This window comes from Sciurus carolinensis, chromosome 3, assembly GCF_902686445.1.
Source record: "Sciurus carolinensis chromosome 3, mSciCar1.2, whole genome shotgun sequence".
Classification (NCBI taxonomy): domain Eukaryota; kingdom Metazoa; phylum Chordata; class Mammalia; order Rodentia; family Sciuridae; genus Sciurus; species Sciurus carolinensis.
In genome coordinates, this window is record NC_062215.1 from 108,106,319 (window position 1) to 108,178,407 (window position 72,089).

The 72,089-nt window shown below is 37.1% G+C and overlaps 2 protein-coding genes across 2 annotated transcripts; one reads left to right on the top strand and one right to left on the bottom strand.

The window, feature by feature from the left end:
* Window positions 1–904: 904 nt before the first annotated feature.
* Galnt5 (polypeptide N-acetylgalactosaminyltransferase 5) lies at window positions 905–53,242 on the top strand. Its single transcript, XM_047542829.1, has 10 exons — window positions 905–2,712; window positions 17,292–17,458; window positions 19,041–19,160; window positions 32,898–33,033; window positions 34,041–34,160; window positions 35,541–35,658; window positions 36,659–36,982; window positions 41,728–41,808; window positions 44,561–44,722; window positions 47,563–53,242. The coding sequence occupies exons 1-10, from the start codon at window positions 1,268–1,270 to the stop codon at window positions 47,701–47,703; spliced, it is 2,814 nt and encodes a 937-aa protein (XP_047398785.1). The 5' UTR covers window positions 905–1,267; the 3' UTR covers window positions 47,704–53,242.
* Window positions 53,243–53,411: 169 nt separating this feature from the next.
* Window positions 53,412–60,508, bottom strand: Ermn (ermin). Its single transcript, XM_047543008.1, has 3 exons — window positions 60,031–60,508; window positions 59,293–59,385; window positions 53,412–56,395 (listed from the first exon to the last, which is right to left on the bottom strand). Exons 1-3 carry the CDS (start codon window positions 60,269–60,271, stop codon window positions 55,875–55,877), a joined length of 855 nt encoding a protein of 284 aa, XP_047398964.1. The 5' UTR covers window positions 60,272–60,508; the 3' UTR covers window positions 53,412–55,874.
* Window positions 60,509–72,089: the final 11,581 nt, after the last annotated feature.

A 72,089-nucleotide genomic window follows, 5' to 3' on the forward strand; every position in this document is an offset into this window, starting at 1 on the left:
AACCAGATAATTAATGAAATCGATAATGTCATTCAAGTTGCTGTAACAAAATTCATAGCCTGAGTGACTCATAATCAATATCAATTAATTTTTCAGAGTTCTGGAGGTTGGGAAGTCCAAGATGAAGGCACCAGAAAATCTGGTGACAGGTAAGGCCTCTTTCCTTGTCCCAAAAGGTAACTTCTTGCTGTATCTTCTCTTGGCAGAAGGGCAAGGCAGCTCTCTGGGGTCTCTGTTATAAGGACACTATTCCCATTCAGGTGGGCTTCTCATAATCTAACCAATTCCCAGATGCTTCACATTCTAAACTATAGCATTGGTGATTAGGTTTTCAACATATGAATTTGGTAGGATTGCAAACATTCAGACCAAAGCCAAGTGTCTACAAACTTTTATAGCAATATGACAAATTAAGTTTGTGTCTATTAAGTTCAGTCTTTAAAAACAGATGGATTGGTGAGAAAAGATGATTGTTTTACGAAGAAATACTTTCATAGCCCCTCCAGGAAATCTTCTGAATAACTAAACATCCACCTCCAAGAGTGAGTATATGCTGGGCCCCTTCTTGAAGTATTAACCTCTTAAAGATGAAACATTAAGGTCAGGGATGAATTGCTCAGGGAGAGCGCTAGAGCACCTGGGTACCACAGGGTTAAAGAGCAGGAGTGGGGTAGGTGGGGTTACAAACCGGGAACACATGCCCTCCAAGTTAGATAGCTTGCTTTCTGTTTAATTGCCCTTAAAACACACACACTCGTTCACGTAACAAGGAAGGTGAGAGCTGAATGAAGTTTTCTGGGTAATGGCTTGAAATGTTTTCCTTATGAGAAGTGGTGTTGAGTTACAGCGAGCAGCCGAGAACTGGGAGGAGAGAAGCAGCAGCCCCAACCCGGCCCCCACCTTTTCTTGGGCTTGTAAGAAGGTGGACATGGGCTCACAGAGACGAGACGAGTGATATGTTGAACTGTCCTGTGGCTGCAATTGACTGCTCCCGGAGTGACCCGAGGCCAGTGTTTACCAGGGCTTAGCTAGGGCCAGCGGAGCAGGCACAGATGCGCTGCTGTGAAATGCCACGCAGGCAGAGACTGACAGGCGGTAGGAGCTGAGCTTTCCCCCTGGACTGCTGTTTCCTGCTGTGTTCAGGGGAGGGGTGCTTTCTGGCAACTCTGCTGCTGCTGCTGCTGCTGCTACTGCTACTTCATCTCTTTCTCCACTCCAGGTAAGCAGACTCAAAGGGAGGGCAGGCTGCAAGGGAAGCCTTTGTACAATGAACAAGATCCGAAAGTTTTTCCGAGGAAGTGGGCGAGTCTTGGCATTTATATTTGTGGCTTCTGTCATCTGGCTACTCTTTGACATGGCAGCTCTCCGCCTCTCATTCAGTGAGATCAACACTCAGGTCCTCAAGGAAGATATCGTGAGGAGGGAGCAGATAGGATTCAGAGTGCAGCCAGACCAAATGAAGATCCTTTACAGCAGCATCAAAGAGATGAGGCCTCCCCAGAGGGGACATGGGAAAGGGGCTTGGGGCAAGGACATTTTTAGAAAGACTGAGGACAGTGTGCACAAGTTTGAGGATCACTTGGATCAAACACAGAGGATAAGAAAAATGAAGAACACTCCGGGAAGGGACAAAGTTGTACCTTTGTGGTATCCTGCACATCTGCAGACCCTCACAGGGACACTTACCAAGCAGAAGATGGAGGGGAGAGACAGCAACCCTGAAATGTCCTCTCGTCAGGTGACATCAAAGCAGACAATAGCTCAGAGGGTTCAGAAAACCCCATTCATAGTGGCAAGAGGAACTCCACTGGTCAAAATATCAGTGCACACAGGACCTGTCAGTATAAAAAAGCAGGCCCAAAGGAGTCATAATCTCAGCAGTGACACTTCAAAACCAGCAGCTGAAAGGGACCAGAATACGACCATCAATCTTAGATCAAAGCAGCAATCACAAGCAGTAGCAAATGAGAGGACACACCCTGGCAGCCCCTCAGTGCCCAAATCTGGGAAAGCCATAGCCTTAAAAAAAACTGAGACTCAGAACAAAGAACTAAATGCAAATAAACACAAAGTCAATAAGAGTCTTCCTTTTTTCAAGTTCTTTGACGGTTCCAATCACTTAAAGAAGCCTTCTATGAATGAGACACCATTGGGAGTCTTGCCAAAGCATGTTGGAGTCAAAGTGGCTCAGGGGAAGAGACTTGACTTCCCTGAAAGCCATGTTGTGATTATAACTAAGGATGAGGAACTAAGGACAAACACCAAAGAGATTTCCAACTCTAAAACCCAAACTGTATTTCCTAAAGTGTTGGGTGGAAGCCAAGGTAAACATATTTCCAGGAACAGGAGCGAGGCATCTTTCCCTTCACTTGCTTTACAGGGAACAACAGTGTCTCAAACCAAAAAAGCCTTAGCTGGGGCAAAGGAGACAGCAAGAATCAACTTGACTGCCAAGGCGCAGTCTGCGGAACACAACCAAAGTCACTCAAAAGCCCCTCTGCCTGAACACCATGGGATGCACCATGTGTTACGAGTAGACGTGACACTTTCTCCAAGAGACCTTAAAGCTCCAGGTCAGTTTGGACGTCCTGTGGTTGTTCCCCCTGGAAAGGAGAAAGAGGCAGAACGGAGATGGAAAGAAGGAAACTTCAATGTCTACCTTAGTGATCTGATCCCAGTGGACAGAGCCATTGAAGACACAAGACCCACTGGGTAAGAACCATTCTCTTCTTTCTTCATTCCCATGTATTTGGGCTCATATACACAAACATTTATTTCTAGATAATTTTGTGTGAATTTTGGTCACTCGGAATTAGAGTGACCTTTAGTAATCATTAGATACTATCCAAATAGTCTACCATTCACGAAATGAAAATGTCTGATATCAGCACATGCACTGTGCTCTCTTTCTAAACTTATTTCTCTGGTCCTCACCCCTATTAGCTCAGGATCCATTTTCTCCTCTGTCTTGAAAAGCTATTAAAATGATTAGATGAATTCAACTCACAATGAGGTATATGTGAATGGTGGAGCCTGAAGTGTAACTCCATTAAAACACTAACATTGGAGTAACTTCTCAATTTTGGAAATTTTGACTATTGAAAAGTTTGTCCAAAGTATATCTGTGAAATGAGCACAGATAAGAAATCTTCTAAACCTCCTTAGTATCATACCTTAACCAGCAGAATTCTGCCTAATCACCAGTAGAGATATTCATAACAGTAAGGGAAGAAGTGACTTTACTCCCTAAAATTTAATGTTCTTTGTCAGTGAAGATGGTAGACATTTCAGGAGTTCAATTATACAGGAATAATAGTGCTGGGGAAGGTCCATCAATGACTAGCAAGCAACTGCAGGTGCTACAAGAACATAGTAATAGCAATCATTTTATCTGTAGATTTTCACCATTTAGGAAGAGCCTATGTACACATGGGAGAACATCACAAAAGCCCTGGAATGGAGGGTCAGGTCTTTATAGTTCAAATGAAGGGATGAAAGTGCTGTGAAGTTATGTCACTTTCCTAGAGTAGTGCAGCTCTATTACTGCCCAATGCACCCGCCTGAACCAGTTCCTCCAAGAAATTCCTGTAACTCCATCATCCGGAGCATCAAATCACAGATATTTGATCTGAATCAAATAGTTTAGTTTCTGGCTCTTCCTGGCCCAATTATATAAGTGAGGGTAGGCTGTAGCCATATGTTCACTACCATTGATGGATAACACAGTCTGAGTATGCCTTGATGTGCAGACAATGTTTTTCTGGAAGTTAGAATTAGGGGATGGCAAGATTGAGACATGGAACATGTAGTGGGTTAACAGTGGCTCTGTTTGGCATCTGTAGAAAGCTCTTCTTTGTGATCTAGGTAGTTGGGGTACAGTTCATTCAGTTTACTAGGAGGAAGGAACAGATAGCTGAATCTTACTTACCTTAAAAGAGGAGCACTTCAATGTGATGTCAGCTATTGAGGTCATTATCAACCTCTTAGCCTCAACCACATACTAACTGCCTGCTGAGACCAAGGACTGTGTCATTCATATTCCTTACTTTGGTGATATTCACTGCCTTAAGGGGAACACAAAAGTTCTTACAAGGGTCTCAGGAAACTGAGACCCTGCAACTGGCATTGGCAGTGATGATAAAGCTAGTAATTCAACAGAAATGATTACAATTTATACTCAAAATTATGCTGTACTTTTTCATCTTTTGCTGACTTCCCCTACTACCACCAAGAAAAGGATCCTACGAATCATATTGGGCCAGGTTTACTCTGAATATCTGTATACCACAGGCCTTCATATGCCAGTTTTGAACATATAATGCCAAGAAATAAAGTAGTTATAAAAGCAGCTTCATTTTAATATGCTCTCAGTGGCCCTTGCAGACTGCTCTGGAGTCTGGGGAGAAATCAGACAGCACAGAAGCACAAGGTCCAGCTCCAAACTGGAGAAAGGACCAGTGTGTGGGCCAAAAGCAGGCAATAATGATGCTATCATTCATATGATTTATTGAAGGCTCAATGACTGCCAGTGCTTGTTAGTTTCTCTAATTTGTTCTGTGGAAGTGGTGCATTGCAGCCCAGGAAAGTCACAGTTGGGCTCTGTCTTCTGGAGAAAGTTGCCCAACCATAGCAGAAATTAACATGCGTGCTTAAGAGGATGAGTCAGAGAGCACATGGCCAGGCCCCTCCCTCTTAGCACACAACCCACCTTGGCTAAATACAGGCAAGCTCTGGACAAGACACCTGACTAATGCTCTACTCCAATAGAATGCAGGAGACAGGCCAACCAGGAGGGAGACTAAAATGGGACTCCCCGAAGTATTTCTAGCCCTTTTGTGTCAATCTTACTTTAAAAAGGATACTTTCTTTTTTGTTTTGTTTTGTTTTTCTCTTCCTTTTCCCAAACACTCTGACTATAATTATGTGCATATTATACATTGATATAGATAAACCTTGGAAGAAAATGCAAATGAGAACTTTTGGTTCGTTGTATAGGTAAAATTTGAAGTTTTTAACTGATTTTATTAATTTTTAGCCTTGCTCAAAATGTATTTGAGATGTCTTACCAGAGCACACAATATGATTTTAATATAATAGATTTTAAACATCACCACAAGGAGAAATTGTTCCAAAATATATATATGTGTGTGTGTGTGTGTGTGTGTGTGTGTATGTTTGACACAGAGAGAGAGAGAGAGAGAGAGAGAGAGAGAGAGAGAGAGAGATCTATAAAAACACGGGCCTTAAAATTAGCTCCAGTAACAGCCTACTGCAACTTGACAATTAAGAGTTTTGAGGAATATCTTCCTTACTGACTTTTATATTTTCCCTGACTCCATCATTATAGATTAATTAACACAGTAACTTGCATACCATAAGCATTCATTGAATATAGATTGAAAAAAAAGAATAAAAATCAAATATTTGCTATCTTCATTTAAATTCACTTCCCCTTGGTAAAGATAATAACTAGTTATAAATTAATAACATACTGAGAATGAATTATCCAAATTATTAGAGCAAAGGATATCTTTAATAGGCAGGGTTGCCAGGATCATAATATCCCCCTTTTAGTTCTAGAATCAGACTCTCTCTTCCAAACCTGTTCTCCCCTCCTTTCCCTCCCGAGTCCCAAAGAACCGTCCTAAAATGTTGAGAGGCACTCCGAGAGACCTTTTCCACAAGTACAGTGCTGCTCACAATATATCCGTTCCGGTGCTGCCCGTGTCTCTTGCCTGTGGTGGGGCTCTCACATGAGGCACATGCCGTTTCTTCAGGAGGAGCTCCCAGCACAAGGAAAGTCCGTCTCTTGGCCCTTGCCTACACATTATGCTCATTCCCTTCCCCTGGTATTTTGATAATTTATCTCTTTCTGCAGCCTCCCTCCCACAGCTTACACAGCCCTCATCACTTGCTCTCCATACATGCTGATTCAACAATGCCCTGAAGTCCATCTGGGGTCTACCTCCACCTGGACCATGAGATGACTGTGACCTCTAAATTCCAATGTGGCTTAACATAGTAGGCAGCCCTCCTGATTACTGAAACCCTTGGTTGTGTTCTTTTCACTAACTAGAGGCTCGAGCATTTCCCTCTCAGTAAAATTATAAACTTCGGCACTTAACTTCATGTTGTACTCCCTTATCTCTGAACACAGTGCCATGCACTCCAAAGACTCAGATTTGCACCATACAGATTTAAAAGGTATGTTTCTCTGAGTAAATGAGAAATAGAAATTCAAGTAAAGCTTGCAATGCCATTTTATAAATCAATAATGACTTCCTAATTATTCCTTTTAATATATAGCATATATTATCTGATATAAGATAAATAAACCCTGTTTAACACTATGATTTATGAAGTCACATTTATTCATTAGTTCATATTTTGTTGTTGTTTTGGTTTTTTAGGTTGAATGTTTGAATTTTAAGGGAGAAAAAAAATCTGTTTTTTTCATAAGAGTGTTTCAAGTCAGTAAGGACAGCACTTTATCTTTGCTTAGAAAATTTATTTATTTATTTATTTATTTATTTATTTATTTATTTATTTATTTATTTTGGTACCAGCATTGAACCCAAGGATCCTTAACCACTAAGTCACATCCCCAGTCCTTTTTCATATTTTATTTAGAGACAGTATCTCACTGAGTTGCTTAGGGCCCCCCTAAGTTGCTGAGGCTGACTTTGAACTCTCCATCCTTCTGCCTCCTGAGCCACTGGAATTACAAGTGTGAGTCACTGAGCCCAGTTAGACTATTTTATTTTAAAATATGCTTAAAATACTCCTTTGACAGTCATTTGAAAGTCCCATATTTAATCCTTCCTAATAAATTGATAGTCCTTGAAGTTCTTTCTCTTAATTATTGAAGTTTGTTTCCATCAGCAATAATCAACACACAATAACAACACACACACACACACACACACACACACATTTGCTGAAATATCCACCTATCCATGAAAAACATGGGACAGTTCTACTTGGAAAAGCCTGTCTCCTGGCCTGCAGCGATGGTCAAGATGGGATTCCACAAATGGACTTATTTTTAAGAGTGGACTTCCTGAATCTGAATTTAGAGAAAAATGACACATACACACACAAAAGATGTTTGCTGCCGACATTTAGTTTTAAAGTACAATAAGTATGGTACACTCATCTACAATTGCTGCATCATAATGTTACTGGATTGCCTAGCTTAATGCTCCATATTCCCTACAGAACTCTGGCAAGTTCCTCAATGAAGCAATTAAAGTGGGCCTTTATTCTCTTAGTCCAAGTTGGGACTATCAACCAATAATTTGACTCCTTCATACACAGCTAAGGAGAGTTTTCTTTCAGCACATATGAAAAGCAAAAGATAGCACTGCCTTTGCCACAAACCAGTCTAAATTACTGAGGAGAAAGGAAAACTTTCTGGAACCTTAATTTTGACTCTGGGTCAAAAAACATAACTAATGAGTTGCTGGAGGAGGAAGGGAAGGAGGAGGTGGAAAAGCTAGAAGAAAGAAAATAAACAGATCATGTATTCCCCAAGACTTTATGCTCCTAAAAGTCCATCATAATAGAAGAGAAAAAAGTTAAATGAAATTCATTTTCCTTGTTTTAGCATGGGATGAATTTTTTAATTGATGAAATGAGACTGCTTTTGTGATTGACAGTGATTAGAGAACATTTTCTGAAATTGACTAGAGAAGCTGTGATATCTCCCTGAGAACCAATCAGTGTAAGAGAAAAAACAATCTCACAATATAGATTTAAAAGGATTCTTTCCTACTTTCACTCCCTGGGTGAGAGCAATGCAGTAGTGTATATGTGTATGTATGTATGTGTGTGTGTTTGTATATGCATGCATCCACACATGCATTTGTGAGCATGTGTGTGTATGTTGGAGCAACTCAGTGCTCTGTTTCACTGAAAAGTCATGTAGGGAGAGCAAGAAATAAAAGAAAAATTTTGTTTAAAGGTGGAACCTAGGTTAAATATGGCCAAGAGATCATTACTGAGCCTTCTGAAACTTTTTATTTCTCACATTCTTCCCCCAACTAGAGGAATAACAAAGAGAAAGATGATCAGAGGAGAGAATGTAAAAAAGAAAAAAAAAACTTATGCTACTATTGAAGAAAACAGTTAAACAGTGCCTAATTAATGTAAAAGTGAGAAATGCTAAAGCAACTCAAGTTGCTCAATTACCTAAATACTGTCAAAGACCTAGAAATACCCCTGGGAGAGAGTAATTAGTAAATGTAGAACTTTCAACCTATTCACACTGCTTTTTCACACATCTAACCCAGGGCCCAATTTAACCATGAGCCTAATTTTATCAAATCCTTAATGTAATATTGCCCTGGATCCTCTTGTCCCAGAAAACCACTTCCTGTCAGGCTCATCTGGCTGACCCATTCAGAACAGAACTTCTCAGGAGGAGAATTACATTTTTTGCATAAGGGTCAAAATGCACAGAGAACATAGCAACATTTAGATGCTCTGTTCTGTTGTTTGCTTTTAAAAATGAAAGGAGTTGTTCAGAGCACTCTGAAGAAAAAAATCTGTAGTATGCCAAACTGACAAATGAGGGGAAAAAATGGGGAAAAGCAAAGTAACTTGACCTAGATCTCACAACTCACAGTGGCAGGGCAGAACCCAACCAGCAATCTTCTGATTTTTCACTCAGTAATAACTCGATTTCACCAAACTGTCGCTCCCACCCAGCTATTGTCATCACCTGCACCTCCCTCAGCCAAGGCTCAGACACAAGAAATGTGTATTTATGTTGTAGGTAGTGATGTGTGTGCACGGATTTTACCTGTGCATGTGTGTGAATGTGCCTTTATTCTAAACAATCCTTGCAGCAACATCATGAAAAAGATTCTCTTAGTGTCATGTGTTTTATTGGTAGAAAAGTGAGACTGTAAAAGAGCAAATGATATATCTGCTGTCCCAGAAACCTAATAGCAGATTTGAGATTCAAAAGAAAATTTCTCAACTTCTAATTCTAGTGCTTTCTCCACAGGCTACAAAGCCTCCTTCCTTTGTTTCCATATAGTCATATGACTTTGGAAGAAATTAAGACAGATCTCTTCCTTATACCTAAGGCACTGGTATGTGACACAGCTAACTTGGCACAGAAAATCATCAATTGTTAATAGTACATGAAGATTCAGAAGTGATCTCTGTAGTCCTTTATGTTATAGAGAAGGCATATGGAGGAAAGTGACTTGCCCAAGGTCATATACACAGGGGAGACAGCACCACCCCCAAGGTGCCCTGCCTTCCACCCAGGACTATTTCTATCACATGACACCACCTCCTGCCCTTCTCCCTCCCATTCCAGTTTTACCCTAACAGCTGCCTGCTCAAAATAGACTATTGTCAAAGTGCTGAATGTTGATGCTAGTGGTTTATTTTTCTTAAGCCTGAGTTCAATCCTTCTGCTGGATACACTTGCCACAGGAACCTTGATGTCAGTGGCCAAGACTTTTGGAGTTGGGCATTGAGTACAACTTAAATACTCTCAATTAGAAGCCAGGAGATTTTGATTGAGTGTCAGGGATAGCCTCCACTAGGAAGAACAAAATACTAAAGCAATTTTTTATATCACTACACTCTCTTATCAGTGAGAAGCAAAGAAGCCCCAGTAACTCTAAAGTTTGCAGGGGGAAATGCAAACGCATACACACACACACACACACACACACACACACACACACACACACACACGTGAGAAAGAGCAAATGATATAATTCCAGGAAGAGCTTCTTAGCTGGATCCTAGATTCTCCTGATGCTCCAGAAAATGCCAGTTCCTGGGAGTGAAGGCCCCTGGATACCTTGATTGAGACTGCAGTTGAATAGCAAATCCAAGTTAAGGAAGTATTCTTACTTCTGGTCATACCTGAGGAGACTGGGACTTGACCCCATGCAACACATTTTGTCTCTGTTGGAATAAAATGAAAAATTCATAGAAATCTTCTGATTTGAAACCTTCTTATTTGATAGGCTGCATTCAAATTAGGTTAGTGGTTGAGCATTCAGCACACAGAAGACAAAAGGGCGAAGCACATCCTTTCTGAGTTTCCTCATAAATTATTGAGCATTTGGTAGATTCAGATTAAAGAACTACCCTGGAAAAGGGCAAGGTGCCCAGTCAAAATGTGTATTCACACCCTGAGTAATCATGAGTCTCATGTGGGCTTTTCACCATGAAGCTTACAAGGTATTTTTCATCCAATTATCTCTTCAAATCTTCATCCTCATTCTGTGATATAAGCATTATAATCTTCATTCTCAAAGTGAGGAAAGTGAGTTGCTGGGGAGGGGTAGTAAGTGACTTGACCAGACCATCCAGCCAGTGTCAAAAAAGACTCAAAAAATAGTCCCTTGCCTTCTTCCTCAAGTCTAAAATCTTTCTCTCCTATCAAAATCATGTATCAGCTGTGTTTGGGATGGTGAGATTCCCCACATTAGAGTCCCCATTTGTTTGTAGTAATTGGATTGGCTATAGTAATTAAAACCTAGACTTCCCCCTAACAAAGCAATTTCGGTTAATTTTTAAATAGAGCAAAAGACCTGTAGACTCTAAATGCCTAATTTGTGTAATAAGTAGGCATATGAAATAAAAATATGATTTTTTAACCTCAAAAAAGGTTACACCTAGAAATATCTTTCTGTTAAATTAGACTTCACTGTAACTGCAATTTCTTCCCCCACAATGTAGCAGAAATCAGTTTCCAGTGGGAAATCAGGTTACTTCATTTAAGTCAATGCAGGAGAACTTAAAATGGTTTTGGGGAACCTATGGAAACCAGATGAAACTAGATGCCTGTCAGTATGTATGATTCATACAACAGTTAATAATCTGACCTTTCTGGTCTGACCCATTGTGCTTATGAAGAAACGGGGAAAAAAAAGCATGCTGGTTTTTCTGGACATCTGAAAACATGATTAACCTGGTTGGTAATATAGGAAATCAGGCTCTTATCTCAGTCACCCAAACTGAGGCACATTATGAACTTTTGTAGATGAAACCTCCTCCTTCACATCCCTCCTCCCTATTCTTGAATACTGCCTCTTACAGGGCACCAACAAAATCTATACCATATCATCTTCCCCAAAGCCTTCAGCAACATGATTCCTTAAACACATCCAAAATACTTGTTTGTCACCCATCGGAAAAGAGTCTATCTGTTGGGATAGTATCATCTAATGGAATCCTCCATGATCTACCCATACGGATTTCTAATGATGAAATTGAGGCACCATGAGATACTGGGGACAGGGAAAGTTCAAACATATGCTCATCAGAGATCCCTTCCCTAAATCTCTCAAATATCTGCTATTTTCCCACCTATAATTTCAGACTGACGGGGATTAGACTTCTTAGAACTGCCTTCTAAAACAGACCAAAAATCTATTGATTTATAATATATATCGACTTATTTAATTCTTACTGTATTTTGATTTGTCACTGGATATTTCTAAGCCAACCAAATTTTAACCATAAAGCAACACTCAAAACTTCATAACTAGTCTTGTTGATTAACACAGAATTTGTGCCATGGGCTTTGCTTTTAAGAACTGACCTTTTTTTTTTTTTTTTTTTTTTTTGGTGACAAATGTTCAAAAAACATGAAATGAGTGTTTCTCATTAATTACATTGTAAATGAGAGGTGTGAAGTCATAGGAAGAACTGCTATCTTCTGTTCCCTCTCTTCACTCAGGCTGATAAATCCCTCTTAGCTTTACTTCCTCTTTCTGTACCCAGAGCCACAGTGGAATATTTAACCACCATCTACCAGTCCCCTCAAAATCCTCCACCAACCTTTTCTTTATGCCTCATCACTATGATAACCCCAAATTTGTATTAAACCAAAAGTTCGGTTCATCTCATCCTACACTTGGGCTGCCAGGCACCAGTAAAGCAAATCACATACTTTTATTCTGACAATTTTAGCATCCCCAACTTCATGAAAGTGCTCAATGGCCCTTGGAAATCCCTGGATAACACTTTCTCCCATTGTTCATGGTGACTACCTCAATAGTCTCCATTCTCCCCACCTCTACCCTATTCCATTATCAATAACCTCCATCCAGTATAAGCTAGAAAGTATTTTAGCTTCTCATCCTTTATACATAAGTTTATCAGCTTACATTACCAACATTTTTTCCTATCTCACAGGGAAATATCTAATCTTCCACTATGTAAGCTTTAAATTTACACTCCATTCCATCTCCATCCATTCATTCATCCATTCAATATATGTTTATCAAATATTTATTATGTGCAACCATGCTAGAAGCTTATGGTAATGTGAAAAGAGGCAGATTTGGCCCATACTCAGTAAAATCAGGATGTAGAACATAAGGAAAGAAAATTGATAAATTAATGTTATGACAGAAGCACAAGTGACTGTAATAGGGAATAACAGAATAGCTAACTTTTGTTAAGGCAGCCAGAGAAAGTTCTCTGTGGGGGTTATATTCAAATTTATGCTAACTGAACAGAAGAAGTCAGTCATAAAGAAGAGGCTAGGGAAAGTGCCTGCAGTTAAGAAAATAACAAGAGTTAGAAATTTAACATTATTAAAGACCTTAAAGAGGACCAAGAAAGTTAGGTGAAGTGTGCGAGGGGGAGTGGAATGGCAGCCAGTTGGAAGATGGGCAGAGCGACCTCAGGGTATAATGAAGGATTTTTTTTTTTTTTTTTTTTTTTTTTTTTTGCTTTGTCCAGTAGGGATTGACTGAAGAATTTAAGAAGAAAAGTGGCAAGGACATGGCAAACAGAGAAAATAGAGTTCTATCAGGAGACTTTAGCGGAATCCTAGAGAAAGATGGTGAAAGCTCAAGAACCAGGGTTGGAACATGGAGGTATAAAGAAGTTGCATTTGAGATGTATTCTGGCAAAAACTAAGGACAGAGTTGATAGATGCCTTTTGTTTGCAGCCAGGAAGAGGGTGAGGTCTAGAACGGATGGCATCTACATGACACAGCATGGTTGGTGATGACAGGAAAGTGTAGATGAACAGGGGAGAAATCAAAATTCCTATTTAAGACACTTTGTGTGCAAGATGCCTGCAAGACATGCAGGGGAGATGTCAAGCAGTTTGTTGGCTATATGAGTCCGGAGCCAGAGGTGAAATCTCACTAAATATATAAACTTGAGACATTATCACACTGAACACTGTGGGCCTGGAGGGGATCATCCAGTGACATAGAAGAAAACACAGCTCAGGACCCAGCTCTAAGAATCTGCTAAGCAGAGATTACTAAGGGATAAGAGCTAGTGAAGGGGAAAAGTCAGTGAAAGTTGGGTGAAAACTGAAAGTGTGATGTCTGTCTCTTGGAACCAGGAAATACAAGGGTAGGGGAGGTGGTGGGGAGAATGAATGAGGGAGATTAGGCTGATTAATTGCATAAACTGCTGCTATAAGGTTGTAAGGTTGAGCAAGGCAAGGAGAACTTACTCCCCGAATAATCTCATCAATTGCTAATGTCTTTTTTTTTTCTTTCTTTTCTTTTCTTTTTTTTTTTTTTTTTTTTTTTTTTTTGTTGGGGCTTGGAGGAGGTCAACTCTCAACTCTATCCACCCCTCCCTGGAAGCCCTTAAGTTGGATTCAGTCCCTCCCTCCCTACTGAGGAGAGGGAAAGGGACATGGATGATAGATTTGCCCTGAATCCCACCTAGCTACCCTCCAACTTGTTTCCTTTCTATGTTTCCCCCTAAAATATTCTTCAGAATACTTTCCATTCCTGCATATGCCTTAGACTCTTTTTCATTGTTCTGTAGCCCTGCCCTTTCCTTACCCGGAAACTTCAGTCTCAACTTCAGTTGGTCTGCAAGATCTCTTACATTAGAGATTTTTTCCTTTGTAAAAGAATTTTCAGAATCTAAAGTTTTTCTAGTTCCAAAATTGCCCTTCATTTGTTGCTAATTATGTAACCAAATACATTTTTTAAAAATTTTAAAACTTGGCAATCCTTTAATTCTTATCCTTTCTAAAATTTTTTTCTTTTCTAAAATTAAATGTTAATATAATGATTCATAATTTGGTATTGTCAATTAAACCATTTCATAGGTTTCATTGTATGAATTAAAAAATTTCAAAGAAGCTCCAAAGGTAGTTTTTTATTTCTAAAGAAGAAGAACAAGAAGAACAAGAAGAACAAGAAGAAGAAGGAAACAGAGTGCTTACTTTAACAAATTCTGTAAAGTCTATGTTAACCTACCTTTGTTTGAGGAATAAGGGGAACATCCATATATTCAAAGAAATAATATACATGTCCTCTCTCAAAAAAAATCCACATTTTATACTTTAAATTATTAAATACTTGAGGCAGACTGATAAAAATGGCTCCCACAAAGATATATTTACTTATTATTTTCTAGGACCTGTTAGTATTACCTTACATAGCAAAAGACTGAATATTACCTTATGTGCCAAAAAAAAAAATAATTGAGTATTAGGTAAACAGAAGCTTTTGAGTATCAAAATAGAAGAAGTCTAGATTTTCTTGAAGATATTATTGATAGAAATATGGATGCTAAAAATGCTGTTTCTGTGGGCTCAGAAGGAAGTAAGAAAGCTTCTATTATCTCTGAATACATATTTTGGCATAAAACCATGTTGGTAAAACTATGAACTTTGTAAGTGCTTCTTGCTGTTGCTCAAAAAGGAAATATGGAACACATTATTGGGAACTGGAGGAAAGGCAATGTGTGTTAGGTAGTGACAGCAAGCTTAAATAAATTGTGCCTATCCTGTGAAAATTAGCAGAACTTTCAAGTGATGAATATTTTAGCTAAGGAGAGTATCAAGCAAAGTGTTGAAGGTATGACCTGTATCGTTTTTTTCTGTCCTTAGGAAATGTGGGAGGGTAGAGATGAATCGAGGAAGGAACTGTTAAGCAAAATTTTTATTAATTTGTCACAGCAGTCACAGGAAACTAGTATGACACTTAAGTGAGTTCAGGAATATCTTGTATAATTCAGAATGAGAATTTATGGATCCTTTGTGTAGAATAAGGTTAAGATTAGTTTAGACAGTCTGCTATTTTATGTTTACAATAGATACCTGATCATTAGGTCAAGATACCTGGTCAAAATATTCTTTTGATTTTACACCACTTGAAAATTCAGCACCAGTGCATATTAACTTTCAGTTTAACTTTAGGATTAGTCATAAACAATACAGAGGATAAATTAATTTTATCTTAAAACTTAAGTGCCCCAACTGGCCTATCAATGCCTTTTGAGTCCTTATTCTGTTCCTTATTGTTTTTCACTTAGTTTTGTTTATTGTTTTTTAAGACACAGATTGCCAGACCCTATGCAAACAATCTGCATTGATTTTTTGAGGTTGTGGACTGGCTAGGTATGTTTTTCCAAGGCATTGTTGGTTATTATGATATCCAGCCTTTGTGAGAAACCATTGACATTACAGGGCATAGCTGGATTTGCCTCTCATCTCTTGAGTGCATGCTGTGAGTCACATGTGTACCAGGTGAGTTTTATGTAATACATGTATTTAATCTTACAACAAGTAGATTTTAAATCTCTGCTTTATAGTTGGCAAATTAAGTTTTAAAGAAATTATGTAACTTCTGAAAGCCAATAATTAGGGAGAACTGATATTTGAGCGCATATTCATCTAATTCCCAAACCCATACTCTTACTACAGAAAAATCAGCGTAGAGCAGTAGAATGAGAACTATTTGTTCATATTCCCATTTGCATTCTAGATGAATGATTTCAGGTGAATCGTTTAACTTCTCACACTTCATTTTTTTTAATTTAAGGAGTATAGAATAATATGTATCTCAAGCAATTTTGCATATTTAATATTTTACATGTACACAATATTTTCCTAACTATCAAAAGTATTATGCCATTGTGGTTTGTTCTATTATGATTATCACTCTTACCTCTTTGTTGTTTATCAAAAATAATCAAAGTAAAGTAATGTTATTCAACAGAAGCATCAGTTCTCACAAATATCACATCCACAGTCAACTGCTTTTATTATAGATTTAAGACTTTCTGAATGGTTATGTCTGGAGCCAGACTAGACCAGAGTTTCAGTCCCAGCTCTGCCATTTACCTACTGGTATTATCTTAAACTAGTCTCTCTATAAACTTTTCATCATTCATATAAAAAGAGGAAGAGATGACAGTGGTTAGAAGTCTACATCGAAATGAGGCACAGTGTTTATAATATTTATTTATGATCATCATTAATTATTACATTAATAAGAGGTATTAGTGGGATGGCAAATGCTCTTTGTGAGGCTCTGCTGGGCACCTTCTTGTAAGGAAAAACAGGTGGGACATAGAAGAATGCCAGCAATGGGGCAGTATAAACTGCAAAAGCATGGAAAAGACCCAAGACTAGTAGCAAGCCATCAACTCCCAGTCAGCCTGCTCTCCTGTCTATGCTAACAGCATGACTTCAACTATGGCTACTCTAACAGAGTCTGAGCAAGGACTCTCCAGATTATTTGCTACATAAATATCATGCTGTAAATGCATTCACATACAGAGTGGAAGAAAGAACATTCCTTTTGTCACTTGGCAGATGTCCAGTAACAAGGGCAATGATAAACTACTTAGCAACATTGAAAACCTTGATATGGCCTGACGCAGTGGTGCACTCCTTCAATCCCAGCAGCTCAGGAGGCTGAGGCAGGAGGATCACAAGTTCAAAGCCAGCCTCAACAAAAGCAAAGCGCTAAGCAACTCAGTGAGACCTTGTCGCTAAATAAAATACAAAATACTGCTGGGGATGTGGCTTGGTGGTTGAGTGCCCCTCCCCCCCCAAAAAAAAAACTCGGTGTGCTCTATTCTGGTATATAATTTAATGACGATCACAACTATTATTTAGTGAATTCCTGTGACAGGAGCTATGCTAGTTCTGCACCACCATCACTAGTTCATTTGACCATTACCTCTCTTTAAAGACGAGGAGATTGAGGCACAAAGAGATCGAGAAAGATATTAATGGCCCCTGTGCTCTCTGCACCCTGCCTTCATAGGAAGTGTTCCTGGCTTGCATTACTAGTTCTTCATAGCAACTACTGATATTGGTTAATGGTTATTCTGCTGCTACTCTTTTATTTTGCATGTACTCCTTCCCCCAAGCAAAGGCACTTGCTAAATTGATCGTTTATTTGTATGTAAATATATGTGTGTGTAAATAGATTATTGTGTGGGTGTGTGTTTGGTGCAGTGATAATCAATGACTCTAAAACTTATGGATCTTATTGGTATGTCTCCTGTGCTTTGCTTCTATTCTGGCCCAGGTGTGCAGAGCAACTAGTTCACGATAACCTCCCAACTACCAGTGTGATCATGTGCTTTGTGGATGAGGTGTGGTCCACTCTCCTGAGGTCCGTTCACAGTGTCCTCAACCGCTCTCCTCCACACCTCATCAAGGAGATTCTGCTGGTGGATGACTTTAGCACCAAAGGTACAAAACCACTCAAGTTTTCTTCTGAAATGTCAACATCTGGTGGGAGGCAATAGCAATTTGGATAACAAAATTACAGGTTAATTTGATAAAATTCTAAATCACTCTTTCATGTGAAGCCTTGGAGGCATAAGTTTACAATCTATGGGACCTGAATTCATCTGGGACTTTGTTCAGCTAACTTCCTCGGGCTCCTCTCAGCTGTGACTCCCCTACCACACAGAAGTGCTTTTTACAACTACAGCTTTCTGCAGATGCACACTTTGAAATATCAGAGTTCTGAAATGTTCCCTACAATTGCACAGGTCTTTTTTTATTTTGTGGCAACCATCTTTTTTAAAATTATTTTTTTATAAATTTTTACAGACTGCATTTTGATTCATTGTACACAAATGGGGTACAACTTTTCATTTCTAAGGTTGTGTACAAATGTAGATTCAAAGATGGTGGAATTGCACAGATCTTTATTCATGGAATCTAAAAAGCAAGTGCCCCATGTTCATAAAATTACTTTCCTATTGGTGATAACTAAAATTCAGTTCTATGGAAAAAAAGGAAATGGAGGTCCTATGGCTTCCTCCTTAAAAGCAAGGAAGATCATTTGTCCAGTTAAAGGTACAGAAGACATATTTCCAGTGGAACCAGAGGGATGTGGTTTCAACAGAGTTCAAAACCAGAGCACGGTGGTCTTTATGTTTGTTTTTGTTTATTATAAAGAAGAATTTCACTCTTTTGAGTTTCCAAATGATTTGTGTATATGAGTGGTCTCACAGGCCCAATTACTGTCACATTATGAATTCCCAAAACACAACCCATTTCATTAAATTTTAGAAAATAGCAAAGAGATGACAATGTTACTAGAACAGTTTAACCTTTATTTGTGTCACTGTGATATGAGCAGTTTCTTAGAGTTCCCACCTTAATCACACTAAGCTCAAGTAGCAATTGAGATGCCACAGGAAAACTGATTGAAACTTTCAGAAGTGGCCTTGAAGAGTAAACAGAAAATAGTATCTAGTTACTAAGCAATAAAATCTCCCTTTATGAGATTTTGGAGGACCTGAAACTTACATAGGTCTCAGGGTCCTTCTTAAGAAAAATAATACAAAGTTCATAGGAAAGTAAGCTGCAAAATATTCCTGGAAGGCATTCCTACTTGGGACAACTGTCAATAGCTCCATTATACACAGGAGTGACTGCAAGCCACATAACATATGTTTAAAATCTTCAAAAATGTTCCTTTAGCTGGATTCCCCAATTACTTATCTAAAAAGAAAAAAATTTTTAAAAAGACCCAACTGAGGAAATGTCAGTGCAGGGAAGGGCAGTGGTGGAAACTGACCCCCGTCCAACCAGATTCTTCTGCAAATTTTCCAATTTGTACATACTGCCTAACCTCACCCCTGGTGTTGGAGAAAGCTTATAATATTGAAACATTCCAAGAAAATATCAGAAAATGAAATTTTGACCCAAGGAGTAAAATTGACCATAATAATTTAGAATTTGACATTGCAGGAGCACTCCAGTGCAGATCCAGTTACAAAATTAAAGCTTTTCCCTGTCTGTCCTTACTCTGATATAGACTACCTAAAAGATAATTTGGATAAATACATGTCTCAGTTTCCAAAAGTTCGGATTCTTCACCTCAAGGAGAGACACGGCTTAATAAGAGCCAGGCTGGCAGGAGCACAGAATGCAACAGGTGAGAAGCTACTCGTTTTTTGTTTGTTTGTTTTTATTGTATTTTTGCTTTAATTAAAAATATTTTTCAAGGTGTACAGGAAATTCAGAAAAATAATAAAATGAGCTCCCTCATATCCATCACTCAATTCTACCAATTTTTAACCTTTTGGAATATGTGTTTCATGCACTAAACAGACACAGACCCAGAAAGAAGAGCACACATGTGCACATGCATGCACACACAGACACAACTTTTTTGAACCTTCTAAAAGAAATTTACAGACGTCATGACACTATACCATTAAGTATTTCAATGAACATTGCTGAAGAACATTCTCTTAAATAAGCATAACTTTTATACCTAAATAATGTCTAATACTTGTAAATGCTCTTTTCAAATTTTCTCATTGCTCTCAAATATTTTTTTAAAATTCAGGATCTAATTAAGTTTCATACCCCTTATTATTTGGTCTCCTTAGTCTCTCAATGTAGAATAGTCAGTGACATATATTGTGCTAACAATATTGTGTTGTTTTTTAGAAAAATAGTCCAGGCTATTTGTTTGATACTATTTTCCATGTTCTGAAATTTTCTATTTCCTCAGGTTACCTACAGGGTACAGAAGGTTAAATGTTACAGGCCAAATGTTTTTGTATGGGTAATACATAGAATTCTACTACTAGGTGATAAGAATTGTGTACTTCTTACTGCTTCATAATGAAAGGCACATAATGTCCAATTGTCCCACTGACACTGATACTAACTTTGAAAACAGTTAAGATGTTGACAGCTAGATATTTCCCTTAGGGATAAAAAGTAGTTTGTGGGTTAATACTTTGATCCATGAGAATATGCTAATTTATCCTAATTTTTACAAGGTTTCACCTAATGGTGCAGCATATACTGATGATCCTTGCTTGAATCAATTATACTGAGAGCTGCAAAATCATTTTCTATCATTCCTTCCCCTTGTTTTACCTGGCAGTCATTTGTAAAAAGAATTACCTCCCTGTCCTGGCCCTCTCCCTGTCCCTCCTTCTGTCCCTCCCTTTTTCTCTCTTCCTCCTTCTTTCCTACCTTCTCCCCTCCCATTACATCCCCTATCACCACATTATGAATTTGTGACTTTTAAATATTCAATGTATATAATTCACATTATTATTATTATTATTGCTCAATTTGACTTAGATTTGACCACTAGGAACCCCTATAAGACTGAGCCTTTTTGACCTGATCTCATCAGTATGTGAAGACTTCAGTACCTTTAATTCATTTTGCCGGGTGGGGGGAGTTCTGGTAATTTAAACCAGAGGCACTTTACCACTGAGCTACAATCCCCAGTCCTTTTTTTTTTTTTTTTTTTTTTTGTATTTTATTTTGAGACAGGTTCTCACTAAGTTGCTTAAGGTCTTCCTAAATTGCTGAGGCTGGCTTTCAACTTGCAATCCTCCTGCTTCAGCCTTCCAAACTGCTCGGATTACAAGTGCATGCCACCATGCCCAGTCAGAATCTTTAACTCTTAAAGGTCTTCTTTGACCTATCTCTCTGTTCTTCCTATAGCTCTTTCTGTTTTCCAAAAATGTAATATATTCTCTTTTCCTCTCCTTTTTTCAGTGTGTGGATGTTGGGGAGTGAATAGCAGAGGTAAATCTTGTCTGTCAATGAATTCTAGAAATAACAACAAACATTTGGGTTCATGTTTACACCTTTCTAAGGAGGGATCTGTGTGCCCTGTAGTAATAGGTGATCTTATATTCCAGGTACCATTCTAAATACTTTCTATATTAACTGATTTGATGGTTCTAATAATGGAACCATGTGTTTATAGATGGGAATGGAGGTATGACAGAGTTACAACTGACCCAAGTTCTCTCAGCTCATTATGGTAAAGCCAGTGTGGGCACCCAAATACCCTGGCTCCAGAGTCGGAGCTCTTATATACCACCCCCGCTGTCTCCCAGAAGCTAGCCAGCACTCCGACCCTCCTGCTAACATCTGCCAAAAGTCAAGAGTGTTCTGATGGTCAATGATCTTCTTACCAGAGTTTTACTTCCTTGCAACTAGATCCTAAATTTAGAGCCCCATTGATTTGTTAACAAACTTCTACTCTTTTCAGTAGAAAATTTAAGCAAGTAATAAGTATATCACACCAAAATTGGCATTGCAGTGACAACTAAGATTCTTAATGAGAGCCTACATTTGTAAAAGTTAAATGGCATTTCAAGTTTAATTTCTTTCAGAAAGTAATTATCTGTGAATGATAAAAAAGATAGTAAAGAAATAGTTTTAGTAGATAACTTTGAAGTTGAGATATGGGCAAAGAATATTCCCAGGGTAATAGAATAATAAGTACAAATGTGCTAATGCAGAAATGAGCTTGGCATATTCAAGGTAAAAAAGAAATCCATTAAGGTTGACAGGAGTTGACCAGGGGGAGAATGGTAAAAGATTAACCAGGACTGCAAGGCAAAAGCAAAACTTTGTACATCATTTAAGGAGTGTAGATATTATTCTCAGTAATATATTAAACCATGAAGGATACTAAATAGAAGAGTTCAATTTTCTGATTTCATTTTAAAAGCTTACTCTGGTCACCATGTACAGAATGGATATTAGAGGGAAAGAAAAGGTATAGACCGGTAAGGATACTGTTTCAGTTGTACAGGATCAGGAAGGTCCCAGGGCAGCTGAAGGAAGCAGTCAGTTTCATAATACATTGTGGACAGATTATAATATATTATGAACATTGAGCCTATAGTACTTAAAATTGGGTAAAAAGTGAAGATAGCAGGAAAGGAAAGAATCAAAACCAAATCCTTGAACAACTTGGTGAGGGGTGGAGCCATAACTGGAGGAGCCAGTTTTGGAATGTAGTTGAGTTCTGATTTTGTCCATGTAAGTTTAAGATGAAAATTAGATACCCATGTGGAAAAAGTTGATAAATATAGGGCTAAAAATATGCTATGTATACAGAAGATTTCTCTCTGCCTGCATGGAGCAGAAAGTATGCTAGTAATAATCTCCAGAAGAGTCCAAACTGTTACACAATGGGAGGCTGTCTTCAGATGACTTTAATTAAAAGAAATTGTAATTGGTTACAATTAAAATCCATAAAACAATTTCATTGAATTTAGCATATCCAAATATAAAAATATAAGTTTGTTGCTCAAACATTTATTGAGAGCATTGGCTCAGTTTTAGTGCAGTGATTTTCAAACTATTTAGACAATTATTTGTGTGGAGACTTTATATCACAGTCCAGTACAGATATAGTTACATATATATCTATGGTCGGTGTTTCATCAAATGACATAGGCAATGGAGTCTAACATTCTGTTTTCTGTATTATTTGTTTTTTAAGATTCTGTACAATCCTGCTACATTGATTTAATGATTCACTAGGGGTCACCAATCTCTGTCTGAAAAAACAAAAAAAAATACATGATTCGTATCTCTCTTAATTGCTTTGCCACAAACTAGTGGAGAGATACTTCTCAAAATATGTCAAAATATCCTCTTGTAAATTATAGAAATATAAATTACCTTAAAAAGAAATGAAACAATAGAAGTATAACATGAGCCATTTTTATGGCATACAGCATATATTTGCAAATACATATATTTTAATTGTATACAACATATATTTGCATATATATGTATATATGTGTATATATTTATATGGCCATTCCTCCATATCTATGGGTTCTGTGTGCATGGATTCAATCATGGGTAGAAATTATTTTTTTTTAATTTCACGTGTACAGAACACATACAGACTTTTTTCTTGCCATTATTACTAAACACTAATAACAACTATTTATTCATTTGTATTGTATTAGGTATCATAAGTAATCTAAAGTTGATTTTAAAAGTATATGGAGGGATTTGAGTACATTTTATGCAAATGCTGTCATTTTATATAAGTAACTTGAGCATCTGATGATTTATTTATATATATATACACATATATATATATAAAACAGTAAATTAATAAATTCCTCTGTCACATTGCTTAAAGTTTCAGAACATTTGTTCTCAATTTCTGTTCCTATCTCCTATAGATAGCAGGGTCTGTGACCCCCCACTTTGAGCAGCATCAGTGGAGGGTCATGCTTAAGAGTTTGGGCAAAAGTGGAAAGGTGAAAGGTGATGGCTTAGAAATAGCCTTGCCTGAGGACACATCCAACCTCCCTGAAGTACATTGACCCCTGTGGGGATTCAAGGTATTTCAGGATCCTATTCCAGCTTTAATTGAAGGTGTCATTTAGGGACAGGCTTTGATCATGGTTGGCTGACCTATGGAGCCAGCTTAAGCTCCCTGGGTGCTTCCCAACTCTCACAGTAGGATGAGCCAGAGAGTGCTCAGGGCCTGAAAAGTCCCTGCAAACCAGAAATCAACAAAGATACCAGGCAGAAATGTTCTCTGGAATACCTTAACCAAACAAAGAGAGGAAAGGTAAAGAACTGAGTCAAGAATCTGAAAGGCCTTAATAGCCATTCTTCTCTAAAAATTTACCTGTTAGGATTCAAGACAAGGGAAGCAGCAAGCAAGGCTGACATCAGAAATCCAAAGGCATGCTGAAACAGAAGGCAAGCAGCCCATTTATTGGTGGAAGGGTATCATCTGTCCCTCTGAAAGTCTGAAAGAGTTATCTGCAAAATAATCAGTGAACTTACTGTAATCTCTCTTACAATAAGTAATGCTCACTATGTATTCAGTTTCCAAGGTCTGTTGGGCTCGTCATCTGTGTCTGATTCAGGCAAAAAGATGGGTCCAATCACTTGCATGATGCAAATGAGGAGGTCAAATGCCCAGGTAGGATTTCAAAATGTGAAGGGCTGGCCAGGGGCAAGGATCTCTAAGAATCATTCACCATATGAAGGAATGCAGTAGGGGAGCTTACCAGTGAGAGTCAAAGTAAATATTAGATTCTTGTTTCCTTCATGACAGTTCATATAGCAAAAGTCTTCACATTGCTGTGAACATTCCAATGACAGTCACTAACTTTTAGTGACTGCATAAGTTAGATGTCACATCTAACCCCTGGCAACTCCAAGATTTCCCGAAAAGCACCAGTGGACATCCTTCTACAAGCCTGTTTCTGATGCAGATTAAACAGGTGGTTTTCTCAGTATCACTTTTAGGTCATTGTGTAAAATTAAATGGCAAGCCAAACCCATGTCTCTTAAGAAACCTCAACATAACACTCCAGCACTAATTGGTGCTGGCAGCAACATGCCATGCTGGCTGACTAAATATAAGTTTGTAGAGAGTAGTGGGGTCCGTGCTGAATAAGGAGCCAAAACTATTTGGCACAGGTTAGCTTTGGGTAGGAAAAAGAAAATTCCTTTTTAAGTTACAATGAAACTCTTCTGCAAACAATCCAGCATTACTCAGATCTAGTTTTAGGAAACAAAAAATCCTGCCAGGTTATAATCAAGATTAGAAGAATTATTCTAAGCTTGAGTTTGAACATTCATTGAAAAAAAAAAGAATACTAGACATTTATTAAGAATTTAGGTGTTTGGTAGATCTTAGAAAACATTCCTATACTGTAAGCTTAAAGAAATTAAGCGATTTATCCGGTGTAGTTAGGAAGAGCAGAATTGGAGTTAAAAGCAATTGTGTGTAACTTCAATCACATGCTCATTTCGTTGGGTCTCTTAGGATCAGTGACACTGTGCATAATGTCCACACACTATCCACCACACTTAAAAGTCCTGCACAGAGTTTTCCTTGTTTTCTTATCTAACACAGACCTGAGATCTTACTTTAAATGAAATGTCTGAAAGTGGAGTAATGGCATTCCTGCATAGGAGGATTCTCCTCTATCCTCAAATAAAACAATATAAAATTCCAGACTGTTTTGTGCTTCCCTCAGATTCTAGTAACAAGTAAATGAGAATCTATGTGATGAGCTGGGCCAGGTGGGAAGTGAATGAAGATTGAGGATCCATCCTGCTGTCACTGGGGTCTAAGAAAGTCAATCTAAGCTCCTTTGACCCTGTAAGCCTGCAATGGGGATAGGGACAGGTGGTGTACTAGAGGGGTTCTTTAAACTGTGGTTCTGAACTGATCATGAACAGGGGTAGTGAAAGGAGACTGTGGTTTTCAGATTCTATACCATTAGCCAAGAGAGCCTTTGCAAGCTATGCGTACATGCCCTATGCATCTAGATAGCACTGTGAGCCTTCCCACAACAGGGGAGAGGGTTAGGGGATGTATTCAGACTGTAATAGAATACCTTAAATGGGATAATTTTGTAAGCACACATTTATGGCTCATAGTTTCAGAAGCCCAAAAGTCCAAGATCAAGTTGCCAACAGATTCAGTGTCTAAAGAGTCTCATTCTCTTCTTCAAAGTTACTGTGTCTTCACATGCTGGAAAGGCAAAAGGAGGCTAACAAGTTCCCATGAATCACTTTTTTGAGGGCAATAATTCCTTCTGGAGGGCCTCTTCATGACTTTCCAAGGCTCCCTCTCTTAAATGCCATGGCCTTGGAAGTTGATTTCAACATATGAATTTGGGAATACAAATACATTCAGACCAGATCACGAACAATAATCTTCCATTAACAAATAAGCTGAAATGCCCTAAAATAACACTCATAGATCAGGAAATGTAACTGCCATTTGCAAGAGTAAGCAGATACAGGGGAGGTGTCTGCCTGTAACAATTGGTGCTATCTAAAGACTTCTCAAGAATTCCTCACTGAGATCTTGGATAAAATTGGTCCCTTTACCTTCATGCAAAAATTCCACTGGAGACCAAGTAATTAATGTTTAGTCAGCTTTTTAAAATTTTTTCTGTTCTGACCAAAAGACCAGACAAGAACAATTTTTTAAAATAATTTTTTAAAATTTATTTTTATTGTAAACAAATGGGATACATGTTGTTTCTGTTTGTACATGGAGTAACAGCATACCATTTGCGTAATCATACATTTACACAGAAGAAGATGTACAAGCAATCAACAAACATATGAAAAAATGTTCACCATCTTTAGTAATAAGAGAAATGCAAATCAAAACTACCCTAAGGTTCCATCTCACCCCAATTAGAATAGTGATTATCAAGAATACAAGCAACAATAGGTGTTGGAGAGGATGTGGGGAAAAAGGTACACTCATACATTGTTGGTGGGGCTGCAAATTAGTGCAGCCACTCTGGAAAGCAGTGTGGCCATTTTGACAATATTAATTTTGCCTATCCAAGAACATGGGAGATCTTTCCATCTTCTAAGGTCTTCCTCAATTTCTTTCTTCAATGTTTTGTAGTTTTTATTGTAGAGATCTTTTACCTGTTTGGTTAGATTGATTCCCAAGTATTTTATTTTTTTTTGAGGATATTGCAAATGGAGTTATTTTCGTCATTTCCCTTTCAGATGTTTCATCGCTTGCGTATAAAAAATGCTTTCGATTTATGCATGTTGATTTTATAGCCTGCTATTTTGCTGAATTCATTGATGAGGTCTAGAAGTTTTCTGGAGGAGTTTTTTGGATCCTCTAAATATAGAATCATGTCATCAGCAAATAGCTTAAGTTCCTCTTTTCCAATTCGTATTCCTTTAATTTCTTTAGTCTGCCTAATTGCTCTGGCTAGAGTTTTGAGGACAATGTTGAATAGAAGTGGTGAAAGAGGACATCCCTGTCTTGTTCCCATTTTTAAAGGGAATGGTTTCAGTTTTTCTCCATTAAGAATGATGTTGGCCATGGACTTAGCATAAATAGCCTTTACAATGTTCAGGTATATTCCTACTATCCCTATTTTTTCTAGTGTTTTGAGCATGAAGGGGTATTTTATTTTGTCCAACGCTTTTTCTGCATCAATTGAAACAGCCATATGATTCTTATCCTTAAGTCTATTGACATGATGGATTACGTTTATTGATTTATGGATGTTAAACCATCCTTGCATTCCAGGGATGAATCCCACTTGATCGTGGTGCACGATTTTCTTAATATGTTTTTGGATACAGTTCGCCAATATTTTGTTAAGGATCTTTGCATCTATATTCATCAAGGATATTGGTCTAAAATTTTCTTTCCTTGATGTGTCTTTTCCTGGTTTGGGTATGAGGGTGATATTAGCTTCATAGAATGAGTTTGGTAGGGTATCCTCATTTTCTATTTCATGGAATACTTTGAGAAGTATTAGAATGAGTTCTTCTTTGAAGGTCTTGTAGAACTCAGCTGAGAATCCTTCTGGTCCTGGGCTTTTCTTGGATGGTAGGTTTTTAATGGCTTCTTCTATTTCATTGCTTGATATTGATCTGTTTAAATTGTGTGTGTCCTCCTGGCTCAGTTTGGGAGGAGCATATGTCTCTAGAAATTTGTCAATGTCTTCAGTAGTTTCTATTTTATTGGAATACAGATTTTCAAAGTAGCTTCTCATTACGTTATGTATCTCAGTGGTGTCTGTCGTGATATTTCCTTTTTCATCATGAATTTTAGTAATTTGAGTTTTCTCTCTCCTTCTTTTTGTTAGTGTGGCTAAGGGTTTGTCTATTTTGTTTACTTTTTCAAAGAACCAACTTTTTGTTTTGTCAATTTTTTGAATAGTTTCTTTTGTTTCAATTTCATTGATTTCAGCTCTGATTTTAATTATTTCCTGTCTTCTACTACTTTTGCTGTTGTTCTGTTCTTCTTTTTCTAGGACTTTGAGCTGTAAATGTTAGGTCATTTAGTTGTTGACTTTTCATTCTTTTCTGGAATGCACTCCTTGCAATGAATTTTCTTCTTAGTACCGCTTTCATAGTGTCCCAGAGATTTTGATATGTTGTATTGTCATTCTCGTTGACCTCTAAGAATTTTTTTATCTCCTCCCTGATGTTTTCTGTTATCCATGTTTCATTCAATAGCATATTATTTAGTCTCCAGGTGTTGGAGTAATTTCTGTTTTTTATTTTGTCATCGATTTCTACTCTCAGTCCATTATGATCTGATAGAACACAAGGCAGCATCTCTATTTTTTTGCATTTCCTAATGGCTGCTTTGTGGCATAACATATGGTCTATTTTCGAGAAGGTTCCATGTGCTGCTGAGAAGAAAGTGAATCTGCTCGTTGATGGATGGAATATTCTATATATGTCTATTAAGACTAGGTTATTGATTGTGTTATTGAGTTCTATGGTTTCTTTGGTTGGTTTTTGTTTGGAACATCTATCTAGTGGTGACAGTGGTGCATTAAAGTCACCCAGAATTATTGTGTTGTGGTCTATTTGATTCCTGAAATTGAGAAGGATTTGTTTGATGTACAGGGATGTACCATTGTTTGGGGCATAAATATTTACTATCGTTATGTCTTCCTGATTTATGGTTCTCTTAAGCAGTATGAAATGTCCTTCTTTATCCCTTTCTGACTAACTTTGGCTTGAAGTTCACTTTATCTGATATAAGGATTGAAACCCCCCACTTTTTTACTACCATGTGCATGGTACGTTTTTTCCCATCCTTTCACTTTTAGTCTGTAGATGTCATTTTCCATGAGATGAGTCTCTTGCAGGCAGCATATTGTTGGGTCTTTCTTTTTCATCCATCCTGCCAATCTGTGTCTTTTGATTGATGAGTTTAGGCCATTAATGTTCAGGGTTATTATTGAGATATGATTTGTATTCCCAGTCATTTGGGCTTGTTTTTGGTTTTTAATTTGGCTTGGTTTCTCCTTTGAGTGGTTTTTCTCTAAGGTAGTTCCTCCCTTTGCTGACCTCCATTGTTGTTTTTCATTTCCTCCTCATGGAATATTTTGTTGAGAACATTCTGTAGTGCAGGCTTTCTATTTGTAAATTCTTTTAACTTTTGTTTTTCATGGAAAGATTTTATTTCATCTTCAAATCTGAAGGTTAGTTTTGCTGGGTATAGGATTCTTGTTTGGCATCCATGTTCTTTTAGAGCTTGAAATATGTTGTTCCAGGCCCTTCTAGCTTTTAGAGTCTGGGCTGAGAACTCGGCTGCTATCCGTAATGGTTTCCCCCATATGTAATCTGATGCTTTTCTCTTGCAGCCTTCAAAATCCTATCTTTATTTTGAATGTTAGGCATTTTCATTATAATGTGCCTTGGTGTGGATCTGTTGTGATTTTGTGCATTTGGTGTTCTGTAAGCCTCTTTTGTATTTGATTCTCCATTTCATTCTTCATGTTTGGGAAATTTTCTGATATTATTTCATTGAATAGGTTGTTCATTCCTTTGGTTTGTATCTCTGTGCCTTCCTCAATCCCAATAATTCTTAAATTTGGTCTTTTCATGCTGTTCCATAGTTCTTGGAGATTCTGTTCATGATTTCTTACCATCTTCTCTATTTGGGCAACTTTATTTTCAAGATTAAATATTTTGTCTTCATTGTCTGAGGTTCTTCAAGTGGTCTAGTCTTTTGGTGATGCTTTCCATTGAGTTTTTTATTTGGTTTATTGTTTCCTTCATTTCAAGGATTTCTGGTTTTTTTATTTTTTTATTTTTTATTTTTTTTGAGAATATCTATCTCTTTGTTGAAATGATCTTTTGCTTCCTTCAGGTGCTCTTTCAGCTTATTGATATTATCATTCATTGCCTGCATTTGCTGTCTTATCTCATCCTTTGCTTTTGAATCATCTTAATCGTGTATAATCTGAAGTTCTTTTCTGACATTTCTTCTAACATACTGTCATTGGATTCTATTAATATAGAATCTAGATTTGTTTGGATCATTTTCTTCCCTTGTTTTTTCATGTTGTTCATGTATCTTCCCCTCTAGCGGTGCAGATCTGGGGTTTTACAGATTTCCCCCTATAGGCTTATAGTGACCCTATAGGTTTCCAAAGCCTTTTCTTTAAGGGGAGATCATTATTAGCAGTGCCCAATTCAGACACTATGCAATCCTAGACCAAGTAGCCCCTATAAGGACAATAACAATATTGTCATAATAAACAGAATGAGTTCAAATATTATCTTCAGTAAAACAAACAGATTTGCAATAAGATCTGCAGTTTCTAATGGAGGACAAAGAGGATGCAGAGAGATGTAGAATGTAGCTGCTAATTGGATAAGAAAAGAATATACAGAAGTTCTAGATAATAGACAGGATGAGAGTGTAATCAAAAGAAATTGGATGTTAGCATGCAAAAAAGGGAGAAAGAGACTCTGAGGGAACAGGTAAACAAAAAGAAAAGAGAGCAAGAAAAGTATAAAATAAAAACTTAAAATTTTTCAATAAGGAGAAAAAAGAAAATCTACAGTATACCAGTCATATAGTAATGAAACCTCCCAGTCTTCAGTAGCATGATGCATGAGAGTTACCTGACAATGAGCTTCAGGTCTCCAGCAGGCGTCTCAGGATGGGATTTGCCTCACCTAAAGATCAGAGCTACAGCTTCCAGGCTTATCCAAGATGGCCGCTCTGGCTTCCAAATGTGTTGGCAAATGGGGAGCTGCAGCTCAGGGTGTGGACGTGGTCAGCTGGAGGTCCTGGAGGTGGGGTGCGGTTGGTCAGGCAGGGGTCCTGGAGGTCGGGTGTGTTTGGTGTGGTTGTGGGATCCTGGAGGCTGGGTGCAATCAGTTGGTCTGGGGTCCCGGTGATAGGGCGCAGTCAGTTGGTCTGGGGGTCCTGGCGACAGGGAGCAGTCAGTTGATGTGAGGGCCCCAGAGGAAGGGAGTGATCGGTTGGGCTGAAGGATCCTGGAGACGGGGCTCAGTAAGTCTGGCCAGGGGTCCTACAGGGCCTGGCTGTTGTCTCAAAATGGCCGCAGCCACATGTAATCAAACCTGCAGGTACTGTAACAGTGAACTTCCAGGCAACAGCAGGCAGCTGGTGCTCCAGTGGCGGTAGGCGACCAGTTTAAGAACAATTTTAAAAAAGGAAAAGTTTATGTGATCCTCATGGTTTCAGAGGTCTCAATTCACAGATGGCTAACTGTGGCTCTGGGTTTGAGGTGAGGCAGAACATCATGACAAAATGGTGTAAAGGAGGAAAGTACTCAGGACATGCAAGCAGAGAGAGAGTTCCCAGGGGCAAAATATAAAGCCCAAAGTCACAACCCAGTGACCCACTTCCTCCTGCCACTCTCAACCTTCCTACAGTTACCACCCAGTTAGCCCCTATCAGTGAATTAATGCACTTTTTGGGTGAAAGCTCCTATAACACAATCGTTTCACCTATAGACTTTCTGGCATTGTCTTACACATGAGTGGTTCCTCAATTTCTTTATATTTTAAACGACAGTAAAAGTCAAACCTATACTGCAGTTGTATAGTGAGTTGTATACAAGACTACAATGTAAAATGCTTAGAACAGAGTCTGACAGAGAATAAGCACTTGTGGATGGTAATCAATGTTAGCAGAGCAGCCAATTATTAGAGTTGTCCATGAAAATAATAATCCAAAATGAAAAGAACAGTCAAACCTCAATAACTTACTACAACAATATCAGTGAGACACTCAACAGGAGAAAGAGTTGACTTCTACAATGCTACATTTTTTTTCCTCAAGGAATGGCACTGGGTGTTGGATCAGAGAAGAGTTAAAAACAAAATGCTCCTCCTGTTCCATAGTTTTGGAGTCCAGGGTGAGAGAGAGGAGTGGCAAAGAGCTGGGGAGCACTGAATCTGAGTGAGAGTAAAGAAAAATGTGTTCAAGACCCAATCAACCTCCCTTAGGGCAGTCTTCCCAGAGGCTTTGGCATGAGAGAGACCTCTGGATGCAGGCACCTGGGTTACAGATACAGATCCACATAAAAGCAAGTCCAGCTTGGACTTGCTAGGGAAGTCCAGGTAGGGAATCCCAATTCCCTTTAGAGACTGCAGTGCATTGGCTGAGTGCCAAGTCTGGATGGGAAGGACTGTCAGGTAAAGTTTTCATAATTATCTGTTGTTGGGCCTGGAGCTTACATAAGGGATTGGGGCCTCAAATTCTGATTGACCATACATATACACACACATGCATATAACAAATTTACATAAAATCATTTAAAGCATTGTACGTGCTCCTCAGATATCATTGAAGAGAAAGAGTATCACTTCATGCAACCAATAAAAAGAAAGAGTTCTTACAAATACTTTCATCTTTCAAGTCTTTTTCTTTCTTTTTTCTTTTGAAACTCATTTTTACTTGTGGTAAAATATACATAGTATAAAATATACCATCTTAACCATTTTTAAGTGTACAGTTCAGTAGTTTACATATACTCACTCATCCATAGAACCCTTTTCATTTTGCAAAAACAAAATTCCCTACCCTTTAAGCAATAACTCCCCACTCCCTGCACCCCTCTTTAGTTATTCATTTAAAAGTATCTCCCAGTCCTAAGGATCCTCCACTTTAGTTTCTTTTCACCTCTATTATATTGGGTAATTTTTCTTCTTCATCATTTCTATGGCCATACACATAATATCAGAGTCCTTTTGGTCTTCTGTAAAGCAAAGTTTCATATCCACCACTCCCAGAAGTAATGGTAGCAATCTTCCTTAGAAGGGACTTAGCAGTTATCCTTAATGCTTAGTGTTCCCTTTGGAGAATTGCTGCTCATTTTAAGTGGCTTGTAATTTTTTTTTCCCCAAAGGTAGAAAATAAAATTCCTATGAACAAAGTTCTTTGTATCATTACAGAAAGAAGTTATAGGGACAAGGCATTTAGTGAGAAGAAAAGAATACTGTCTTCACATCGACATTTCTGGAAAAGTCCTCAGCACCTTTGAATCATATGCACTCAGTAAATCATATTTTCAAATTATATGTATATGAATATATGTATATATTAATTTTATTTTTTATTTTTATTCTCTAGGTGATGTGTTGACGTTTCTAGATTCTCATGTGGAATGTAATGTTGGTTGGTTGGAACCTCTTCTGGAAAGGGTTTATTTAAGTAGAAAGAAAGTTGCCTGTCCAGTAATTGAAGTCATCAATGACAAGGATATGAGGTAACTTTGCCATACCCCACGGCATATCCAACAGCAGAAAGTTCTGGTCCTAATATGTGCATTTTTGAAAATCTAAGAAATACATAGTTTATCCATTAAAATAAATGAGAATATATAATAGTATCTTGGGATCAGGACAGGTTAGTCCAATAATCTATTTGGTAAACCTAACAAGTTTAGGTTAACCCTATGTTTTAGTCAGTCTTTTCACTGTGACCAAGAGACATGACTAGAACAATTTTTAGGAGGAAAACTTTATTTGGGGGCTCATGGTTTCAGTGGTTTCAGTCCATACACAGCTTTTGCCATTCCACAGGGTTTGAGATGAGACAGAACATCATGGCAGAAGAGTGTGACAGAAGAAAGTGACTCTAGACATGACAATCAGGAAGCAGTGAGAGACTCCACTTACTAGATACAAAATATATACCCCAAAGTCACACTCTTAATGATTCACCTCCTCCAGGCACACCCTACCCACCATCAGTTACCACTCAGTTAATCCCCATCAGGGGGATTAATGCACTGATTGGGTTAAGGCTCTCACAACCCAATCATTTCACCTCTAAATCTTTTTGCATTGTCTCACACATGAACTTTTGGGAACACCTCATATCTAACCTCATATCATAATACCCTAACTACCAATAAATCCTACTACTGATTCCCCTTTAAATTCAGCTGAACTCCCAAATATTTCTTTTCCTCAAGTTTAAGTCTTCTTTCTGTAAGAAACATATGTGTGTATATAAGGTGTTTCTTCCTCAGAAATGGTCAGAACACTATTAAAAGTAAAGTATAATTTAAAGGCAAGCAATCCAGTCAACTCATCACCAATATAGATTGTAAATTTTCTTGAATTTTTACTAAAAGACAAAGATCTAGAATGACCTGCAGAAGTATCTATTCCATACCTAAATAAGTCTTGGAACCAAGTTGGTGAATTACATAGGATGCATCTAATCTCAGGTCATTTTGATTTGTTTTGTTTTGTTTTCCTGGATTAGTTATATGACAGTGGACAACTTTCAAAGAGGTATCTTCGTATGGCCCATGAACTTCGGTTGGAAAACTATTCCTCCAGATGTCATTGCAAAAAACAAAATTAAAGAAACTGATATAATAAGGTAAGTGTGTGAAACTTAAGACAAAGAAGCAGATACATTCTTTTTGTAAAGGAATGGAAAATTTTTTTCACAAAACAGCTATAATCTATCATTCTATAAAACCTCAAGAATTATAGGTTTAGACAATACATTACCAAAGTAAAAAAATTTTCCTGAGACGTTAGTTTCCCACTACCAAAACTCCTTTTTAAATGGCTAATTGTACCCTATTCAGCCATAAGCCTAGAGAAGTTCCCTGAGATTACAATGTGAGAAACAGACTCACTGAATGTACTGTATGAACACACATAATATTAAAGTAAGCATGAGTAAAAATTAAAAGAGTAAATAATAGTCATAGAAATATAACTATAATAGCTATAGTAAGATTTTCTTTCTTTCACAGTCTAATACTACCCCCTCTGTGGGACAGTTGCCAAATTCTATTAATGAATTAAGAAATAGACACAGAAGCTTAATATGAATTAAAATTCAGGCTTTATTATTAAAGAAGCTGGATTAAAGAACAGAGCTTGGACCTGAAGACAAAGTGGAGGCTTCCTGTGTCTTCTCCCACTTTCAACTTGTTCAGTGGTAACCACCACTGGATATGGTAATATCCTTATCTACCTGCTGACTAAAATATCATTTCTGTCTTCCAAGGCTCTGGAATCTGACTGAGGGCTCTGGAATCTGACTCTTGGGTTTGAATTTCATCTCTACCACTTACTAGTGTTATGAGCTTGAAAAGCTTGCTTAACTACTCTGAGTCTGTTTCCTTGATTCTATGTGAAGACTAATAGAAGTGCCTATTGCTTACATCATTTTGAGGTGAAAATTTAATTCAATTATATACACACATGTATATCTGAATTGCATTAAGCAGCACTTGCCTCAGAACAGTCTGTCAGTCAGCTTCACACATGGTTGAAAGGCAGTACAGTTCAGTGTTAGAGCATAGCGGCCAACCAGACTGCCTAAGTGTGCACCTGAGGTGTACATTGTACTTGTCTGTCATCCTTGGAAAAGTTTCTTACCTTCTCTATATTGCAGTCTCTTAATAATGGTACAAAGTTGCAGGATTTTTATGAAGTTTAAGTTAATACACAGATAATACAACAGTGCCTGATAGTAGCTTAGCCCTAAATAAATGTTAAAAGTCATATACCTGGAGAGTTTTTGTCAGAGTTTAAAGAACAACGAAGAACCCTACTTCCAAGCCACGTCCTTGCTGAACTATTCAAGCCCTTCACCATGAACCAGAGAACTCATCATCCAAGCACTATTTGTGACCCCATCCCTAGACCTCCTTGCACTTGGTGACTACTCAGAAATGCCTCCTAACTCTAATGCAAAAAAACATAAGACCAACTCTGAAAAGCAATCTTTTCATTTTTATAGGTGCCCTGTCATGGCAGGTGGATTATTTTCTATTGATAAAAATTACTTTTTTGAACTTGGAACCTATGACCCTGGACTTGATGTTTGGGGTGGAGAAAATATGGAACTGTCATTCAAGGTATTATCAAGTGTTTATTAAATTTTCTTTATAAGTAAGAGCTTGTCATTTTAAATGTTTTCAGTTTATTAATATGATCAGATATGTAACACACTAGGAGGGAATTTCACAGAAATTTTAGGGTCATTTGATTAATTTTCTCATAGCTCAGATTGAATTTGGAGGAATTCAATTGCAAAATTAACACCCAATAAAGCCTTAGCAACAGCAATTGTAGAGTGTCAGAAAAGCAGCTGCTTTCTTGTTGGGTTGGGTGATTTATAGTAAAAGGGATGGAACTTTGGAGCGCCTGATCAAGAATAGTGTTTGAATTGTGCCCCGGGAGTCTTGTGGATCTCTGTAGCATAAGAGAAGGAGAATATGTTGAAGCTAGAGATAAAAAAGGAATACAAAGTTGGGGGTGATCGCATGAAAAGCAAAGGGAGATCACTAGAATAGAGGAAAGGGACCAGGGGGTTGGTGAGGGAGTTGGGGAATGCTGGGAAATCATGGTAGCCAAATTCTATTGTTAAAACATGTGCATGTACGAATATGCAACAACAAATCACACCATTATGCACAACTATAAGGCACCAATAAAAAATGTAGAGAAAAAAAATAAAAGAAAAAAACAAGAGGGAGAAGGTGAACAAATGGACATCTGTTTACCTCTCCATGATTCAACCAAAACAGGAACTCATATTTATACATTTTATATTTATAGTCACATTGTACATATTTTATACATTGGCATTCTATGAAGATTTTTTTAGGAAAAAAAAGTTTACATTGCAGGTTAAGAAAAAACTTTATTTTAATAATCTCAAAATGGTCCACACCACAATACATAAGACTAAATAAACTCTGCTGAGTTTTGCTTTCTATCCCCACAGTGTTTTCTAAGTTGAAAGTTTGACTCGAAGCTGGGAAAAGCAAAACCTCCAGGTGCCTTCTTGTCATTAATTGCCCATGATTTTAAACAATCTTTTCATAACTGACACTTATCTTCAAATTGTTCCAGGTGTGGATGTGTGGTGGTGAAATTGAGATCATTCCCTGCTCCCGAGTGGGCCACATATTCAGAAATGACAATCCCTATTCCTTCCCCAAAGACCGCATGAAGACAGTGGAGCGGAACTTGGTGCGGGTGGCTGAGGTCTGGCTTGATGAGTACAAGGAGCTGTTCTATGGCCATGGGGATCACCTCATAGACCAAGGGCTAGACGCCGGCAACCTCACCCAGCAGAGGGAGCTTCGGAAGAAACTGAAATGTAAAAGTTTCAAATGGTACTTGGAGAATGTCTTCCCAGATTTAAAGGCTCCCATTGTGAGAGCTAGTGGTGTGGTAAGTTCACGTGACTATTTAAATTCTTAACTCTGCAAAAATGACACAAATACTCTTTTAAAAATGTGGGAGAGAGCCAGGTACGGTTGCATGCCTGTAATCCCAGCAGATCAGGAGGCTGAGACAGGAGTTCAAAGCCAGCCTCAGCAAACTGGAGGCCCTAAGCAACTCAGTGAGACCCTGTCTCTAAACAAAATACAAAATAGGTCTGGGGATGTGGCTCAGTGGCTGAGTGCTCCTGATTTCAATCCCTGGTACCCCCCAAAAAAATGTGTATGAAAGAATGATTTATCATGTTACACTATAAATAAATACCAACTATGAATGCCCATAAGACAAGGCACAGCTGAGAATTAAACATGGGTAAACTTGAGGAAGACAAACATGTGCATCAATTGATTCAACAGATACCTGTTGTGTGTCAGGAGACCGTGTAGCGTTTCAGAACTTGATTACAGGATGATGGATGAAGTAGACTCCATTTTTTCCTTTAAAACTTAAAGTTGAAAAGTTGAATAGGGAAGAAAGATAATAAACAATAAGTTAAATACAAAACATAGCTCATTTAGGCTACAGGTGATGAATTCTTAGTGTGGCCAAGAGATTCTTCCAAGGAAGAGACTTTGAAACCAAGGCCTGAAACCCAAAGGGTCAGCTAAGCTCTAAAAAAGAGAGGGCTAGGAAGAGGGTGTAGCTCATGCAAAACTCCAAGACAGGTAAAAGTTGAGGGCATCTGAGAACTGGATAAAAAGACAAATGTTGTGGTCAGAGTGTGAAGGAGGGAATGGTACCAGAGGAAGGTGCTCAGAACAGGAATTAGATCACACAGGTCCTTGCAGGGAGAGTGAGGATTTTCTTTCCCTCCCTCCTTCCCTATCTTCCTTTCTCTCTTTCTCTCCCCCCCCCTTCTCTCTCCCTCCCTCCCTCCAAAATATAACAGGAATTTATTGAGCAAAGTTAAGCAATGAGATAAAAGAGATAACATTTATTTGGGATTTTTTTAAGTTCCAAAGCGGGATTTAAAATAACAGAAACTATCAGAGAATTTCAGGATATGGGGGTTACAAAAGGAAAGAAGCAAAACCACACAGGTTGAACAGAGTACAACACTAAGAGGGTCAAGTAGGGGGAGAGCCTGGGGAAAGCCATTTCAAACCTATTCTGGGAAAGAAGCTTCATCTGAAGAGGATGGTAGGACATAGGGCCATCTACCATGGAAAGGGCGTAAGGGTGATGGGTCAAGCTGCCACAGTTAGAACTCTGAGTTTCCTTTTTTTTCCCCTCCATTCAAGAAAAATAAATCATCAGTAACCTGCTTTTTCAGGCCAAGTCTCTTCAGTTCTTCCCAGAAAGTAGATTATTACAAACCAACCACTCTCCCCAACTGGCAAATCTGATAACAAGAACTTAAGCCATTTCCTTGACCATATTAGGAAACTTCAGGAAGACTGTTAAAGACAGGCAGAGAGGAGTGAAAGGAGGAGAACAGGTAAGGGGGTAGGAAGGATAGTAGAGTGAAGCAGACATTATTACCTCATGAACATACATGACCGCATGACCGATGTGATCCTATCCTACAAGATGTGCCATCATAAAAATGAGAAATTATATTCCGTTTGTGCATGATTTATCAAAATATGTAAATGCATTCTACTGTCATGTACAACTAATTAGAATTTAAAAATCCAAGAAAAGAATGTTAAAGAGAGAAACTAGTTTGCAGATTCATTCTGATTTATAAATTCAACTGATAAATAAGTATATGTGACCTGTTTATATGTAACGTAGTGTACTCTAAAATCATTTTACCTCAGGTGTCTCAACCTGCTATTTTACCCTAGGTAATTCATTAAAAAGAACACCTTGGATTTATACAGACTGTCCAAATAAATCATCAAATATATTCATACAATAAAATTTATATTTTTAAATTTCATACTTGAAACAGGCAAAAAAACAAACAAAAAAAGTAGAATTCTAACAGGATCTTTGCAATAGCATTTCTCAACATTAGCCACCAGAGGGGACTATAAAACTACCTTTTGGCTCTGCTGTGAAGCTAATTTTTATAATCATTCCCACCAAATTTTTGAAAATCTCCCCTAAAGAAATGGCCTCTGCTGATGAATGTGCTATATAACAATGCTACAAATATTCTAAAAATTATATTAACAGAGCTCTTCTTACTACTTCCTTATCTGTTTGTTGCTTTTCTTAGATAAATTTTAATAAAGATAACATTTGCTCCCTTCTGAAGAAACCAGTAGGGAGTGTTACCATTATACAAAAAAATTAAGATCTTTTTCCTGGAAATTCAGAATAAGATTAACTTGACCTTTATTTGAGATAAACAATCTTGAAACCTTACAAAAGAAAAAAGGAGTCAACTCCACCACATGTTTTTATTACTTCATGTTTTCCTATCTTTTAACCTACTCAATTGGGAATTTAAATTGAATGGAAGTTCTTTTGAATTTTTTTTTTTTGAGAATAAAAACAAATAATTTCTTTTTGAACTAAAAATATCTGAAACTAATACAAGAACCTCATCAGCATTAAATTTTTCCACAGGATTACATTGTAGCAATATAGCAAGCTGCCTATAGTTTAGCAATTCTGTAATAAACCATGGGGAATTCCCACCTCCTGAACTAGAAAATAAAATAATTCAACGTGGACAGTTTAAAATCTATGTACTACCTGATTTTGGATAAAATACTTTAAAATGAAAAAAATTTAAAACCTTTTATAATGAAATGAAGAATAACCATTCCTTAGCACTTCATAGCCATCTCTTTAAGAAGAAAAATTGTTTCCCCAGGAATTTCTGTTAAGAAGGAAAATAAAGAGAATTTCAGATAAAGAGAAGAGAGACAAAGGGACAGAACAGATTTCCTTTTCCTTCCATTGCCTTGCTGTGCTTGAAGGAAGGAATTGTATGAAATAAACACAAAGAACTCAGTTAAAACTAGGGGTTCTCAAACAGCATTCTGAGAAGTGACACCCTTGCTGGGTCAGTAGATCTGAGAAGCACTCACTACATTCCGAGCAGCAAGCTGAGCACCAACAACCAGAAGGTTCTGAGAAATTCTGGAGGAGGGCCTCATGTTCAGCTGTGCTGGAACCAGTTTTCCAAAACTGTTGAAATGGAGAATATTCTCTGTGTGACCCACATACACAGGCTCTTACATCTCTGCTCAGATCCTGGGCATGATTTCCCCTCTTTAAACCAGATTGTTCTTCCTTCACACATCTCTACTCACCATCTTCCAGAAGTTAGTTGGATCCTTCCATGTGTTATGGTTGCTCTCATTTGGATTTTCTGTTCCCCTACTGGTCATTTTAAATTGTGAATAGCGTTTTTCTTGAGGGTTTTTAATGGAGACTGACTCTCCAGAGTGAATTTGTGTTTTCTTTATCAGGTACTTTAGAAGTTACCAATTCTCTTACTATTTTTAATGTTCATTTCTATGCCTTGAAGATATGTAAGGCTTCCTATCCAAGAAGAGTGGTACATATTTTCTTCTCAAAACCAGTGTTTTGAGGTCAGTGTGTGGTTTCAAATTTCCAGGGAGAATCTAGCTTTCAGTGCCAGTGGGTTAAATGTTTTTCCTAGTGCACCACCTCATTGAGGGTCCTTAGTTTCCCATCTTTCTGTGGAAGACATCAATTCCAATTTGGACTTATGCATGCCCAGGTTTTTCTCATATCTTTCCAAGGGGACATGTTCCTGGCACACCAAGATTTCAATTCCCTTTCATTTATATTTTACTCTTCATTTTCTGAGGCTGACTCTCCTCTGCAAGCTAATTTATGCGTGCGAAAGTGGGACCAACCCACGGGGGCCCCTAGTTAGAAAGTCTGGCAACCCCATAAGCTATGCCACCTGTTTCCATGCAGCACCAGAGTTGAGCTCCATAAAACAGGAGGGGACAAAAACAGTGTCATCAGCAACAAAACCCTCACCACCTCCCAGCTCAGGCTCTTCCAGAAATCTGAAAGGCCTAAATTGCATTATTAACCTATCTTCTCATTAGGTCTGCACAGGATGTCAAAGAGGGAAAGGGAATCAACATTTTTCTGCATTAAACGGTGACTGATAGAAAGCTACCTCCATATTTGACCCTGCAAATCCATTAAAAACCTGGGGGCCTGCCAGAAAGTGCCTTTATGCTTGGCTCTATATTAGCTTTCGTGACTTTTCCTATAATGAATTGTAGCTTGCTTGAGTCATTAGACAGATTCTGACAGGGAATCAGCTGGAATCTGCTATTCTTTGAAGGACTCAATTTATCTATGATTCAGTGCCTAAGCAGTCAGATAGCTTGGAGGGTCAGCCAAAGAACATAGCCCACAACTCTCGATATGATTAAATTGCAAGTATGTGCATTGACTTTTAATACATGCATCAGGAAAACTCAAGACAAGGAAATAACTATTTTCCATGCCACCTTTTGTTCGTTTGTCATTTGGCATTCCAAGGAAGGGTTAATTAAAAGCTTCTGTTTACTGGCTCTGGGACTGAATTGCAGGCCTAAATTGACAGATTGAAGCAAGATTACATTATGTCTGTTAGAGCTAGCCACCAATAACATCATACAGTGTTAAGTAATACTAAGCTATTAATTTAACTATCTTTTAACCTTTTAATAGTTTTGTATTCTGTGTTTTCTAAACATGTCTGAATGCTGTGTTCTACTTGAAAATATTTTTCCTTAATTCATGTTTTATATTCTGCTTCCTAGCTTATTAATGTGGACTTGAGTAAGTGTGTTTCCATTGAAAACACCACAGCCATCCTGGAAGACTGTGATGGGAGCAGCCAGGTATGCTAGCTGGGGTTTTCTATTTCATGGTAGTTGATAGGTGTCATGTTTGACATATTCATTGCTCACTTGAGAAATGTATCTTCACCTTGCAGAAATCCATAACCAGTCTCTAAATTTCTCTATAATCCTAAGACCGATGCAAGAAAGTCCACCACTAAATGCAAAGTCAGTGACTAAGGGAGTGAAGTCCATGGACTGGCTCCTGGCTTCTGGCTCCTTCACTTGCAAAAGTGGGTTCAGCTGCACATGTTCTTGAACCTTTGTGAAAACAGAGCTTGCCTCTAGGGGTCAGGTAACACCCAGGAAATACACAGTACCTAATGCTAGTGCTCTGTAAAGGCTTCAACAATTATAAAACAATTTTGTTTAATTACAAAGCATATAAGGATAAAATAATAAAGAAAATAGAGTATATAATTTTAAGTAATCATCCTGAGGAAACATTTTTATTCTCTGATTCCATCCCTCATGCCCCCTCCATTCTCCTGAATGTAAGAGAATTATGAATATCTCACAATCCATGATCCATGATGGAAACCCTACAGCCAAATTCCCACAAACTCAGAACAGAATACTAAGGAGAGGGAGCAGGACCAGAGGAAAGGGAATGGGGACTCTCCTGCCATGCTGGAGGTGATCTGAGAGATCACACCTCCCTCTCCAACATCTGTTCCCTCACAGTTTACCTTCTGTGGGAGTAGTTATCTGGTTTGGATGCCAAATAGGGCTCACAGGAACACTGATTCATGAGTAGAAATCAGCCCCCCAATTTGCAGATCAGTCTTTGGTAGAAAAATTATTTTGCAATGATAGTCTAGGTTTACTCAATCTTCTTTGACTTCTCTAAGTCAATGCTTCTATTTTCAGGCAAGTTCCATCTCTACCTCTTAATTCAAAACTGTTGCTAGATGTTATCTCTGCCACCTTAATTCAGTTATGATTTGTAAATACAAAGCCAAAGGAAGTCTTTCTTAATTAGGACAGAGGAGACAGAGGGAAGTGGAAAGTGTCAAAAAGAATCAGTTGAAAGAAATAACTTTGCTTATTAAAAATTAAAGAAGGAAATGAACTCAGAAATTGTAAAATCAAACCACAATTAGTTTTAATTACATGAAAATATTAAATAATGCCCTTCTTTGAGACATCATTGCAAGTACTTATGGTACTTATTGTGCTTGAGTAACCAGTATTTCATCTGAAAACCTGATTTCTGTTCTTTTGTGGTTACTGGGGATTGAACCCAGGTCCTGTGCATGCTACACAAGTGTTCTGTCTCTGCTGGCTTCTATTCTTGATAACATTGTCTCTTCGAGGCAAACTAGGAGATCAAAGTATTAATTATATCACCTTCCATAAACCCCTAACTTCCTTTTCATCTGGTTGTTCATTTTTAGCTTCTCTCTCTTATGGTTTGATTGAGTAATAAAAGGGACAGGAACATAGAGAAAGTTAGCTTGGTTTTATCAGAAGGAATAAAGCTTAATGCCAAACCCATGACTATAGCAGTCATCCAAAAGAGCTCAAAAGGAGTAAAATCCTCAAACTGAGTCATTTAACACTATCCTTTACCTTACCTCAAAAGTCTCCTTAGTTTTAACTTCTAAACTAGTTGAGGTGTCCCTTTTTAAGGTAATGTCTAACTTATCTTAGTCATCACATAACCTCCTTTTATGGCCATTTTCCCATAATCCTCAAATTTTAATGTCCACACACATCATGAGGGGAGTTTATTCATGCAGATGCAGATTCAGTAGATTCCTAGTGGGGCTGAGATTCATCATTCTCAACTAACTCCCAACTGATGCCAATGTTGGTGTAGGGAATACAAATTGAATCACAAGATTCGATACAAAGGCTTTAATTTAACCTGATAATCTGAATTAAATCTCAGTTACACTGAAAATGATTCATTAGGTAAAAAGCATTTAGATAGACTTTATAGGAGTTTTATTTTTCTCCAAGTATTTTATTATTAGTACAAATAGTAAATTTCCCACACAGCCAGAACCTCAGAGTAAACTGACCAGGGAGATAATATTAGTTTGTAAACAACTGTAGAAAATATTTTCAAGGACTAAAAATATGGTTCCATTGCCTGAATCAGTATTTATTTTAGACATTGCCACCTCTCCAAAACTAGACTTCTCCAAGAACAGTTTCTATGAACTAAGGGTGCTAACATAACAGCAGCCTGAGGTTTCCTTGTATCAGCAGCTGAGAAAGATCTTAACCTTTCCCACAGCAGAACAAAGCCTCTAGGAGTCCAATTGTCTAGATAATCTGAAACAAGAAAGCATAACAATTTCCACCAAAGAAACTGAAGACTGTGACTAGGATCTTCCTCAAACTACCTGTGTCTTGGAAACTTAATCACTCTTCAAGCACTAGCATTGTCTGGGATTTAGAACACCTGAAACAACATCCATATGTGGATAGGGACATGTACTCATCATTTTTGAGTTATAACTAATATTTATTGTAGACTTACTGTTTGCTGAAACTCAATGGTCATTACCCTAGACCTCTGACATAGATGTGTTTGCCATTTAACTTAAAAATAAGAAAAATGAGATTAGACTGGGTAAATAATGTGTCCATACTACCAGAATTGAAATTGGTAGCACTGGGATTTGAATATAAATCATCAGAGTGCCTATATTCTTAGCTATTACTAACAAAAGTGTTTGACAAAACCACTACTATGTTTGCTGCCTGAAGGGACTTTTTTTATGTTCATTTTCCTCTCCAGCTTCAACAATTTAATTACACCTGGTTAAGACTTATTAAACATGAAGGATGGTGTCTGGCCCCCATCCCTGATGAGGGATCCCTAGTGCTGCGCCCCTGTGATAACAAAAACAAAGGGCTAAAATGGCTGCATAAATCGACCTCAGTCTTTCATTCAGAACTGGTAAGCAAAATATATTTGCTTTTTCTTTGCCACAAATTCAACTTTCAATCAATGGGACATAAGACCCTTATTATCAGTATCCTCAATTGGAAGTTTTAAATGTGTTTGTGTTGATTAAGTCAGTGTAAAAGTTTACTCAGAGAAAGAAACAGACATTTTTGTAACAGATATTATTGTCATTTTGTTTCCTTTTTCAAAATGTATTTTAAATGAATGATTTTAAATAAAAGTTAGTAGGTTCTTATTGTTACATTGCTACATCTTTCTAAAAGTAATTTGCTTCATTCAATCAACAATGCCAAAAGCAAGACCTATACTCAAAAATTGGTTGTCAGAAAAACATAGAGGGAGAGTACAAGGAAAAGGCAAGAAGCTGTGTACTTACTGTATACCCTGCTCTTCAGAATGATTCTAGTTACTCATCCTGCCCTATTTCCATACAAGAACATGTTTTCTTAGACCCTGTGGTACCCAGAGACCTGGGCCCTTGGGGGAGGGCTGGAACCAGTCCTCATCCCCTACAGGATCTCATTGTATGCATCTCTTGCCACTTCTGAACTCGGTGACATCACACTGATGGCTCAAAAACAGCCATGAAGACAATCTTTACACCACAGAAATTAGAAAATGCTACTGGATCAGGGAATATTTTTCCAGAGGTCTAATTGTTAATATTTACCAAAATGTCCCTGTTCTACTGTATTCATTCCCAAAGTCTGCTCAGTTTTTCCCAATTGTATTTCAGCAGGAAACAAAGTCCTATTCATGTAAGATCTTGAAATAGCAGGAATAATCTCAGTACTACCTTCTCAAATTTTCTACCATTTCACTCACAGATTGTCACCAAATCCACTGTATGCATAGGTTACATGGAAACTATTATTTTGCCCCGAGGTGGCCCCCAAAGTATTCTCTATAATATTTCGATTCCTTTTGAACATTTTTTCTCTTTAATGATAATTATTATTATCAACTTGTTCAGAAAACTTAGGAATTGCTAGTATATAAGCTGCTGATTTTAACTTCCATAGAGTTTGGGAAATCCATAAAAATCTGTTGAATAAAGTATACCTTACCTTCTCCTTTAACCCTGTGCTAAAGGAGGGAGGAAGAAAGTGAAGAAGGTAGAGAAAGAGAAGAAAAGAGCAAGATAATAAGAAGCATAATACATCTTTCATTTCCAGAATTGAATATTGGAATAGATTTCTGTAAGAAAGTATTTAGTAGTAGGGTTTCCTAAACAGTTGCTTTGGTAAAGAAGATAATTTAATTAAGATAACAAAAACTAGAAAGCTCTTAATTCCAGTGACTCAGGAGGTTGAGGCAGGAGAATCACAAGTTCAAAGCCAGCCTCAGCAATTTCGTGAAACTCTAAGCAACTTAGCAAGACCCTGTCTCAAAATTAAAATATTTTTAAAAAAGAGCTAGGAATGTAACACAGTAGTAAAATGCCCCTAGGTTCAATTCCTGTTACAAACAAACAAACACCTAGAAATTTGTCCCTTCCCCACCTTGTTTGTACCTGTGACTTTGTGGCATGCTACATAGCTGCTTTCTGCCTTATTTGTCCCTTTTGATATTACTAGATGGTTATGAAGATCAATATCTAGTTTTCATACTACACCTCCCAAGTCCCTGTGTTAGCCTGCTTTCTATCACTATAGCAAAATAACTTAGATAATCAAATGACAAAGGGAAAGGTTTATGTTGGCTCACAGTTTTGGAGATTATAGTCCATGATCAGTTAGCCTTGTTGCTTTGGGCCGGTGGCAAGGTACCCACCATGGAGGTGTGTGTGGTGGAGCAAAGCTACTCACCTTATGGCCAAAACACAAAAAAGAGAAAACGATCCAGACCAGGGCCCCACAGTCCTCTTCAAGGACATGCCTGGAATGATTTATGGAGCTCCACTTGGCTCCATCTCTCAAAGGTTCCACCACCTCCTAATGGAGGAAGGATGTGTAGTAGTGAGTTTGACCCCAGATAACAATGAACTATTAAAATCATACACTTAAGAATCTACATTTAAAAGGTACTTCCTATGTCAGTCCTCCCCAAATGCTCTGGATTTCAACCATCCTAAAAGAATTGGTCTCATAAGTGGCAGATTTGGCATGGAGTGCTTCTGCACTAGTGCTTACTATATCAAGTGATTTTTAAGTTGGGAACAAGTGATTTAGTTACTGGGTTACAATCCACTGGATGAATATTGTAGATAATCCAGAATGATTTTCTTTAAGACCAACTACTTTACAAACTCCTTAGGAATTTTCAAACATCATACTTTTTTAAAATCCTACAGTGGATTCTGGACATCAGGCACTATGTACTATCAAAAAATATAGTAAGGAATTCATGAATAAAATACATCATTTCTAGCATTCTGTAATACACACACACACACACACACACACACACACACAGACATATATTCTAAGACATTAACAAAGGAAATTAATGAACTCACTCTCTGTCATGGCGTGTGTTTTTTCTTTACCAACACCAATGAGGTATTCATCATCTGTCAAATACATTAAATGACATCTGGATTTTTTTATGCTTCAAATCCTATAGTTATCAGCCATATCATTAGAAATTTCATCTTTACTACTCCTCAAATTAATAATCTTGTATCTTGGAGAAGTATGAAATTTAGTTTGAGATGCAAAAAACTTAATAGTTCCAAAGCCCATGTTTATATTAATTTAGTTTAGGAGAATTCCTTAGGAATCAAAAATATAGTTACTTATCATTTTGGAGACATGGGAGGGTTACATTTTTTTAGATCTTCATTGTCAAATTCAGTCTGTGGCTCATTCCCAGATCCTCTTTCTCTCCAGGTAAATCACATTGTTTTTGAAAACCATCATCAGTTGTTGTGCTTGGAAGGAAATATTTCACAGAAGATGCTCAAAGTAGCTGTTTGTGACCCAAACAAACCACATCAAAAGTGGAAATTTGAAAAGTACTATGAAGAATGAAGAGGAACTGATGTTTTCACCTAGTTAACCCATTAGATAACTGTGAAAGTAACAGTGAACTCAGTGACTGTGTTTTTCAGTGGTAGTGTAAATTTTCAATAGAATGGAAGATTTTTAAAAATCACAATATTTAGAGTACCAAAAGATAACTCAGGGAAACAGTCCACCATTTGGATGGACTGGAATCCTTCAGCCCTGGGTGGCCTTTGGTATCGCCCAGCAGGAACTCATTCTGCAGGTTTTCCCCATGCAATCTCACAGGTAACCAGAAATGAAAACAGACACAGGGGAGAGCACAATGATATTCACAGTGGTTGTCTTTAAATCCCCAAATAGAGAACCTGGTCCTTTATTTGTTATTTTGTCATAAAACATAAATTGCATTAGTTCTTATGACTAGAAAAATATCAGATAGATATACATAAAGTTATCATACTGTTGAAATTCCTCTAGACTACATGCACATTTACCTAGCAATTTAAAACAGTACTGATCAACTATTGATGACCCCACCTAATGGCTGGTCTTTGATCTAGATTATTGCTTAATGTTTTATTCTCAGTCTGAGTCATAGAAAAACTTTTAAGTAAGAAAGAAGGGGTCTTTATAAATATATTTAATTCTAAATATGGAAATTGTTTCAGTTCATTTTGTGTTTTTAAAACTACACTTTAAAATAATTGGTCATACCAGTAACTTCTTGGATTTGTGGGGATATTAATTTTAAAAAAGCAAAGAAAACTAGGCTGTGTCATAACACAATGTAGTAACCAAAAATACCTTTGCTTGTAGAATACACTTTCATGCAAGCCAAAGTGAGAAGAGTTGAAACAAAGCAGGATCAGTGCACTGAAAAATATTAATTTTTATATGAAAATAATAAAATGCTATTTTAGATTTAACAGAGTTCAATGGGATGAAGTATGCTAAAAATGTACTCTAAAAGACGTCAAAGTAGAAATAAAGTAAACATAATGAAAAAGGAAATGAGGTAAGCAACTCTTAGGAAGAGAATTAAGAAAAAATTGCCCAGGAGTTGGCCAAAGAAAGAGCTCTTTTCCTTCCCCTCTACCAAGGGGAAGGGAAATAGTAAAGCCTCAATGTGGACCCAATGATGATGACAACAAGTCTGGGGGAAAATTAAATATTTTTTGATCCAAATAAAATTTCTCATCTTAAATATACCAGTACTTATGCATACAGAAAGAAATCTTTAAAATCAAGATATTCTTTACAATAATTTTGATAAGAAAATTGATACCTGAAGACAATTTACTTGTCTAAAACTCACTCATGGGGGTCATGGTGGTGAATGCCTGTAATCCCAATTACTTGGGAGGATGCTAAGGCAGGAAGATTGCAAGTTCGAGACCAGTTTGGGCAATTTAGTACGACCCAGTCTCAAAATAAAAAGTAAAAATATCTGAGAATGTAGTTCTGTGGTAGAGGCCCCTGGGGTATTGAGACCATCCTTAGTGCACTAAAATAAAATAAAATAAAATAAAATAAAATAAAATAAAATAAAATAAAATAAATACAAAAATAAAATAAAATAAAATAAAACAAATGAAAATAAAAATCACAGGTCAATTAATGGGAGAATCAAAATGAGAATTCAGATCTCCAGAAACAGGGCCCTTTCTTCTATTTCAGACCACTGACCTGAACATATTTGCCCCATGACAGACCTTAGAAAGAGACATGCAAACCTCTTGGTTGGGTCCCTGCAGGATAATCATGCTTATTTTTGTTAATATAAAAAAAATTTAAAAATATTTGAAATATTTGTTCTTTTGAGAACCAGACATATTTAGTTCTGACTTACTATTTAATACAATTTCAACATCGAACTAAGTATGCAAAAGCAGAGCTTTACAAAGGGGAAAGGGAAATATTTTTGCACATTTACAACATATAAGATGTTTTATTCAAATTGCCAATTGCAGATAAGAGAATAAATAGAAAATGAGATGATTCTTTTCAAAATGGGTGAAAAACACAAGTCAGTTCAATTAGCTAAAGGGCTAATTGAGATTCTTTGTGTAACTGAAAAATGCTGAAAGATCTTCCCAATCTACCGAATCTCCATTCTATCCAGTTTTCACAAAGGAAAGTCAACTCTTTTCATAAAAAAGGTGAGTCATAGTTTGGATCTACCTACCTTTGCTGAAGGAAGGTCTGTGTCTTCCTCACAAATTCCTTCTACTTTCTCCTCAATGCATGCTCTTCCTGATCTTACCTGACATACTTTTTACAGAGAGTTGTATTTGAATCCATATTGTCAATAGAACAAAAATTGTTTTCAAACTTCACGTGTTTGTTCTTGGGTACAATTTTTAAAAAAAGAAAACCTGTTTTACCATATATTTGCTCAATTATTCTAAAAGGCTAGGAACCAATCACTAGGAATCTGCGCAGGTCTAATCTTGAGATAGTTGACTAATTGTCAAATCTACTCCAACAATTTTTAAGTATTGCCCTCTGGTTTAAAAAAAAAAAAAAAAAAAAAAAAACTGGAGTAAGTGTATGAATACTACCAGGTCTTCTGGTACTTCTCATGCTAAACCCTTGGAAGGGACACTTTCAGGTCCAAATCAGTCCTGAATTCTCCAATAGGAAGGTATGTTATTGGGGGCTTCAATTTCATTGTGGTTGGCTTAGTTTATTGCCTTTTCACAGAAAAATGTCTATGTATCTTGTTAACCTGAACATAGGATATCCTTGATAATATTTGACAAATTTATTTGACCAAAAAGCTAACTTACCAAACTCTCAAACTGCTTTTGTGCCTGTCAGTTGGTATAACCATATTTTATGACCAGCACCAAATTTGCTCAGTTCTATTTGCTGAAATTTAATGGGCTGTCATTCACAGGGCTGCAGACTCCCATGGGCCATGATCACAATGTATCATTAGCGTCACACTAATTTGTAAACACTCTTTTAGTTTTACCAATTGCTCTGCCATTGTCTTAGGGATTGTAGAGGGACAAGGATTCCAGGAACAGTGAACAGGAATTCAGTATTTCCAGTGAAACCTGATGTCATGAATGCCTTAGAATGATTTTTGAGGAGCTCCTAGGCAAGAGAATGAAGTTAAGACACATTAGATAGTACCATCTTTTTTGGTTCAAACATTTCTAATTTAACTTCCACATGGAAAACACAGGAAAGAAATGATACCTCAGACAAAGACCCCAATATCTTGGATAAAAATGAAGATATTACAAGAGGTGACAGGAAAAAAGAGGAACTATTACTGTTGAGTACTTCCTATACACTAGGCACTGCAGTTGGGTTATAGTTATTGGTATCACAGATAATGGAATAAAATGGGGTCAAACCTCTGATCTCTCTTGAGGTTGGATAGAGAGGAAATAGAAGCCGGTGTCTCTGTGTGTGTTAAGTATAAGTGTGTCAACTCCCATATGTCTTGCAGTGATCTATATCTTCTATACCAAATATGAGTGATAGACACATACAGTTTTGCTTCCCTGTAAATACTAGCACCAGCTCTTTCTTCTCCCAACCTTTAGGCAAAGCTGACAAGTGGCTCAATTTGAACAGAGGTGGGAAATAAAAAATTGAAGTCTTTCAATTTAAAATAGAAACCATGATTTTTAACTTCCATTCATTGTGTAGATTGTCACCATACTGCTTTGCAACCAGTGTTAACGTAGGTTACTCAATGATTGCTATAAGCCCAAATACTTTGAAATGGAAAAAAGAAGTCCTAACCAAAGCTATTGTAGAAAATATTTATTTTTCTATAAATACCTGTTCTATGAATGTTTGAATGAGTCAGATAAAGTATTATATTCTGCCATGAAGCTTAATGAATGATATTTCAGATGCTGGTGCCTGAATCTCAAAGAAAGCAGGGGGCATACCATCAGGTAAAGCAGAGTTAATGCCTCTGTTTTCAAAGTAATAGGTCAACTAATAGTCACCATTTCAATTCGAATTCCTTTGCAAATTTATGTAAGCCTTTACTTTATAAAACACACAAACAAAATAGTAGTGAAAATTGTCATTTTAAATCATGTAGGACAATTCAGAATAATCTAGAAAATGCCGAGTTACTAATACTGACAACTTTCGTCAAATAACAAATTTTTTGAAAGCAGAGGTTTTCTATTATGAATGGATAGATAGTTGCAAGTTTAGAGATATTAGTTATAATTCTCTGCATAAATAAAGCTTTTAAATCACATATTGAAATTGAAAGTTCTGATAACATGAATAAAGATTTTAATCTTTCCCTGACCATTTGAAAACATCAGTTTTTGTAAAGGCGTTTTTGTGTGTGTGTGTGTGTGTGTGTGTGTGTGTGTGTGTGTGTGTTTCATACTATAGATGGGGAGAAAGTAAAACCCAGGGTTTCTACTTGCAACATGAAGAAAATGAAAAGTCTCTGAATAATTTTAACTCTTTCAGTTACATGGTTTTGTCTAATCTAACCTTCTGTATAACAGTACCAGTAACAAGTGAACTTTCACTTTGATGCTGTGCGGTAGACTTGAAGGAATAATCAAACTCTAAATTATCAGGGTGATTGTTCTTCTGTTTATGGTTGTGCACAATGCTTTCATTCTTCTCCTTTAAACACTGCCCAAATTTCACTAGTTTTATACGCATTAGCCCACAGGAAGTGGGCCTAAAACAAGACAAAGAATAGGATAGAGTAATTTTATTATTGATTCCCTGAAAACATTCTTTAGTGAGAGAACAAGATTGAAGCTATAGAACATAAAGGAGTTTGGAGTTAATTTGGACATTTTTCTGTACCACATTTTTACCTATGACCAAACAAAGTTATTATAAAGAAGGAATCAAATAGATAATTTTTAATTTCTGGAAAAAAGTCCAAATTGCTCTCTAAATTTATATCCAAAATTCTCCTGAACAGACAGCTAATTCCTAGATGTCACCAGTGTATTTTGTACTTTGCTGTGGTCTCTGGGTGATTTCTACTGCCCATTAACACCCATGTCATTGTGTCTGTGTGTACTGTATGGCCCAGTCATTTCGTGTACTTCATGAGCTGTGTAAAGATTTTGGTCCTCATATTTATGGTGGTATGCTACAGTTTGATATTTTAATATTGGCAAATATAACTTTGACATTACTTTTTATAGCCCTCTTGTTTTTATAGAGCAATGAAAGTTCAGCCTTTAAGAGAAGTGGTTGCCTTTCTCATATGGTCAAACATATTTCTTCTTTATGATACCCTGGTGTTTCATCCTTTTCCATAATTCTCTATTATTACTTATTTTAAATGTTTTCCCTATCACTTTGAAAAACTTAAATGTCTGTTCTCCATTTGAAAATATGCCAAAAGTACTACCCCATGTAAATATGCAGAAACAATTACTATAAAAGTGTCAGCATAGTTTAAATGTATTACCTTGATGACTACAAAGATAAATATATATTTTTCAACTTGTTGGTGTTAATATTCAACTAAAACAGTATCTCACTTTCTTTAACAGTAATAGAAATTTTTATGTATATTATATATCTACCAAAAAATTTTTATAATTCCGTATGTAATCATTTTAAGAACTTTTTGAAATAAATAATGCAAATGAATTGAAATGTTCTCTTGATTTTTGAAAAGGCAATTATTGATATTCTTAGTAGTTGCTAATATGGAAGTTTCTTACTAAAATTTAAGAGGTGACCAAAGAAAGTCTAGAAACCAGAAGTGAAGACACAAACTTTTATTCAGAGCAAGTCAGACACAGCAGTTGTTTTTATAGATTGTTAATATAAAGAGATAGGTTCTACGAATTCTGTGTCTTCAACATAATATTATATTTACAGACAAATAAAGCTATTAATTTCTGTTCATCTGACAACAAAAGAAAATATAAAGTCATACAAGAAATATCAGCATTTGCACAATAAGCCAATTCTCATTTCTGTCAGGTACCATAGTTCTGACTACCCCTGAACTTGGAATCACAGCAACTCAGGTAAACCTCATGTGTAGTTACCAATGTGTTTCCTTAATCATGTCACACATGTCTTTCAAATATGTTGAATATCACTCAGGTAATCTGAAACAGGACCTTGTCTTTGCTAGGCTACAAAGACTCAAATACCTGCCATATTACTCCAGGAAACTTAACTCTACTGCCTTGGTATAAGATGGCAATAGAAGCAGCACGTGCCAATGCTGAAGACTAGTGTCAGTGCTCTTTTGAAACCACTTTGTCTCGTTCGTGAACTTGAAGCATTTACCAACTGAACATACCCTAACATAGTCTTGTTGACAAAATATTTCACAGTTTATTAATTGTCAGGTAAGAGCACACAGCTAAAAAGATCAAGTTACTATATACTGGTGCCACATAAGAGCCAGGTGCTTTGCCATGTCACCTACCCATAGACCACCTGTCTCCTTCAAGGTTCACAGAAATTCATTGCCTCATTTAGAATAACTTAAAATGAAGGCTCTCCTGAAAGTCGACTAACAATATGGTCCTGTTATATGATGGATAGCACAATACTGTACTTTGAAAATCATGGGGGAAAGACAATAGGTTTCTAGATGAAACAGCTTAAAGGATCTAAATTAAATAGGAAATTGTCCTAGTGCATCCATCTCCTACCTAAAATTATCAATAAAGATCTGACATCCCTCATGTTGTCTCAAATGAAATCTGCAGATTCTGTAAGTACCTGTGAGACAGAATCAAAAGAGCACTTTAATCCTGAATAATACATTGTGTCTTGTAAACACTGAATAGCAGTATATGAGACTATGGAAAATATTATATAACCAGGAAGAATTAAAGAAGCTGCCATTAGGACATATGGGATTTGTTACACATAGGAAAGCAATAATCTAGAAGGAATAACCCAGGCTTTTGCACTCAAAAATGAAAAAGAAATAAACAAAGGACTGAATAGTACAATGAAGACTGTATTACATTCAGACAATAAGGAATTGTCTTTTTATTTGTGGAGCCAAAAGATATTTTTAACTGTGGCAACAGAAAGTTCAGGGTAATATATATGGAAACATGAAATGAAACATTGTGGAACAAACTAAGTAAAAATATAAATATAGACTCTCTCTTTTCATAAATATTCAATACATTATTTGATGCATTGATTTGAGTGAAGCTCCATAAGCATAATTTGAAGGTTTTTGATTTGGGCTGAGGTTCAGTGAATTATGTATTTCCAACAACTATCAGAACTTTCTCACTAAAAATATATGCTCACACCCTTCTTCAAAAATATTCTAAGATAATTATTTCCATTTTCATAGTAACTAGTACAGTTATGACTAGCATTGTCTCAGGTTTCTAAGGAAAGAAAATTATTCTAAGGTACCGTTAATAAGAGAAAGCATGGTAATAGGGACATTTTCCAAAAATTGTGCTAAAATCATCATTTTGCTTTTTAATGACTTTAATTGTGCTAGACAAGATTTTGTTTTCAGTCACAAAAATACAACTAACCAATATAACTCATTCGTCTACTGCCCACAGTCTTCTAGCCCCTCCCTGTATCAACCTCACAATGGGTTTAATTCAGTTTGAAAGCATAAAGCCAACATTTAGTGAACAGAATTCTCCTGCCTAACAATTGCTCAGCCCCTTAGTGAGAAAACTCAGTGAATGGTGACACCTAGGAAGGAGGTCCATAGAATTTTCACTCAGTAGATGCCAAGGAAAACCACTCAGAATGTTTTCTTTTAGGGTAATAAGGCAAAGAATTCTGGAAAGTTTATTACTGGAGTCTATAAAACCATGCTTAAAAGGAGGAGGACTTACAGGAAGAAAGACACCAAAAGAAATACAGGAGTCATTTCAAAGAGTCCCCTCTTTCATTTGATGGCTACCTTTCCCAGCACTGCTACTTTTAAAGCCAAATCATGCAATCCCCTGTGGGTCTGGCTCTTTAATGTTTGTCACATAATGCTATATTAGTAAAGTTTGAAAAGCAAGTGCTCAAGAATGAATCTAAAGCTTTTTTATTTGAGAGTACCAGACTGAGTTTTGTCTAAGGTTATTTCTACATTATTCTACAGGGAAAAACACAATACGCTTGCCTGTGTTTCCAGGGGGTAACTTAAGGCATAGAAACATTCAACTCAGGACAATGGAATTAGCTTTTCCTTTAGTAGGTGTGAGAATTTCTCAGTTCCAGTTAGTTCATAAATGCATCATTGACTCAAATTCATCAATTCTTTGCTTGGTGTTCCCCTTCCTTATTTTCCGGTAGGATATTGTATTGTATCTTGAATAAGCACTTCTGGAGATATCCCCCTTCTTTCCTAACGCTGGCTGCTCTTCAGGTGTCACAGGCTGGGAGCTGGAGCTGCTCAGTGGGGAGTCCTCACTTGCATCGGTTTCTTCTTTAAATTGAGAACCTTCTTCATGTTTTTTCTTGAATTCTATCACTCGAACTTCATCTTCATCATCATTGCAGTCGTCATCATTATTATCATCATGAATTTCTTCATTCCAAACCTCTTCCTGCTCGTCTTGTTTAGAATACAATATGTCAACTTTACTAGGTTTACGAAATCCCAACCATTCAATTTCTGCTGCCTGGTGAGCTTTGTTCTTCCTATCATACTCTCTCTCTTCTAGAGGTTGTTTGGCAATTCTTTCTTTCGGACTGTTTATTTCCTGGTTACTGCTGCTCAGAGGAATCTTCTCCCACTGATTCCCTGTAGCAAAATCAATGGGTAGTTGTAGTTGAGATGTTCAGAGTTGCCAGCATACCAAGGTGTTATTTTGTTATTGTCTAAATTATTTTTCTGGACAATCACTTTCCAATATGTGTTTTATGGGATATGACTCTGGGCTACTCATACATTCTGCACAATCAAACATGCTCCACGGTCAAATTAGTTTGGAAAATAACTGCATTAAATACAGTTAAATAAGCTTCTTTGGAATTTATACAAGCCTTTAAAATGTTATTGAATGTTGTAAATCTCCAGGAAAGTCAGCAACTCAACCTCATTTGACTGTGGAAGTCTATTGTTGAGTACCACCATACTTAGTAAGACTGATGATAAACTCTTAAATATATTCTCTATCTTATCACAACTGGAAATGTAATAGTACAATAGAATGTTTGGACCTATCTCACACATACACAGACACACCCCTAAATGAAAATTTTAAAATGACTGCCTATGTTCACACTCACAGTAACAAACTTGGAATTTGATACTCTTGTTTCTTGGAGTTGCCCTAATGTAGTCAGGTAAGGAAGGAAGATCAAGGACCCTCTTGTGCTCAGCAAACAGGGCTGGCAACTTAGGCACCAAGCCCACCAAAGCTCAAAAATCAGTCTGAGAAATCTACCTAGATTTCAAAATCATGCAGAGGTCATTTCTACATAATGCCAGATCAGTCTGTATTTTAGACATGTTCCAAATGACAAGCAATTGACACAAATTATTTGTTCCTGTGTAGTGATGTTTAAAAGGCTTAATGCACTGAAATTGTCATTTTTCAAACAGCTAGATCATGTCAGTATACCTTCAATGATGTTTATGGAACATGATAAGAATTAATTATAAGAAAGCAGAGGTTCTTCTCTTAGCTCTTGCCCCTGAAAGACTTCTGTGGAAAGCTTCAGTCTGTAGTGTACAAGACTCAGGAAAGTCTAGATTGGATACCTTGCTGGGCCTGGGTGCACATCACCTTCCAACACCATTAGATCCTATATGTAAATAAGGTGAGAGGCAATGGTTCTCTTTGTTCTTTCCCTCTACAATTCCCTTATAGATGTTCATAAGTCCGTTTTCATCCAAAATTTTTAGTTCTCCTTTCATTTTTTGCTTTTGATTTTATTTTTAACTTTAGGAATCAAGACTACAAACTTAGGGCTGGGGAGATAGCTCAGTTGGTAGAGTGCTTGCCTTGCAAGCACAAGACCCTGGGTTTAATCCCCAGCACCGCAAAAAAAAAAAAAAAAAAAAAAAAAAAAAAAAAAAAAAAAAACTACAAACTTAGAGAAAGGGGATTGTCATTCCACATTAAACATACACAGCTGCTATCAGTTCATTGGCATCCAGTCAATATTCTTTACATTGCATATAAAAATACATTAGAATATTTGCTCTAATATCAAACTTTGCTTTGTTTTCCCAACCAAAGAAACTGCTGTTTTATTCATATTCATGACTCAGGCATGGGATTATCACAAATGAAATTATTTGAATTTAATGTATAGTTTTTCCCCAATATTTTTAGCACTTTTATTCTTTTTGGTCCAGGAGCATTATCTTTGGAAGTTTTTTTTTTTTTTTTTAGCTGTTTGCCACAATAAAAGACACTGAACCTCTGCCTCTGCCATAGAGGAGAAGTACACAGTCCATGTTTCATCAGACAAGAAAGGACTCATCAGGGACAAGTTCACTGATAAGACCACAGAGCATTAAATAGAGTCTATTTGCATTTTCCATCTGGTCAAACTGGAAGATCCTAGAAAACTGTTGACTAGTGGATCTCCTGAACAGAAATTTGAAGGTGGCTCTAGATGCAAGACTGTCATCTCTGCCTCAGAAGGCCTATATCATTAGAAGCAGAAGACAACATCAAAGGATATACTGAGTTCATTTTGTGGAGTCTTAAGTTTTATAAATTATCTCTGATAATGTAGTAGTTTGACAATAACTATCGTTAGTTATCTTTTTCCTATAAGTGTCTATGCATTGGTCAGTAGACATTTTGAGAGTTATCCAGCACAGGGAGCAAGTCCAAGAAATTCACAAACACTCTCCTCTGCCTGAAGGTCTACTATTTTATGTGATGTTCTAATATTTCCACCAGTAGTCTTTTCAATATTTTGTTTGTCAAGGTCTAAAGCTAAATTAGCTATATCTATCAAACTGGTCTAAATTTTGTGATAAGATGTTTATAGTTGCAGGAGAGGAAAAAACTATTAATTAATAGATTTTATCCTGTACTTTATTTGAAAACTGCTTGAATGTAGATGTCTTCTTAGAAGAAGTGTCTAAAGGATTTTGTGTCTTGTGGCCTATTGAGTTTATTAGAATTTAAATATTGTCACTTTAATGTTCTCTTTATTTCCCCATTTACTTAAAAAAAAAACAAAATTAAAATTAACTTCATTACCACAGGAGCTTTTTTTGAGAATAAATAGTTTACCATTTTGTACTTATTTCAGAGACCTAGAATTTTCCTATGGAGTAAATTGATTTACAAAGTTACTTTAAACTGTATGCCAATAATTGTCTTTTAGGGTTAACCTATTTTTGAGACATTTACATTTCACAAGGTGCCTGACACAGATTTGTAGAAACCAGATTAAATAAAAGGTTGATTAAGTGGGTTACGATACAGATATCTCATTGGTATGCCAATCAGTTGTACCAATCCATGCGATCTTAGTCTTGAGGCATCTGGAAATGTTTCCTGTGGTGGAACTGACAGATAAGTCAAGTCTCCCTTATCTGCCTATTGCAGCCTTGAGACTGTGAAGTCATTGCCTTGATTGCTTTTTCAACACTCTACTCACACAACATCCCAGGCAAAAATTATAATCATAGCCAAACAATTTCTAGTAGAAAGTTCTAGTTCCCATTACCTTCTCGGAATGTCATTTCCTCGGCACTTGTTTCTTGGAGAGACAGATCTGTGATAGACTTTTGAACAATAAAGACGTGATCTCCTGGGTTTTCTGGGGAGAAAAATACCAGTATTACAACATTTTATATGTATATATATAAATATATATAAATATATACTTCAAGGGATGTAAATTCAGACTCTAAGTAGATTTCTACATTTTTAATTATGATTACTAAAACTTACCATTTAACTTCTAATTTTTAAACTAATTTCATTTATTTATTTAAGGATTAATTTCTTCACAGATAATCTCTCCCTTGTTTATCTAAGACAGAATTTAGACCTCTTTAGTTATTTTTGAAAGATTTCAAAATTCTGAATTCTCTCTTCAAATAATATTAAATAACAATAGTTAACATTTAACCAACATTTAGTAATTCTTGCCAAAATCCCACAAATGTAGTCATGATTCTTCTGCTTTCTTCTAGTAAACAAACAAACAAACAAACAAACAAAAAAACTCAGCTATAAGGAGACAAAGAAAATTATTCAGGAACATAGAGCTATCAAACAGGCAAACTTGGATTTACCAGAGGTGGGGGTTCAGTCCTTATGACAAGAAGCCCTAGTAGAATAGGGGGCTACAGTTCTTCCTTATTCCTGTAATAGCAGTTTATTAAAAAAAAAAAAAAAAAAATCTTGGGTGAGTCTGATAGCAAAACAACCACAGTGAGGAAAAAGGGAAATACTTTACCTTTTAGAATCTTCTCATCTGTGGACCAATTGAGTAGAATGTTCCCTTGTGATTTTCCACTTTCTTCCTGATTTCCTTTTGTGGGCACACCTTCAGGCCTGGGTTCAACCCTGTAGTCTGGTGGGGTCCCATCCACATCAGCGGCTTTCTCATTGAGTTTAGTGCTAGGCTGCTGACCAGTTTGGAGAAGGCTATCCCCATTACACTCAGCCCCAACTAATGTTGCAGGAACATCTGTCATGATGTACCCCGAAGTCCAATTTGGAAAGAGCTTTGGGGAAACTGAGCAAATCCTTGATAAGGTACCTTCTTTTGCCTTCAAGTCCTATAGTTCCAACTCTGACTCTAAAAATACAAATTATTCACTTTGGTACATAATAATCAGATTCTTTTCCTAAAGGTGTCCAGACAGAGTTTAGAATAAATGCGAAAGGATTTGCCAGATTTTCCAGAAGCCTGTAAGCAACAGTCTAGCCAATCACCACCTCCTTTGTTGCTCAGCAGTCCCACTTGCAGAATTAATGTCACCCTTTTGATTTACATAAACAAACAATCTGAGGCAATCAGGCTTTTGTGTTGGCATGTAGAGGGGGACTTTCAGCTTGTCAGTCCCCCTCTGGGAACAGAGATTTTTGTCCCTTTTCATAATGGCCCTTTGTAATTTTCCTGGTAACAGGAGCCACAATTGTTCCCCAGCTTTAATCCAGAGAGAATGACCACCTTGAGGCATATTAGTTCTGTGTCACCAGCTTAACATTTCCAAACGGATTTTGTTCGAGTAAAACCTCTGCTATTTTATAGGGCACAATGACATCGTTTCTTATTTATCAAAGAATAAAAACGGCTTATGGAAGACCTGTAAACAGGATAACTTTATTGTAAATGATTTGGGCAGCAGATTTCATGGTGTGCTTTCAGGAGGTCAGAGAAGGGACCTCAGAAAAAACAAACAATGTTACCAACTTGCTAATACCAAAAATTATACAATTTTAGAAGCATTCATTTTGTCTATAGCTTCTCATCTTCTAGTTTATTTATGTCTGCAGGAGCCCAAACTGTCCTTTAAGACCCTCACAATTTTCTCCCTGAAGTTTTCCCTTTTCCTAATCAGAATTATTTTCTGCATTCCAGCCGGTATTATGTGATGCTGGTAAAATGATATAGCACAATAGCCTCTGCCTGTGGGGAAAATGGTGATTAGTTAAAACACTGCTACCAACACCCCCTTCCTTTTTTTAAAGAGGTGTTAATTTTTTTTTTTTCCTGTTTGGATTCACATGGTACAAAATGATTTCACACCCTTTCCCTCACAGCAGGCCGGGTGGAGTGCGTCCCTTCCTCACAGCCAGTCCCTTCCCCGACCCTCAGGATTCCCACAGGATTCCTGTCGCATGTTATTTTTCCCTTTCTGACTACTCTTCACAGATTCAGTGAAAGAGTAATTGCACAATTATCTGTGTGATGGCTCTCACCAACTAAAACCTAAGCTTCATCTGGACAGGAACTTGTTAACTTGCTAACCTGCATCCTCAGAATGTAGTGTCTGCTGTGAATTAGGTAGGTACTTAACTTTTAATATAAATCTATATTTATATATTTACCAAGTTTACCCCTGAGAGAATACATTTTGGATCTTTTTTTAAGAGGAAGGTAAGAAGAATAAGGGTTGGATAGTAATTGTAAATTTATCACCTTTAAAATTGAGCCTAGGGTTGGCCTATTAGGGTCTGTATCAGGAATGACAAATGAACAGCATTGTCCATCACCCCCACTCCTGTGACCTTGGAAATATCTCTAATAGAGTCTGAAACTTCCTCCTCCTTTGTCATCACCAGTTCTTCTCTTTCTAGCTCACAAATTGATTGTTTTCAATTTCTTTAACAAATGCTTGTATAACACTTATATGCGAGCACTGCTCTGCTTCACGAACACTAGTGTTTTACCTTCATAACAACTCTGTGAGGCAGGTGCTATCATTATCCCATTTTACGGACTAGAAGAACGAAACACAGAAAGGTCAAGGCATACACTCAAGATCACACAGCTAGTAAGACTTCCCTGACCTATGTCCCAGAAATCTCTAGGCCAGAGATCCCATAGGGATCCAGAATTCATCACAGGGGCAGCAGAGAGCTGGAGCCATAAGAAGGCAGCAGAAGGCCTGAGGTAGGATCAAGGACTGCCCAGGAAATACTGCCCTGCAAGTAATGTTGTGAAAGTGTACTTTCCAGAAGCTCCACTAGTAAATATGAATGAGAAAATACTGAATGGAACCAGACTGAGATCCTTCAGGGCAGAAAATGGTACTAATTCAACCCAATGCCCAGCTATGTACATAGAAATATATAGTAATGCTTTCATTAACTTGGAAGGTCCTGTCTCCAATCCCTCCCAATGGGACTGGAGATAGTTTAGAGAGTTTGGGACCATTGATTTCCCACTTTAAATTTCTCCTACCCTGCAGCAAATGCAACATATGCTTACAGACTAGCTTTTATGATAATTTATTTATGTATTCATTTATTTATAAATTGTCTTCTTTCTTTTTTAATATTTTAATTTTTTATTTGTTCTAATTAGTTATGCATGATGGTGCCATGCTTTGACTCTTTCATGGAATTAGAATTATTTCAGATCCAGAAAGATAGAAAAACTATCCAGAATCTCTTTGCCTTGGCAAACTATTGTATTTTTCTTAAAAAACTCTATAAATAATGTTTTTATGCTGCCCTGAAAAATAACAGATGTCAGGTAAATGGTTTATAACATGTTATCTTTCTTACAATTAGGTGGCAACATGAGACACAGTTAGCATCAAGATGATTCTAACCACCAAATAAAACACAGGTTATTTTCTCTATAAAGAGGTAAGTTGTCACCCATTGTTTTTAACAGCCAATAACTTAGTATGTTGGAATTTGCACTAATGATCTTTAAATATTATTTCATAATGTCCACCGGATAATATAATTTGAAAATATAATTTCTTGGAGTATTTGGATTGTTCTGGTTAGTAGTCATAATGATAACACATAGAAATGTAACTTTTATCAAACCTATAGAAAAATATAATAAGGGAATGTAAAGTGTAAAAATAAAATTATAAAGAATCACCTTCCGTTTGTCAAATGCCAGAGTTTGAAGTTAAGTCTGTATAAGGTCCATAAATGGGATTTGGGGAGAAGTAATAAAATATTAATCCTTAATAATTAGTGAAAAAACAGGAAATGAAGAATATCATGCTAAGTGAAATATCAAACTCAGAAACTCAAAGGTTAAATATTTTCTGTCATATGCAGAAGCTAGAATAAAAGGAAGAAAGGAAAGGAGAAAGGAAGGATAGGATAACATAAAGAACAAATCAAATACAAATTAAGAAATAAGCAAAAGAAGAATAGTAGAATTGAGGAAGAAGAATGGGAGAGGGGAAGGAAAAAAGAGAGGGGAAAAGGGGGATCATAAACTGAAATCGATTTCCATACATGTATGAGTTTGTCAGGTTGAACCCAACTACTATATACAATTATAAAGTTTTAATAATAATATAAAAAAGGCCACAAATTCATGTTCTAGTGAAGAGATGGTCAAGGAGCACTGAACAAAAATAAGATTAAAAGACAATTTTTTTGATCTTGGCAGCTTGGATCCAATTCTTTTACAAACAGAGACTGATACAGGTGGGGTATGAGAATTGTTTTCATTATGGTTGAATCAGAAAGATAGAACCAATCTACCAATCTATCACCTACCTACTTACTTACCTTTGCATGTCTCTGCCTACCTACATACCTGAGAGGATTTGACCTTACACAACGGTGGGTGCTGATTGGCTGTCTCGGTAAGTCTGCTGTCACATCTGATGCTGAAGCTGGAAATCTACAGGGTCGGAAGTTGAGCAGGGAAGATGATGTAGACAGGGAAGGCGAGAACAAGATGGAAAAACACTTAGAAACTGAAACACACTAGGGCAAACTGAAATCTGTGTTACTTCTCACTGCTTCTGACCTGACGGGTCTGAGTGTCCTCCAAGAGGAAAGGTCCCTTTTGGGCCCAGTACTCATAGAGCTGAAGGAAGATCCAAGGCAATGTAGAGCTGTCACCAACCAGCTGCTGCCCCATCTACCCAGTGAGCCAAGAGATGAGCCACAGTGTGGAAGCTACAGATTGGCTGCTGCTTCAGTTCTGCCCTACAAAGCTCAGACAAGAACGTTTCTGTTTGTCCCACCTTTCCTGATCTGGAAATATGCATGAAAGAAAATTATGGGAAATGCAGTTTAGATTAGTCAGGTGGATAGCAATCCTACCAATAACCCATAGAATTTTCTAAAGAGAATAGAGAAATGTACAACCTTGAATGACCCTGAGAAGATATAATAATCTAAACTGATTCATTTAAAGAACTAAAATTCCAAATAAAAGAGACATCCCAGCTAAAGTGAACCATTAAAGCAATATAGCATTCAAAAAAATCAATAAATATCTATATACTTCACTTCAAAAAACAATGATTGCCTGCTACATAGTATCAATTGGATTAAGTTGATTATCCTCTGCCATGTCAGTGCCTAGTGTGGAAGAACAGTTACCATTCTGGCACTACAAGGTCCTGAAGTAAATGATAGCTTCCTCCAGGAGACTCACAGTGAAGTCCATGAGTGGCCTGAGTTTTAACAATTTAATGTAACAGAACTTGAAAATCCAACTGCATCTTGAAAGACGTATGCTTTACAATATTGAAGGAGGGAAAGGAGAGGATTATTTGACTCTTCAAAGTAAATTCGTCCTTATACCCCAGGACTGGTGTATCTCTTTATGGTCCTAGAATATGGAGCCTGGCTTCCCAGAGAGTCTCGGAACACCCTATTAAAGAAGATCCTGGAGGAAATAACAGTAGGCATGTGGTAAGGACTGGAGGAACATTTGACCCTGAACAAAGGAGCAACTGTAGGTCTCTGCAGCCAAAATGCATGGAAGTGGGAAATGGGGAAGGGGAATACTAACCAAGAATTATGTGACTCCTCCAAATAGGGGACAAATGAGCAATTCCATCAGTGAACCCTATAGGGGTCAAGAGGAGGGTTTCAGCCTGCTCCTTTATAACCTTAGGCAAGTATAAGAATCAGGTCTGTCTGAAGTACAGATTACAGAAAATCATAAAAAGAATCCTTTTGTTTGCTTGCTTGTTGGCAGTCCTGGGGATCAAACCCAGGCCTTGCTCATGCTAGGCAGGTGCTCTATCAGGAGCTGCATCTCTGAACCCAAAAAATCTTAAACTCTATAAATTTACCAGATTATATAATAGCTAAGTCCAGAGTTGCCTTCATACTTTTGCTTGAATCTAAGGATTTAAACAATATTACAGGTAACCCATTATTCTCTATCACAAGGAAAGTACATATTAAAAGGTACTTGGGATGACTTGAGGTCTAGGTAAAAGGTCTACCTTTTTCTGGGTAAAATATCTCTAGCAGAATGTAGTAGGCTAAATGATGATGGTTTTAAACATATCCGTATCCTAATTCCCAGAACCTGTGAAATGTTTCCTTTAGAGACTTTCTAGATGTGGTTAAATCAGTCATCTTGAGATGAGGATATTACCTGGATTTTTGGATTGGATGAAATCACAAGTGGATCTGAAAAAGAAAGAGGCAACAAGGTCAAAGGAAGTACTAGATGTGACCTGGAAGGACTTTGGAGTGACATGAGGAAGGGATGAAGAGCCTACAGATGAGGGTGGCCTCCTGAAGCTGGAAAGACAGGGAAATGTATTCTCCCTTGAATCTTCTCAATGAAATATAACCCTGCCAACACCTTGATTTTAGACTTCTAACTGAAGTCTAAAACTGAATGAGAATAAATGTGTCCTGTTTTTAAACCATTAAAATTTTGGTGATTTCTTACAGCAGTAATAGGATGCTAATTGACTGAATTTCCTGCATTTCTGTCTTCATTTTCAATAACTGACTGGGGCAGAAAATTCAACTTTTCCATCCATTTGCAGGATACATAGTTTTGAATCCAAACCATCTTGGATTGCTTCCTTTTGACCAAAACAAGGTTGTATTTTCTTCTCTCTCAGCTTTCTAGTAATTCTTGTCAAGATTTGTAGGAGTTTACTAAAAGCTATAAGAAAATCACAAACTCTTCAGCACCCTGATATTTTTCTAATGAGTCTAAAATTCAGTCTTCCTCAGGGAATTGTCTGAATCAACATATAAGCAGAGGGCTAGGGATGTAGCTCAGCAGAAGAATGCCTTCATAGCATACATGAGAATCTGGACTTAATCCTGAGTACCACACATACATGAAAAAATTTTGTTCAAGAGGACAATTTATAGCAGTCATGGAATCATGATGAGATTCACAGTAAGGGATGGGCAAATTCTTTCTGCTTCTCATTGCTCCTCTACTGATCCAATCCCATCATTTAAGGTCTGTAGTCTGTAAACGATTTGTGATTTCTTTTCCTTCTTCTTCTTTTGTATGCAATGTTTCATTGGTTGAAAGTAAAAGATTCAATCAAAAATTGATTCAACTGAAATGGGACTTATTCTGACTTCAGAAATGTTCCCTATCTCTCTCTCCTCTCTCTCTCTCATCACTCCCATTATTCTGCTCTCCTGTATATTAGATTTTTCTCAAACAGGTTCTTCCTAAGTCATGGTAAATATTCTTCTGGCAACTCTAAACTCACATTATGAATATAACTAGTGATGCAAAAGAAGAGAACATTTATTCCCTATTAATTCCAAAGGCCCTGAGATGGTCCTCACTGAGCTAGTTTTGGATATTGATTAATCCTTCAACCAATAATTGAGACTAAAGGGGATAGATATTCCAGTTGCTCATTTCTAGGACAAGTGTCTACTCCTGAGCAGATAAATGTTCATAGAAAATGAGAATGACTGTAGATCAAACAAACAAGTAACAGTAAGAGATTCAGATCCCTCATCTGATAAAGGCAGATGCTAATATAATACACCTTTTAAAATTGTTGTAAAAATAAATGAGTTAATTCAGGGAAAGTGTTTATCACAGTGTGCCATAGTAGGTATTCATTCAATATTTGTTTTTGTGGTTTTATTGTCTATTATTATTATTATTATTATTATTATTACCACTACCCATGTGGCATTGGAAATGTCACAACCTATCTGAGTCACATCCATTTCCTGCTGATAGGAATGATGACACATACCTTGTACCACAACAATTTAGAGTTAATGTGGACAAGGTACCGAGTACAAGCATGTGATAGAGACCCACAAATGCTAGATATTACTTGTACTGCTATTTGAGAAGAAAAGTCTCCTGAAGGAATAAGATAGGCATAGCTCATCTACATATGCATGGATATTTTTACAAATGAAACTCTGAAATTTGACTTCTGAGATGGGTTGGAGTTAAATTATGAAAGAACTCTTTACTTTTTTAGGAGGTAAGATTGATTATGAGATGTGTCACAGTGGCTTGTTTCAGGGTATTCTGCAAACAATGGCAGCACCAGTTTAATTTAATAACACATGCCCTGGGTAATAACATGACTTCACCTTCTTATCTTTGTATAGCCATTACAAGTACCACAGTGCATTGACTTGGTAGAAACTGACCCCATGAGAGTCTCTCCTAACAGGGTGATATGCAGATCTTGACCCACCGATCTCTCTCACACAAGAATCCATGCAATTGGAGCATGAATTAGGTTTTGAACAGTTCTACAGAAATTGTACAGATAAGAATGGGAGAAATCTCCATAAAATAAAATCATTTCACTCTCTTGTCATAATTTTAAGTATATTATCCTAAATGCATAAGGAGTGTTCCCAATGAACTGGGCTGTCTGGAGCTTTTAGCTAGGCAATTATAATTCTGCTTTACTTACAATGGGATTTTTTGATCCCTTTTAATGGAAACAAAGATTTCTCTATTCAGAGACTACACAGTGTTAAATAGAAGTGGAATTTGTATAGTTATAAAAGCACAGAAAGAATTTTGAACTGTATGTGCATACACATTCTCTGGTCTTTTGAAAGCGTTTTATAATCCTCCTGGGGAAGCAGAGCTGTATGTAAGTAATATCACTGTCTGCATCTCCCCTCCCAAATTGTGTTGAATGTCACTAAGAGTGAAGGAAACATGTTGTTTTTTTAGAGGAGAAAGGCAAGAAAATAATTAAACACATTTTTCCTTAAGGAAAAAATGAAAAAGAAAAAGCAAATCTGCTATGAGTCTGCTTTTGCAAGAAAGTGATAGTGATGTAACTGTGAACAAATGCAATTTTTCTTAGGATGCCTCTGATAGTTTAGCTGAGTAAACTTTGTTTTGGGTAAATGGGAAAAAATTCATATGCTGTCGGTGAGAAAATAAATACAGATATGCTAGGATCTCTTGTAAAGCCTTTGTGTTGAATCCAAGAAAAGAATGTTGCACAACCATGAAGGTTCTACTGACTTTTGGATGAGGAGGGCAATGATTTTAAACCTCTGTTTAATGATGAACTTACACACTGCCAAGAAGCTGAAACCAGAAAGGAAATGCAGTCCAGGAATCATGCTATCAGAAGACAAACCTGTGGAGAAGAGCAACATCCTCAGTGGGATCTACACTATAAATTAAAGGTAGGCTCCCCACATTATTCATCTGGAAAATTGTAGCAGTCATCTAACTTGTCTCCCACCTCCATTCACCAATCCTTGGTCTCCTAAATCCTGTCTCCCATCTCCATCTATCATTCCTACTAACACTGGATTACTTTTATTCTGAGAGCAAACTTCCAGTCTCAAAAGAATAAGTGGGATACTATAAGTCTCATAATACATTGTCTGGTTTACAGTAAGTGTTCAATTAAAAAATGAACTTCTAAAAAATTTACTATTTGCCAAAATCCTTCATGCACATGCACACACACACACACACACACACACACACACACACACCATACAGACTTAAATACTCAGATTTTGTACTTCTTTAAGTACAAACTCTTGTGAGATGATCCAGCTACTTTTCAAGTTTTTCACCCCAAATTTCCCAGTTCCTCTAGCTACCCTTGTCACAGTGAAACATTTCCACATTTCCATGTCTTGGTTTATCCTCTCCTTGTGTCTTGAATGTCTGCCCTGCTCTGGTGTCCAAATCACCAATCCTTCTCAGTGCCTCTGTTCAAACCAAAACCACATGTCAAGGCCCATTCCAAATCAAAAATTACATCCTCTACAAAGTACCTTATGACACTTTTATCCAAAGGCTCTACTTGTACTTTTGAGCCCTTTCAGCAGTTTATCTTTATGTTGCTTTAATGACAACTCATTATTTTGCCTTGCTTTACAAATTTTACAAAATTTTACACAATCATCTTATCTTGCTACCAGAAAAGCTTATGTTGTAATTCAAAGACCTTGTTTTAAATTTTAGTGCTGGATGATGATATATAATGGGGGTGGTGTTGGGGGGGGGTGAGAGAAGCATGGAGGAACTTTAGATTACGTAAAGGGAAATGAGAGGAAGAGGGGTATGAAAAATGGTGGAATGAGACAGACATTATTACCCTATGTACATCTATGACTGCATGAATGGTGTGAATCTACATCATGCACAGCCATAGAAATTAAAAGATATACCCCATTTGTGTACAATGAATCAAAATGCAGTCTGTAAAAATAAAAAAATAATTAAAAAAAGAAAAGAAATCCCCCCCCCATAAATAAATAAATCTTAGTGCTGCCATGGAAAATCTGTATGAACTTAAGCAAATTCCTTAACTTTTTAGTCTCAGGGTATTTGAATAATGCATACTTCACAGAATTTTTTTAAATACTAAATTACATGACAAAAATCTATGCGGTTCACCTGGTACAGTGACTGACACCTAGTGGGAGCTATATAATTGTTACAGTGTTATTTGACAGTATATTATCACATCCTTGCAGACTTCATATGACTAATTTTTGCATTTCTGCATGGACAAACATAGCACCTGCTTCATGGTTTATGTTATATATTCTTTGAGTTGGCAGTAACTAGAGGTTTCCAGTATTAGAACATAACTGGAAATTCATTTGAAAATATACCTGGCCTCATTTTCCAGTCTTCTATTATAAATCTGTTTCATCTGTTTAAATATTAGAGATCCAAGATCCAAGCATTGGGTTGTTACAGTGTAGGACTGTTGTTTGGATTCAGTGACGCCACCTACTGGCAGGTAGAGAGTTTGAGTTATAAATTCTAGCCCCGCAGTCCAATTTTCAAACTATGGGAATCTTCACCCACCCTTCTGGTTGTTTACGACACGTGCCTACTCAGTGGAATATGCAGTTGATTAATGCGATCTTCATGCAAAAGGGGTCCTGTGTCAGGCCTGAGTAACTGGAACAAGAATATTCAGACTTCCCAGGACAGAAAGCCTCAACAGAGGAACAGCTTGTGCTCAGACAGGATGCAAAATATTTGACTCTTTAGGAACGCCAAATTCAAGCCAGGAAGACCTGATTCCACCCCCAAATTCCATCTCCAATGTGCCCTCATCAACATATCTTAGACAAACCATTTAACCTAGGCATTTTGGAAGCCATAATCCCTGATCTGGAAAACTCAAGCAAGAAGCTGACCTTTGAGGCCTCTGGTGAGGATTTAATAAGATCATATTGAGGAAGCTTAGGAGCTGGTGTATAATATTTGACTTATCAAAATATTTGACTTATCAAAGTGAGTAAGCAAAAGAAGTACATGCTTGTTTACTTGGTTGTCTTCAAAGTGCAGTTTGCCTTAGAATCCTCAGGGTACCACAATTAAAATAGATGTTTCTAGACCACAATTCCAGATATTCTGATTTTGTTGAAGTCCAGAATGTGCATCATAAACAAGTACCTGGATGATTCTGGTTCACAGTCTAATGAACAATACCATACTCCATAATTTCTAATCCATTCCCAAACAAGAAGAAAAAAAGATAGTAATTGTCTTGGGGAAAAAAACTTCTTTCATTCATATTACTTAAAAACTTATAGCCTTGGGATAAATAAACTTTTGGGAATAACATTAATAATATTAAGAACCACCATACAGCATTTATTATGTGACAATCACTGGTCAAGAAACTTTTCATATTAGAGCCCTTTAATCTTCACAACAACTTTTTGAAGCAGGTACTCTTATTTTCATCATTTTGTAGATGAGAAAATTGAAGCATAGAAGGTTTTTCATTTTTTTTCTTTAAATCTTTCATATATTTATTTATTTATTTTCATTTATTTATTTATATTTTATCTTTTAATTTGTTCCAAATAGTTATACATGACAGTAAAATGCATTTTGACCATTGTAAACAAATGGAGCACAACTTCTCATTCCTCCAGCTATACACCAGTCATGTAATCATACATGCATATATAGGGTAATAATGTCTGTCTCATTCTGCTGTCCTTCCCATCCGCACAACCCCATCCCTCCCCTCACTCCCCTCTGCATAATCCAAAGTTCCTTCATTCTTCCCTACCCCCACCACTATGTATCAGCATCTGCTTGTCAGAGAAAACATTCGACCTTTGGTTTTGGGGACTGGCTTATTTCACTTAGCATGATATTCTCTAATTCCATCCATTTACCTGCAGTTCCATTGTGTATATGTCTCACGTTTTCTTTATCCATTCATCTATTGAAGGATCTCTAGATTGGTTCCATAGTTTAGCGATTTTGAATTAAGCTGCTGTAAATATTGAGATGGCTGTGTCACTGTAATATACTGATTTTAAGTTCTTTAGGTGTAAACCGAGGAGTGGGATAGCTGGATCAAATGTTGGGTCCATTCCTAGTTTTCTGAGGAATCTGCATACTGCTTTCCATAGTGGTTACAAAAATTTGCAGTCCCACCAGCAATGTATGAGTGTACCTTTACCCCCACATCCTCACTAACACTTATTATGGCTTGTATTCTTGATAATTGCCATTCTGACTAGAGTGAGATGAAATCTTAGAGCAGTTTTGATTTGCATTTCTCTAATCACTAGAGATGATGAATATTTTTTCACATGTTTGTTGATCAATTGTATTTCTTCTTCTGT

Excerpts from the sequence above, each read along its gene's own strand:
- Galnt5 (XM_047542829.1), top strand. The coding sequence starts at position 1,268 with ATGAACAAGATCCGAAAGTTTTTCCGAGGAAGTGGGCGAGTCTTGGCA. Across the intron at positions 33,034-34,040 it reads ATCAATGACAAGGATATGAG|TTATATGACAGTGGACAACT; the intron begins GTAACTTTGCCA and ends TTCCTGGATTAG. Across the intron at positions 36,983-41,727 it reads TTGTGAGAGCTAGTGGTGTG|CTTATTAATGTGGACTTGAG; the intron begins GTAAGTTCACGT and ends TCTGCTTCCTAG.
- Ermn (XM_047543008.1), bottom strand. The coding sequence starts at position 60,271 with ATGACAGATGTTCCTGCAACATTAGTTGGGGCTGAGTGTAATGGGGAT. Across the intron at positions 59,386-60,030 it reads AGATGAGAAGATTCTAAAAG|AAAACCCAGGAGATCACGTC; the intron begins GTAAAGTATTTC and ends TTTTCTCCCCAG. Across the intron at positions 56,396-59,292 it reads GGAAATGACATTCCGAGAAG|GGAATCAGTGGGAGAAGATT; the intron begins GTAATGGGAACT and ends ATTTTGCTACAG.